The 72,089-nt window shown below is 44.2% G+C and overlaps 1 protein-coding gene across 4 annotated transcripts; it reads left to right on the forward strand.

The window, feature by feature from the left end:
• The first annotated feature begins 1,642 nt into the window (after nucleotides 1-1,642).
• On the forward strand, nucleotides 1,643-40,473 carry LOC120933320 (very low-density lipoprotein receptor-like). 4 transcript variants are annotated; one of them, XM_040346465.1, is made up of 6 exons: nucleotides 1,649-1,854; nucleotides 9,131-9,253; nucleotides 12,654-12,776; nucleotides 21,034-21,156; nucleotides 24,807-24,929; nucleotides 40,184-40,473. In XM_040346465.1, exons 1-6 carry the CDS (start codon nucleotides 1,788-1,790, stop codon nucleotides 40,246-40,248), a joined length of 624 nt encoding a protein of 207 aa, XP_040202399.1. In that variant the 5' UTR covers nucleotides 1,649-1,787; the 3' UTR covers nucleotides 40,249-40,473. The 4 variants fall into 4 exon arrangements, with proteins under 4 accessions (XP_040202403.1, XP_040202402.1, XP_040202400.1 ...); XM_040346469.1 differs by lacking the exon at nucleotides 21,034-21,156 and having other exon boundaries at nucleotides 1,643-1,854; XM_040346468.1 differs by lacking the exon at nucleotides 24,807-24,929 and having other exon boundaries at nucleotides 1,645-1,854.
• The last annotated feature ends 31,616 nt before the right edge of the window (nucleotides 40,474-72,089 follow it).

Genomic DNA, 72,089 nt, shown 5'->3' on the forward strand with positions numbered 1-72,089 from the left:
TTCCGTTTCCGTTTTTTTCTGTTAGTTTATTTTTCGTTGAATTGAGATTCGTATTTTCGTTATATTTTGTATTCTGCCGCGTTCGTATTTTTAAAATGATTTTATTTGTTCCTTCGTTTTTACGTTGGTTTAATTTTCGTTGTTTTGCTATTCGTATTTACATTATATTTTCCATCATGCCGCGTTCGTATTTTCGTAACAAATATATTTTCGTTGCTTTATGATCATTCGTATTTTCGTGTCTAATTTCCTTTGATTGTAAAAACGTACTTTTGTAGATTTTATTGCATTCGTAATTCTGTTAGAATACATTTTACGTTTATTCGACACACTACTCGTCGCAATTTTGTAATTCGTACTTTACTGTGATTGACTTGACTGTCTTAGTTAGCGCACACATACCCTGTCTAGAATGAAGTCTGACGTAGAATAAAACTAAAATATGTCAGATATTACAAATACAAATCTAGAAATGAGATGCACTGCAGTCTAACACAGAAAAAGACACAAGGAGCCAGGAGGTAATGAGAAAGAAGCTCATTGGGGGAAGGAACAAACCTCTTCAGAGGAAAGGGACAGCGCTCAGTGGCTATTGGTCAATGTCCAGAAATATTTCAGTACTAACGAAAGCTAATTTACATTATTTCATATTTTCGTTGTTTTCATTTCCGTTTTCCGAAGATTCGTAATTTATTTTTGATTTTCGTTTTTTATTCTTTGTTCGGCATTTCGGTTGTTTTCTTTTCGGTCTTCGAATATTAGTAAGTTTGCATTTTCGTTCATTTTATTTTTCGTAATTTTTTTTTTTTTTGTGTTCGGTATTTTCATTGTTTCTATGTTTTCGTTTCTTTCTTCGTTCGTATCTTCGTTGTTTCCCATATTCGTTATTTTAAAAATATCGTTATTCGTTATTAAATGCGCTAAACCGTTCGTTCATTCGTATGTTAACGAATCAACTAAAATAACGAAAATTGACGGAAAACGTATTCGCAACTAAAAAAATTGCACATGTCTACATAGCATACACATTTTATTGTGCCCATAAAGCTTCTGTTGTGCCCATATAGAATTTAAGATCTCCACTGGCTTAAGCCAATGCTGCACCATGCAGGTGTAGTGTTTTTTGGAATTGATCGATTGCCTGATTGTATGCTTATTTATACCTTCACTTGCTGTGGTTGCAGCATATTTTGCTCAGATCGCCACAGCAAAACCAGGTACCCCCCCCCCCCCCCCCAAATGTGGCAGTGGACAGGGGAGGGTTATCGCATTTTATGTGATAATGACTAAGCCCTCCCCTTCACAAAATAGTCAAAAAGGGGCGGAGCATGGGTGACCTTAAAATTACACCCACCCTGAAAAAAGTTCTGCTGACGCCCATGGTCGGAGGGCGGGGATCCGGGGGAGAATGGGCAGACTTGATGGATCACGTGGTCTTTTTTCTGCTGTCATTCTTCTGTTTCTAAAAAAAAAAAACTGTTTACTCCAAGTTTCTTGGTCTTCAATAGTTTGGACACAAATCAACACAACTGCATATTGATGTTGCAATAAACGAATTTGCCAAGAACAAATCTAAATGATGCAAGTGGGAGTGATTGGGCAACTTTTTGGAAATGCGTCACTTCCAGAAAGGGGTTTCTTTGGGAAAGCTCAGAAAAACGGGTGCAAATGTTTTCCAATCTCTCCCTTGTTGAGACAAACCCAGCAGAGTACAAAACAAATTACAAACACTTGCAACCTGACCTAGCTGAGTGCATAACTTGCAGCTCCTGACAGTACTATACAGCATGGGTTCTCCTGGGCTCCCAGTTATATTATTGATGCTGCTATTACACCTTACAGCTGCTCCTCCAGGTAAGTGTCCAAATGTTCTATGTTTTGGCTGTGGATGGCAACACAAAAAAAAAAGTTGTATTGTTGTACGCACACCGGTAAACTTGGGTCTTTGCGGTGCCTTTTACCTGACAACCCTATTCTAAAGCGCTGCTTTAACCACTTAAAGCGGGAGGTCACCCCGAAAAACAATTTTTAACATTAGATTGAGGCTCATTTTGTCAAGGGGAATCGGGTGGGTTTTTGCGACCGTCGGAAGCCTGTCAATCAAATAGGAACGGCCAGTCCCGCAGCCCATACCCGGAAGTGGCGGAGAAGATCGCTCTCTAAAACGGTAAGTACAGCTTCGATTTAAAAAAAAAACACCCGATTCCCCTAGACAAAATGAGCCTCAATCTAATGTTAAAAATTACGTTTTTGGGTGAACCTCCACTTTAAGACCCGGACCAAAATGCAGGTCGTGGCTCCCAAACAAAATTGGTGTCCTTTTTTTGCCACAAATAGAGCTTTCTTTTGGTGGTATTTGATCACCTCTGCGTTTTTTATTTTTTGCGCTATAAACAAAAATAGAGCGACAATTTTGAAAAAAATGCAATATTTTTTCTTTTTGCTATAATAAACATCCCCCAAAAATATATAAAAAATAAAAAAATGTTCCTCAGTTTAGGCTGATACATATTCTTCTACATATTTTTGGTAAAAAAATCACAATAAGCGTTTATCGATTGGTTTGCACAAAATTTATAGCGTTTACAATATAGGCGATAGTTTTATTGCATTTTTATTAATATTTTTTTTTTACTACTAATGGCGGCGATCAGTGATTTTTTTCGTGACTGCAAGATTATGGCGGACACATCGGACAATTTTTACACATTTTTGGGACCATTTTTACAGCAAAAAATGCATAAAAATGCATTGTTTACTGTGAAAATGACAATTGCAGTTTGGGAGTTAACCACTAGGGGGCGCTGAAGGGGTTAAGTGTGACCTCATATGTGTTTCTAACTGTAGGGGGGCGGGGCTGGATGTGTGATGTAATTGATCGCCTTTCACTATATCAGGGAACAAACGATCAATGACAGGGCCACTGTGAAGAACGGGGAAGGTGTGTTTACACACGCCTCTCCTCGTTCTTCAGCTCCAGGGACTGATCGTGGGACTCTGGCAGCGATCAGGTCCACGGGTCCCACGGTCGCGGAGCTTCGGAACAGGTTGCGTGCGCGCCCGCGACCCACGGCTGGGCATTAAACAATCACGTACAGGTACATGATTGTGCCCAGCCGTGCCATTCTGCCGACGTATATCGGCGTTAGGCGGTCCTTAAGTGGTTAACCACTATAGCCCCAGAAAGATTTGCCTCCTTAATGACCAGGCCGTTTTTTTTTGCGATACGGCACTGTGTTGCTTTAACTGACAATTACAACGTTGTACACAAAATTTATGTCCTTTTTTTTACCCACAAATGGAGCTTTCTTTGGGTGGAATTTGAGCACCTCTGCTGTGTGTGTTTTTTTTTTTCGCTATAAACAAAAAAAGACAGACAATTTTGAAATTAAAAACTATTTTTTTTTACTTTCTGCTATAATACATATCCAAAAAATATATATAAAAAAACAAATTTATCCATCAGTTTTGGCCAATATGTATTCTTTTACATATTTTTGGTAAAAAAAATTGCAATAGGCGTATATTGATTGGTTTGCGCAAAAGGTATCACGTCTACCAACTACGACATAGATTTAGGGACTTGTATTGTTTTTACTGGTAATAGCGGCGATCTGCAATTTTGCGGCGGACTAAGCTGACCCCAAATGACACTTTTTGGGGACCAGTGACATTATTGCATTAATCAGTGCTATAAAAATGCACTGATACATGTGTAAATGTTGCTGTCAGGGAAGGGGTTGACACTAGGGGACGATCAAGAAAAACCAGCAATATAATTTGTTAACGTGATCAGCTGTGATTGGACACAGCTGATCACATGGTAAAGGGCCACTGTAATTGGCCCTTTACCTTGATCTGTGATCAGCTGTGTCCAAAGGACACAACGGTCACAGAGCGTGCCCGATGGACGTTGTCCCAAAAAAGAGAGCTGCGCTGTAGCAGTCTTTCAGGTATAGCTTGGTATTGAGGTAGTTAAAGGGAACCTGTTCTAGGAGAAACATGTTGATTTTTATTATTTTTTGCTCCTAAAATTACAATATGCCTGGCTTTTGTTTCAATGTCTGGGCGGGGCCACTTTTGTTTTGCTCATCAATGCCTGGGACCAGGCGGGGGCCAAGTTCATATGAAAAATAAACATTATGGCGGTTCCCTGACAGTGTGAGATGAGCCGTAGATAGTGTGCAGCAATAAAAGTACAGAGTCCTTCTGTAAGAGTGCTGTCCCGTGTCACTACACACTTTCCTCCTGTATGTTGCATTAGGTCTCCATACTGAAGGTTCATTCCCAGTTACTTTTGGGATACCGACCACTAGGGAGGAAAAACAGAACAATCATCCTCTCGCTAACGGAGGACCTATCTTCTACACTGGGTGCCACGCTTTATGACTATCTGCAATGTACCTTGCACTCGTTACTGGTTACCCATAGCCACTGCATTCCTCCTCCTGCTTATCTTGCCGAGTAGATTCTTCTTGGTGACTTTGCTTCATAACCTACATGTGCTTTACTAACCCTGTTCTTTCATACACCTCAAACCATCATGCACCCTTTTAAATGACTTCAGACCAGGCTTAGAATCGTTTGACAACTTTTACTGTACTTCTCATGGCAGACAACAGACAACGAATATAAAAAAAGTCCAGAACCTAAACGGACTAATGGATGTGGCTGCCCAGGCATACCTTTACAGGTGTTAGTCCAAAGGCGACGATCCCCAATGACCAGTGGCAGCCTGTCCATTAGGGGCGCCGCCCCCCTAATCCATGCGTCCGGCCCCTTGTCTATATGCAGAATGCCGGACGCATGGATTTTAATAGAGTTTATTTTTTATTTTTTTTAAGCACGTGATTGAAGCCTTAAAGCGGAGGTTCACCCATAGCAAACACATTTTCCCCTTAGCTTCATGCTCGTTTTGTCTAGGGGAATCGGCTATTTGTTTTAAAATATGATCCGTACTTACCCGTTTACGAGATGCATCTTCTCCGCCGCTTCCGGGTATGGGCTGCGGGACTGGGCGTTCCTTCTTGATTGACAGTCTTCCGAGAGGCTTCCGACGGTCGCATCCATCGCGTCACGATTTTCCGAAAGAAGCCGAACGTCGGTGCGCAGGCGCAGTATAGAGCCGCACCGACGTTCGGCTTCTTTCGGCTATGAGTGACGCGATGGATGCAACCGTCGGAAGCCTCTCGGAAGACTGTCAATCAAGAAGGAACGCCCGCTCCCGAAGACCCATACCCGGAAGCGACGGAGAGGATGCATCTCGAAAACGGGTAAGTACGGATCATATTTTAAAACAAATAGCCGATTCCCCTAGACAAAACGAGCATGAAGCTAAGGGGAAAATAGAAAAAAAAAAAACGAATTGGGTGAACTCCCGCTTTAAGGCTCTAATTGGCTTCAAAAGAAGATGGGCTCGAGTGACAGAGCACTGCGCCCTGAGCCCACCCAGTTGTGTAACAGTAGCTAATTAATATTCGCTATTGTCTTTCTGATTCTCGTCCTCACAAATCAGGAGGCGGGTCTTAAGACCCTATTGGCCGAGAGGAGAAGCGATCATATTGCCACTGAGGGAAGTCGCCATTGAGGAAGCTGCCGTGAAGCCGGAGACGCAGGGTGAAGTCACCGAGGAGGAAGCCACCGCCAAGGAGGAGGAGACGCAGAAAGCAGCCGAAGCTGCTAGATGGGGTAAGTGTTGGACTGGTGGGGGGACAGACGAGTGAGCGATGGACCAATTGAGGGGGGTGGCGACGGGTGTCTTTTTCCGCTCCCCCCAAAACATACATCGCCAGCTGCCACTGCCAATGACTAGTAATGTCCACCAGAACAGAAACATCTTCTTAGGTTTTTGGATTCCGTGAACTGTGGCATTTCTTCATCCTTAAGTTCCCGCCAGACTGTCCAGGCCCCCCCCCCCCCAAACCGGACCTTCACGCTATTTATGTATCACACAGGGAGGACGGAGACAGAGGCTCCTATCCATTCATAAACTGAAGCATCGTAAACACAGTGATCACTGACTATGTTCATTCAGAAAAGGTAGGAGCCGGGTTTAGCGGCTCCTACCGCCGCTCTCCATCCTGACAGAGGGGGCGGAGGAGGGACACAGATCCCGGAGGGTGGAAGCAGCGGCACGGAGGGGGGACACAGACCACGGAGGGGGGAAGCAGCGGCACGGAGTGGGAGAGCAAAACAGAGGACGTAGCGGCACGGAGGGGGAGAACAAAGGACGGCAGCGGCACGGAGGGGGGGAACAGAGTACGGCAGTGGCACGGAGGGGAGAACAAAGGACGGCAGCGGCACGGAGGGGGAGAGCAAAACAGAGGACGGCAGCGGCACAGAGGGGGGGGAACAAAGGACAGCAACAGCACGGAGGGGGGGAACAAAGGACGGCAGCGGCACGGAGGGGGAGAACAAAGGACGGCAGCGGCACGGAGGGGGAGAACAGAGGATGGCAGCAGCACGGAGGGGGGGAACAGAGGACGGCAGTGGCACGGAGGGGGAGAACAGAGGACGGCAGCAGCACGGAGGGGGGGAACAGAGGACGGCAGCGGCACGGAGGGGGAGAGCAGAACGGCAGCGGCACGGAGGGGGGACACAGGAGCATGGAGGGAGAGTCAGGTATCGGTAAAGTATCGGAGCATTTTCCCCCGAGTACAAGTACTCTGGGAAATGCTTGGTATCAGTCCCGATACCGATACTATTATCAGTATCGGGACAACCCTACCTACAAGTTTCATGGCCTGTAGCCAATAATTATGAGTGAAAGATGCAAGACTCTTGAAAGATGGATGAATAAATATATAACTATTAATGTATGGTTTCCTCTAGAAAGGAGGAACATACAAACAACAGATAGCTGGTCAGTCACTTACGAATCTGTTTAATGCCACCTTGTTAATGAGGCTAAGGCGTGTATTGCACGATGGTGGAAAAACCCTAGCCCACCATCGATTGCAGAATGGCTTAATATGGCTAGAAATGTGGGGGCCACAGAGGACCTGGTGCTCTCAGCCCAGGATAAGAAAGAGCAATACACTAAAATTTGGACAACATGGAATCTATTTACTTATTCGGAAGAAGGGATGAGATTGTTGGGAAGCACAGGAGGGGAATGAGTCCGCCCTGTCTTTAAAATGTGGAGGTTGGGGTCCATCTCTCCCCCACTGGGAGAGGGTCAGAGAAGGGGGAGGAGAGTGAGGAGACGGGGGTGAACTGGGGGTTTTCCTTTCTTTTTTTTCTCTCCTTTCCCCCAGTTGGGGGTAAGGTTTGACATGGGTTTTTTCGTTATAGGGGGAGGGAGGATTGGGGAAATATAAAATGAAAGGGGAGGAGTGAGTAGTAACGTGACGGACATAATTTAGAGATAATAATAGGTAGTGGGGACCTGGAAGTAGACATTCAGGAACCCATAGAACCGAATCAGTTAATACTGAAATATCTAAGTAGAGATGTGAATACGTGATTAAAAATGGAGGAATGAAGAGAAATTAACTATGTACATACGTATTGGAAGACATGTTGTGATATACTACTTGTATTTCCTTTGAGTATAAATAAAGAATATTAAAAAAATAAATCAATGGTGTCAATGGAAACTTATCTGAGAGGCAGAGATTGATCTAGGAACCCTGAACAATTTCTGGAGGAACCCTAATGTTCCATGGAACGCTGGTTGAGAAACCCTGCTCTAAACTATGTATGATTATTGTTTAGTCTGAGCCTGCAAAGCAATTGTCTTCAATTGCAAGGACTCCACCATATGTATCCTCAAGCTGTGGACCAGATCCACGTACCTGCGTGTAATCTTCCGCCGGGCGCAGCGTATCTAAGATACACTACGCCGCCGCAACTTATTTTTTTTATTTCGAATCCACAAAGAATTTGCGCCGTACGTTACGGCGGCGTAGTGTATCTTTGGCGGCGTAAGGGCGCGGAATTCAAATGGATGTAATGGGGGCGTGTTTTATGTTAATACGTCGTGACCCGACGTAAACAACGTTTTTTTTTTTAACTGCGCATGCGCCGTCCGTGGGGGTATCCCAGTGCGCATGCTCGAAATTAACCCGGAAAAAGCCAATGCTTTTGACTGTGACGTCATTCTACGCAAATCCCTATTCGCGAACGACTTACGTAAATGACGTAAAAATTTCAAAATTGTACGCGGGAACGACGGCCATACATTGAGTACGCCTCATGACAGCAGCTTTAACTATACGCCGGAAAAAGCCGAACGAAAACTACGTAAAAAAATGTGCCGGCCGGACGTACGTTTGTGGATCACCATAAATAGCTAATTCACATACGCGGAAATCGACGGAAACGCCACCTAGAAATATTGCATCTAAGATCCGACGGCGTACTAAGACGTACGCCTGTCGGATCGATCCCAGATGCCGTTGTATCTTGTTTTGTAGATACAAAACAAAGATATGACGCGGGAATTTTTAAATTACGCCGGCGTATCAATAGATACGCCGGCGTAATCCTTTTGTGGATCTGCCCCTCAGACTATAAAGATGGTTCCCATGAGGAGAACTGTCAAAGAAAATTATCTGTTAAAACTAACAAACCCTGCTCCAACCTGTGTAGAATGAAAACACATGGGGCTAGATTCACATAGAGATACGACGTATCTCTGAGTTGTGCCGGTCGTATCTATGCGACTGATTCATAGAATCAGTTACGCATAGATATGCCTAAGATCCGACAGGTGTAACTGTGTTACACCATCGGATCTTAGGCTGCAATTCCAGGCCGGCCGCTAGGTGGCGTTTCGGTTTATTTACGCAACGATTATGCAAATGAGGAGATACACCGATTCCGAAACGAACGACCGCCCGGCGCTTTTTTGTTACGTCGTTTGCGTTCGGCTTTTTCCGGAGTATAGTTACCCCTGCTTCTATGAGGCTCAGCCAATGTTAAGTATGGCCGTCGTTCCCGCGTTAAATTTTGAAATTTTACGTCGTTTGCATACGTCGATTCACAAAAGAGCTGGACGCAAGTTACGCTCACGCCGAAACCAATGACGTCCTAGCGACGTCATTGGGAGCAATGCGCGCCGGGAAAATTTGCGGACGGCGCATGCGCCGTTAAATCGACTAATTTTATGCATCTTCTGTATTTTTAGGTAAATCAACCTGCAGCCCAGACCAGTTCCAGTGCAATGATGGCAAGTGTATTAACAGAAGTCTGCGTTGCAACCAAGAACATGATTGTGATGATCTTACTGATGAAATTGGATGTGTAAATGGTAAGCACCCTATCTTACTATCTACCTGTCTTAACCACTTAAGGAACGGACCAATATGCTGCTAAATGACCCAAGGGGTTTTTACAATTCGGTCCTTTTTTCCCCACAAATAGAGCTTTCTTTTGGTGGTATTTGATCACCTCTGCGGTTTTTATTTTTTGCGCTATAAACAAAAATAGAGCGACAATATTTTTTATTTTTTGCTATAATAAATATCCCCCAAAAACATATATAAAAAATTTGTTTTCCTCAGTTTAGGCCGATACATACTCTTCTACCTATTTTTGGTAAAAAAAATCGCAATAAGCGTTTATCGATTGGTTTGCGCAAAATGTATAGCGTTTACAAAATAGGGGACAGTTTTATTTTTTAATTTTTTACTACTAATGGCGGCGATCAGCGATTTTTTTCGTGACTGTGACATTATGGTGGTTACTTCGGACAATTTTGACACATTTTTGGGACCATTGTAATTTTCACAGCAAAAAATGCATTTAAATTGCATTGTTTATTGTGAAAATGACAGTTGCAGTTTGGGAGTTAACCACAGGGGGCGCTGTAGGAGTTAGGGTTCACCTAGTGTGTGTTTACAACTGTAGGGGGGTGTGGCTGTAGGACTGACCCCATCGATCGAGTCTCCCTATAAAAGGGATCACTCGATCGATGCAGTGAAGCGCGGGGAAGCCGCGTTTACATACGGCTCTCCCCGTTCTTCAGCTCCGGGGAGCGATCGCAACGGAGCGGCTATAAACGAATAGCCACGCCGTCGTCCCGGATCGCTCCCCGTGGGAATCCGACTGCCGCATGTAGCGGGGGGGGGGGGTCCCGATCGGACCCCCGACCCACGTCTAGGCAGGTACGCCCATGTGCCTGTACGTGCCATTCTGCCGACGTATATCTACATGCGGCGGTCGGGAAGTGGTTAAAGTCATACTAAAGCCTCGTACACATGATCGGACTTTCAGCTGACTTTTCCGTGGATTTTGGTCCGAAGGGTGTTGGCCGTTCTGCATACACACGGCACAACATTTTCAGCGAACATTCACCAAACCGCGTGCTTTTTCAGCTCTTTACCGCCACCCTTTAGGTAACTTCTGCTATTGTTGTCTGATGTTTAGCATTGGTTCTGAGCATGCGTGTTTGTACTTTGGATTTTAGTTGGACGGACTTGTGTACACATGATCAGATAAACCCACAAACAGATTTATTGCCAGACAGTTGGTGAGCATGAACAGCCAACATTTGTCTGATGGAGCATACACATGGTCGGATTATCCGACACAACATGTCCATCAGACAATTATGGCATAAAATTTGGATCATGTGTACAGGCCTTTACCCTATTATTACTCTTAAAGTGGAGTTCCACCCATAAATATAACATTACATCAGTAGTTTTAAAAAAAATGTCATTAGTCCTTTAAGAAAAAATGTTTTTTTTTAAGATGCCTTCAAAGTGTTGTTGCTAGGCAGAATAGTTAATCTTCCCTCTTCCTGCACCTAGGTGCTTAAGCTTTCTAACCTACACCGCACAGACTCCTGGGAATGTAGTGGGTGTAACTTTCCAGGAGTCTGTGCACTCCCCAGTCTCGAAGAATCATGTGACTTGGACAGTACAGGTGCTGAAACCTATTACACTGCTTGTGCAGCAAGGCTGAAATCCAGGAAGTCATACAGTCTGGCTTCATGATGCCCACACTTAAGATGGCCACGGTCTATTTCTATTTTATAAAGTGTCTAAATGCTGTAACAACCTAACAAAACGGACCTTAGTTTACAGACTTACTTTAATAGAATACATTAAGCTTGTGTATTGCAGGGGTATTTATATTTAAAAAGTGAAATTGTGGCCGGAACTCTGCTTTAAGTATACTTCTCTATCTTTTTATCTGTGCGGTAACTTATGATTAGGTCTCAGCAAAGGTGTTAAAAATTAGGACTTCCACACTGTTTGGCCTTATGCAGTGCAATTGTAACACCCAATTTAGTTTTCCTTTGATCCCTATAGCAAGGCAGGTCAAGTTTATTGATGTCTTTTTAAGGATTTTACAATAAAACTTGAAAGGGAGAAGGGTTGGAAACCCAAAAAGGTAATAAATATTATACACAATATATATAGCGCCAACAGTTTACGCAGCGCTTTACAATTTGGAAGTGCGATGAAGTGTTCAACTGCAGGGACAAGTCAGATGAAAAGGACTGCGGTACTTGTGGAAGGTCACTTTGATCACTAAGGCCAGCTTGCTAATAAGTGACAACAAAATGATATGTGGCTGACATCTGTAGCGCCCCCTTTACTTTCAGTAAGGGCACTACGCTAAAGTTAGTGGGAGAATGAGAGAGATAAGTTGCTCTCATTCTTAATTTTGTTAAATTTCGCTGTCGCCAAATTCTGGATTATCTTGTGGTCAGTCTGTGTGTCCAGAGATACGGTCTCATCTCTGGACGGCAGGTGGCGCCAGGGGATCCAGGCGGAGCCACTTCTTCCCAGCAGCCAATGAGAGGAGTTGAGCCTCGCTGTGTATGCTGGGAGGGGGTATTTCTCTGACGGAGGCCGTTGTTCTGGGTTCTTCACGGGTTCCTGGTTCCAGGTGCGGCACCCACCTTTAGGGTGTGCGTACATCGCGGGGCCCCACCACTATAGCCTACCTGGCCTGGGGTCGCGCGCTACGCAGAGTTCCAGACTCTGGGCCCTCCTGGTCCGGAGCAATTGATGCTAATAAGGGGCCCCAGTGACTTACTGGGTCCCCCTTCTACTGAGAAGATCCCAGGCTGTATGCCGTTTGGTGGGGGATCGGCTTGAGGAGAACCCGGAGGCAGGTTATCCAAAAGGGCTTGAACGAACCATCGGGGATCTGGTGACCGGGACATTGACAGGTACACTTGCACTGTCAACCGGCGACCCTAACGCTAATTACTGGGAGGATTTGCTCAATCATTTAGCGCATCCAAGTACTAGGCCTGTGGCAGAGGTCTCATCTGAGTCAGGTCTGTGGCAGAGGCCTGTTTCTCCCAGCAACCTTAAAGCGGCACTCCGGCTGCCAGGCCTGTGGCAGGGGTCTGTCCGGGGGCACTTCACCCATTCTGGCTAGAGTGGCGACGAACTGTACTACTACAGAAAGCAGGATTGCTTTCCTTCTATCCAAAGCCTGATACCGCAAAGTTCCTTTACTTCATCAACCTTTTCTGTCTACCTCAAGTTGATGTTGGTCGTGTTGGGCCAAGAAATAAAGCATTCAGAAAACCTTATCTACGAATTGGACATTCGCTTATTGCTCTACTTACTACCTTCACCCCTAGACAACACATAGAGGTAACTTAATACGCCGATCCCAAAACAATCAGCGGCTCCTGAGGGGGTAGCGCTACACATCATTTTATGCATCTTTTGTATTTACAGATAAACCAACCTGCAGCCCAGATCAGTTCAAGTGCAATGATGGCAAGTGTATTAACGTAAGTCTGCGTTGCAACGGAGAACATGACTGTGACGATCATAGTGATGAGATTGGATGTGTAAATGGTAAGCACCCTATCTTACATTCTTTCTTGCAATTACAGTAGACTTATTATCACTTTTAGGTTTATTTCTCTATGAATTTCTTTTAATTTTTTTGGTAACTTGAGGCTGGGCCTCAGCAAAGGTAGGAAAAAATAGTACGGTTGTAGAGCTGGTTGCCCAGCAAGCACTGATACATTCCCTGGATGCATGGATGTTTTTTCTCCTCTGCTTGATGGACAGCTCAGGTAAAGAGGAGGCCACAATGGACTCTGATTACCTGTTGCCAAAGCCAAAGATGGACCTATCCCTTGCAACCTTGGGGCACGAGGGCTTCCTATTGGCACCCTGGGACAAGATGTATTCTGATTGGAAGCTGTGGGAGTGCAGAGACCATTAAATCAGGGTGGCAGAGACCCACGTGGGTGCATGGAGTGTGCATGTAGGCAGGCGAGCCTCCTGGGGTAGATCAATCAATGAACCAATCCAGCAAGAATTGCTGGATAAGTGAAGTGCAAAAATAATCCCAAGATCAATAATACAGTGAATGCTGCCAGATGGGGATGCTTGATATTGCTGAATTCAATTAAATGAAATAATAGTGACAAGCAGATGATACACCGAATCCTTCCCTGGGCTCACTAGCCTCTTACCTCCAGGCAGATGTAAATAGGCATCCAATATATCCCACACTAGCAGTCCTTTATGGATTATTCCAATCCGTCCGCCCCTTCAACTGGTACCGCGTCTCCTTCACAAATCCACACAGCACTCAGCCCCAAATGTAAAAAAGAGAGAACAGAAGGAGGGACTCCAATGGTGAAGTACAGTAAACCAGGGGAATTTATTGAAGGAAAAGACCTGTGCTTACATTAACAAAGTTAAAAAAGTGCAGCAGTAATAAAAACGAGCGGCGTTCCACAGCGCCGGCTTACATCACTCCAGGTGTACGTCCGTCCAATCCCTACGCGTTACGACACGGGATCACGTGTCTTCGTCTGGGGAAAAGTAGTTTCCCACTACTACTCCCCAGTAGTGGAGTGGGCCCCGCCATGCACTCTGTGTGGGCTCCACACATGCACTTCACTAAACTCTTGAAATTCTGTACCTCTGTACAGGATGGGAACCTTTGTGGTGCAATCCACTCCCATTGTTTGGGTGAGACAGAAAACTCTGCTAGAGGCCACACCACTATAACTGGTACATGCTATCGACAGGTTGCTTGTTAAACTTTCATTACTCTAGGCAACCACTTATGTCTTTACACTACTACACTCTATACCATGTTTCTAGACCCACTCGTTGAGTGTCTCGGTGTCTAGACTATGCCTTCCACAAAGCCATACAACTAAAAAAATTGGATTTTAGCTCAGCCTTCTTCTATACTCATGCAAGTATTAATTCAGGTGACACTTTCTCTGGGCTTAGTTATTAAACTTACAACAGTAAAATCAGTCTGTATATGCAGTAAGGCATGCTTGTTATACTCACTGTGGAACCTAAGGGGTTAATCCTCTGCATTGTGTAAAAAGGCTGCTTGATTCTGGCTTCTCTGATCCTCCCCTTCTTCCACTGACTTCTAATAATTTTATGATAACACGAGTCAGACTGCACATGCTTAGTTTGGTGTGTATTGCTAGAGAGGTTTTTGGGAGAGTGCATGTGATCAGCACAGGGCCAATCAACACTGTCCAGACAGAGGGTTTCAATTTGTCGTCATCAGGAAGCGTACCTGACACACGCACAAGACCCATATTAAATAGGTCTCATAGACAGCAATGCCAAGGATGTTTAGCCAATGAAAGCCTCAGTCCCGGTTTTGCCTTGTACGCATATCCTTTGAGTCTGTGTACTAGTTGCAACGGTAACCGGGACTGAGGCTTTCATTGGCTAAACATCCTTGGCATTGCTGTCTATGAGACCTATTTAATATGGGTCTTGTGCGTGTGTCAGGTACGCTTCCTGATGACGACAAATTGAAACGTACGTCGAGGCGGTACGTGAACACGCACAGCACCTTCTGGTCCAGCTGGTTTCTCAACAGTGAGAGGTGGAGCGCACGCTGTAAGTCTCCCCAGCACGGACGCATCTCTACCCGATCCATTCGATCGATCCATCCGACCTATAAGCCTATAGCCTCAGTGCCGGGACGAGGGCACCATCCAAGTAAGGGGCCACTCGGCACTGTGTTTTATATTTTCTTTTAAATAAAACGGTATTATGCCATGGCGGTATCTCTCTCTTTTTCATTATGCCTTATGACGCTCTAACAAGCTGATCTAAAGGAAACTCCAGGTGTTACATTTTTGTCTATGGTGACAACAAGCTCATTTTGACCTCTTTTCTAACGAGAAAGGTCAACATTTTGCGGTAAGGGGCCATCCTTATATGCACTTTGGGTGTCTTGTATCGGTGAAGGTGGAAACCTGCTTGTCTCTATTGCATGCACAATGCAGATTGCAAGGAATATATGAACACTCTTCATTCAGCTTTTATTGACACTTTGTTCCTTTTTTCACAGTTTTTCTTTCATATATTCAGTATATGTATGGGACTATTGCACTTTTTTCTATTAAGCATCCTCATTTATGGATGTTGCACATATGTGTTATTTCATTGTGTTTGCTTTTGATTAATCGATTTTGGATTTTTTGTTTATTTTATTTATTATCATTTTCACTGGTTCACGAGCGCCCCCTGTTTTTTGTTTTCCACTTGATGCATACAGTATAGTGGTAAAATAAACGCTAGTTCTCCCAAGTCATTGTATCACTCCCGGGGAAATGTGTCCCAACTTGCGGCGCTGCAGACGCCAGCAAGTACAAATGAAACTATAGAAACCACACTCCTGTGACCCAGTTAACTATGCTGATAGGCAAGTGCCTTCTCACCAAATGAGACCTCGCCTCACCGGTTTCCTTAGTCCGGAACATTTTTTCCCTAAATAGCTTCCTTTACCTTAGTGCAGTCCTCCTTCACTTACCTCATTCTTCCATTTTGCTTTTAAATGTCCTTATTTCTTCTGAGAAATGCTCACTTCCTGTTCTTCTGTCTGTAACTCCACACCGTAATGCAAGGCTTTCTCCCTGGTGTTGAGAAAGACTCTTGAGGGGGGAGGGGGTGAGCAGGCAAGTCAGGACACTCTCTACTTTGCAGATAGAGAAAGGAGCTGTGTGTAAGTGGGTGTCCTGACACTCCTGCTCACCCCCTCCCCCCTCAAGAGGCCCTCTCCACACCAGGAAGAAAGCCTTGCATTACAGTGTTGAGTTACAGACAGAAGAACAGGAAGTGAGCATTTCTCAGAAGAAATAAGGACATTTAAAAGCAAAATGGAAGGATGAGGTAAGTGAAGGAGGACTGCACTAAGGTAAAGGAAGCTATTTAGGGAAATTTTGTTTCCTTTACAACCCTTTTAATCTTTCAAAAAAGTTGTCTGTACGTTCTTTTTTAGAAAGAGTAATAAAGGAATTTTTAACAACACGTGTTAGAAATATAATTTTAATCTAATTATTAGCTTAAGCTAATAAAAAGAGGCAAGTAGCTCCAAGGATGTGTGAAGTTTAGGCTTTTGAAGGCTAAATCACCAGGATGGGACAGGCTCCATTCGTAATTGACAAGGATTGCATACCTATGTGATGAAATTGATGACCGATTTACATGGACCATTTTTTAAAGGGGAGTTCCACCCACAATTTCACTTTTTAAATATAAATACCCCTGTAATACACAAGCTTAATGTATTCTAGTAAAGTTAGTCTGTAAACTAAGGTCCGTTTTGTTAGGTTGTTACAGCATTTAAATAGTTTATAATCTAGAAATAGACCGTGGCCATCTTAAGTGTGGGCATCATGAAGCCAGACTGTATGACTTCCTGGATTTCAGCTTTGCATATCTCGCACCTGCTCAGTGCACAAGCAATGTAATAGGTTTCAGTCAGGTTTGCAAGGACTACTGGGAAACATGATGCCTATCCCATAAACCCTTGCAAATAGCCTAGGCAAATAAGGAGGAGGAAGTAATGAAGGACTACAAAATAAAGGTATTTACAAGCAACAAATTAAATAAAAATTGTCCATTCTGAACACTATGAGATTAGAGCATGCAGCACAGACAAACATAAAAAAATGGTTGGAACTCCACTTTAAGGATTTTTCTATATTGTAATAAAGAACACAAGAAATCTGTGCCTTTATTTACTATTTCAATTCTTTGTGAATGATTGGGGGTACTATGTACTTTTTTTTTTTTTTTTTTTTTTTAACAATAGTTTTTATTTTAAGTTTTCAGATTTTCCATAGTAAAACAGAAATTCAAAATGCACAGTTTCGTAGAGGTAGTTGCAACTCCCCTCTTTAAGGCAATCACATTCTTCCCATGATACAGCGCTGACATAATACCATCTGAGATACAATATATGTTATCCGTACAACTACATATATGTTCTTCTAGTGGGCTCTATGGGCCAAATCCTCAAAAGGGATACGCAGGCGGAACTGCTGTTCAGCCTGCGTATCCCTGTGCCTATCTTTGGAACTGATCCACAGAAGCAGTTTTCCAAAGATAGGCAGAAGATCTGACATCTGTAAGACACTTACACTGTCAGATCTTAGGATGCAGTACTGCATCCGCCGCTGGGGGCATTTCGCGTCGAAATGCCGCTTTGCGTATGCAAATGAGGACTTACGGAGATCCACAAAGCTTTTCAGCTTTGTTTTTTCTGCGTAAGTTTACGTTTGCATACGTAAAATTAGGGCTGCTTTTACAAAGTGTAAACTAGTTACACCTTGTAAAAAGAGACCTTTTTTTCGATCGCCGCTATTTTTTTTAAATTTTAAATTTTATTTTTCGGCGCGTAACTTTTTTTTTTCCCGACGCAACTTTATTGTCCCGTCGCAATCCACAAAGCCCGGCGTAACGTAATTTTGCGCGCTGCCCGTCGGGAAAATGACGTCACGAGCATGCGCAGTACGGCCGGCGCGGGAGCGCGCCTCATTTAAATTGTCATCGCCCCCTGCAGAAGAGGACCGCCTTGCGCCGGAGACATTTAAGTTACACGGCCGAAAATTTCTAGGTAAGTGCTTTGTGGATCGGGCACTTAGGTAGAAATTTTCCGCCAGTGTAACTTGAATGGTAAAAGTTAAATTAGGCACGATCTTTGTGGATTTGCCCCTATGTCTAAGCTAAATGAAAATTTTTAGGTTTCAGCCTGACTACTCGCATTACTATGTACCTCTTAAACATATTCTCTCTCACACACACAGGTTGAACTAGATGTACAAGTGTCTTTATTTAACCTTACCAACCATGAAACTATGAAACTTTTACCCATTCACATATCTAGGGGACTCCTTATTTTTCTGTTTCAATATTTTATTGGATTTTCAAAAATTTTAACAAGCCCTGGTTTGACCACGCAGGGGCGACATTCATCAGATAAATATAGAAGTAGCGCATGAATGCGTAATGAATAACAAAACAAACTATAACCCTGGCCATAGAGGACCAGGTTGAAAATTAGGCCTGTGTTCTAGACAAACATGTTAATCTGTACCCCGGAGTACAGCAGTCTACATTGCTAGCCTACATATCGGAAAGCAATGAGAGAAGAAGCAAACAGGGAAAAAAGAGAAAGAGTAAGAAAGAGAGAGTAGAGAAAAAGAGGAGCCCCAGAAGAAGGCGAGTACCACGGACACGGGACCCGTCAAAGCAAGATTTCTTAAAGCTGACTATAACTAGTCGGGGGCAAGGATGGAAGGGAATAACTTATCCACGTTTTCCAGACTTTCAAAAAATTTGCATGCGAAACCTTCAGTATACTGAACATCTGCTCATTAATCGTCATAGCTGTCATTCTGGTTCTCACCCACTGGAAAGCAACAGACAGAGTCTTCCAGGCCTGGGCAATGGCTCTCTTTGCAGAAATAAAAAGGTGTGTGGCCAATTTCTGCTGGGGCGTAATTAGGCCCGGTATAGGGCAATGTAAAAGAGCCAGTCGGGCATCCTTACAGATTGTCATATGAAATAATGTCTGCAACAGGCCAAAGACCTCGGACCAGAGGGACTCCTTATTTTTAAAACCGGTTCAGTTAAGCCCCCTCCCCCCACAAGGGAGAAGGTGCTTTGCCGTAGTCGATAACTGCTCACTGAAGGCCGAGAACTGAGCGATCAGCGGTCGCCGGTGCAGGGTACGGATCGATGCTTCATCCACTTTGCCGAGTTTAAATGTTTGTATGAGGTATCAGGAATCCATACAGGACCATTAGCAAACTCGCTGTTCGTTGGAGATAGGCCCACCATTTATTGCCTCTATGTTAGTGCAGATCTGTGTGATTCATCATCTATCTTTTAAAATGTCACCACAGTATTATGCCATGTTTCCTCTCTGATGTTTTTTACATGTCCATCCGAGTCCTTCAGTCATCGCTATTTGCTGCTGCTCATGCCTGCATCTTTCGGGTTTTTCTGTTGGCTATCTGTGCTATAGCCGTGACGTGAGCACATAGGGACCACCTGAGGTGTTTTGCACTGAAGTCTTTGCCATCGGCACGGAACTGTGGACTTGTTCTATTATGTTTTGGGAGCACCTTTTATAAGACTTGACTTTTTGTATTTGTATTTTCATTTTTATTTTTCCTGATTGTCCAGACTTGTCACTTGATGCTACTTTAATATTGTTTATTTGCCTATTGCACTGTATGCGGTTGGGATTTCACGGTCACTGCGATATCACTTGTCACTACTGTATGATCCAGTGTTTGAGATTAACTCTTTTTGGTTTACACTGTTTTTGATATTTCAGTTGTGTAAGCATCTTTCCTACCTATTTTTGCTTCTATTACTTTGTTTTGTATTTGTTCATCACTCATTTAGCCTTAGGACCCACCCTGTGGCCCATTTACTCACCTTGTGAGTTTTGCACCATTTATCTATCACAGCGCAGACACCACCACTTTTTACACTTATTTTACTTTTCTGGCAAGGACAGTCTACCAGGTGTTTGCTACCGTGTTTCCCCGAAAATAAGACCGGGTCTTATAATAATTTTGGTTACAAAAATCAGACTAGGGCTTATTTTCAGGGGATGTCTTATTTATTTATGGAATGTACAATAATCTACATTTATTCAAATACAGTCATGTCATCATGACGATCTTAAAGTGGTTGTAACCCCAAAAATAAAAAAACATATCCTGATCCTTTAAAGCATGATAGCCAGCACAGTGACCCGCCGTAGCTCTTCTTCCCCACTTTTGAGCACTGCAGAGGAAGGGGCCGCTGACGTGGGAGAGGAGAAGATCTCTGGCCGGTTGCATGAGCGCCCAGCGGCACGGTAAGTGAGGTATTTTCCAAAATAAAGTTACAAAAGGAGACACACTGCTCATTATATAATCTTTTTACAAAACGGATTACATGTTTTTACAACGACTTTAACTAGGGCTTATTTTCGGGGTAGGGCTTATATTGCATCCATCCCTGAAAATAACGCTAGGTCTTATTTTTGGGGTAGGGCTTATTTTCAGGGAAACAGGGTAGCAGTGCCCCTTAGCTGTAGTCCCCCGATAGTGCAGGAGCCCACTTTACACAAGGAACTGACTTAATTCCATAGGCGTTCAGTTCATCCACATCACAGCAATTAACCAGTTTAAACTACTCAGATGCAATGATATGTAAACTTTTGCATCCGTTTAAATGAAGATGGAACTCCAAGATTCAATAAATCATATATAAGAAAAGAAAGTCTCATAGTGTAAAACGGCATACATTTATTAAAATGCTTGTAAAGGTTACACTTACAGCAAGGCAGAAAATTCAGGCATGAAAAAATTGTCTGGTGACGATGTTATTCGTCCAACCAGTTGAGTGGCGCTACAAGGACTCTCCGATCCGACTTGTTTCCACAAAACTGTTGTCTACTGGAAATGGCCATGCTCCCTGAGACAACTTACCTGTTATGTTTTAGAGGTAAATAATCATAATCTGTAACAGTCCTAGCCCTTGAATGAGCTAGCAGTCTAGAGTCTATTCCACATAGGCACACACTGGTACCAATAGTGGGTATAAACCAGCTTAACAGCTGTATGGTTATTAAAAGAAACTAGAGAACCCGAAGCAAAGCCACATAAACACTGAAAGACAATATGAACACCATAAACAGGATTCTTGTGGCATCTGAGCCCAAGATGCCTGCACTGAGGGACATCAATTTTGTGCTTTTTTTATATAGCATATCATTGAGCATAATCATTGGTCACCTTCTTATATACTGTTGGTCTCTTCTCAGGATCTAAAGCTTGCACATCTACTGAATTCAAATGTGGTGGGAGTAAAAATAGGTGTATCCCTCTGATATGGAAGTGCGATCATGATGAAGACTGTGAGGACGGCTCAGATGAGAAGGACTGCGGTATGTATTTCATCTGATGGATAACGTCTGCTAGGCCATAATACAGAAATAGTATATAAATTCTCTTATAGAATCACTCAAAATGCCATTAATAATTCCGGGTACCATATGCAAATGTTTAGGGAGAGAGCCGGGTGACGTCACTTCCGGCCGCGGACGCTGTTCGTTTTAAACTTCAAATGTAAGTTACTATGTTTTTGTATTAAACAAATCTTTGGAAATACTGCAGTATGGAGCCCTCCATTTTCTTTACATGATAACACGTTTTATTATCCGATGATTGGCACTCCATTGGGAACGTCCTGGCAATCGATCAGCCAGTTTTGAAAATATCAGAGGCTCATTGTTTTGATCCATAAGGTGAAAGACTGGGGCAAACGATGTTACGCACATTGGATGATGGAAATTCTTTGAATGGAGGCACTTGCACTTTAACTGTGATGAACTTTGCTGCACATCTTGGATTTATTGTTATACTTGGACTTTTTCTTGCACTTTTTATGGGACTATGATTTGATTTATATTACAACAATTAATATATTTTTAATCCCTTTGCACATTTTTATTGTTCTGGAAATACTTGATTGTTATTTGCACATTTTGAATATTTTACACACTTGTCATATTCTGCACATGGTACCTGGAATTATTATTAAGTGAGTAAGTGAGAAACTTATATAGCGCAACACATGCAAACTGAATCGCCTCTGGGCGCTGTATCCATTCCGCGAGTGAAACCATTTTGACCTCAGAAGAGGTGGGTTTTAATCCTTCTCCTGTAGGCCAAGTTGTCCAGCTCCAATCGAGTGGTGGTTGGAAGAGCATTCCACAGTCGAGGTCCCTGGACTGCAAACCTTCGATCTCCTTTGGACTTGTATCTGGCTTTGGGTATCTGGACAAGGTTTTGATTGGTGGATCGCAGAATACGATTGGGGTTGTGGGCTTTCATTTTTTTTGCATTGATATTGGGGGGCGTTTCCATGAATGCACTTATGCATTATTGGCATTTTGAGTAATTCTATTAGTGAATTTATATACACTTCTGGATAATTTTAGTTTAATTATTTATTTAGTGACAAGGAAAAATGCATATATTGAGAGTCCAAGGGCCGCACACCCCAAAATGTTGTAGAGACAAAAATGGAGAAATTCCCCCCGGGGGCTTTAAAGCGACATATTATGTAAGGTATATTAAATTCAAGGACATGGAAATATATAAAAAAAAATTCTTTACTAGGTTTCTGTATCACGAGTAATGAAAATGCAGATAGTTGTAATATAAAATACATTCAGGTTACAGACAGTTGGAGACCTATCTCAACAACAATTAAATGTTATATGATACAATGGAATAATATATAGTGCCATTGATGAAGTAGCTTCCATAAGAATACCCCGACGCGTTTCGACCACAATTTGGTCTTCTTCAGGGGGTTTTGTATTCTGGAAAGATGTAAAAAAAAAAGTATGTTAGGATACTAACATTCAAGTAAAATGCTGGCACCCATAGTACAGATAGTGAGGATATATTTACCGCTCGAAGCATATAGAAGGTGACATGTAACCAGAGATGATGGCCGTGGTGCAGACAAAGGATCCCAATGTCCCCATGGTGAACGTCCCCCATCGCTCCAGGCGGGAGTCAACCAAACACAGGCTTGCAGGGAGTCTCGGGTGTGAACCTGCGAGAAGGGGGGGAGGGGGGCTAAGAAAAACAGACGACACCCATAATGATTCAATATGTATTTGTAATAAGAGTATAAAGTCATTGTGTACTAACAAGATCTTGGCATAAATATGTATAAAAGAATATGATAGAGTATGAAGGTATTGTTGATACTCACATCAGAATATCATGTTATTATTATTAAATATACCAGAACCATTGACATGGTAGGTATAATATACAAGTGAATGCAGAGTGAACATGCTGCTGGTGAATGAAGTGATTGAAAAAATGACAGAAAAATGTGTAGTGCAAAAGTTATGTGTATGTGTGTGTGTAGGGTGTATAGGTACAGAGTGCATGTTAATGCACTGTGTATGGGTTTGGAAATACTAGTGTGTGCAATGATGTGCAAAGAAAAAAAAAAAAAAAGATAAAAAAATTAAAATAAAAAAAGCGGCAATATGTGTAGTGAAAATTGAAAAAAGAAGAAAAATCTAGCGAATCAGGTGACATGAGCAGAAAGTAAAAAATTTAGGAAGTAAAAGAAAGTATGTGTGAATGGTGAAGGTCAGTGTGATAGTATGTCCCAGTGCTGGTAGTTGTAAATAAGTGTAGATGTATGCATTTTAAGGCAGTAATTATATTGCAAAATAACTACAAAGTGTTTGTAGTTATGGAAAGCCACTTCCGTCACTTCCGTTACAAATTCTGACGGGTCGCCTAATCTGATGAAACACCGGTAATTGGTTACTGGGTTATGGTGATTGGTCATAGTGATCACATAATAACAATCACTGTGATCATCACTGTACAAGTAATAGTGTAAAAAAAAAACTAATACCCCCCCTTTTTCCCCCGCCACAGTGTTACAAAGTTACTATGGTGACACTGAGCTAATCTGGTGGTAACATACTGTCACCACCACACCAATCATATGATTACACTATTATTTAATTTCTTAATTTTCCCCAAAATTTTGACAACAAAATTACAACTTCCAAAAAACTTGCCATGCCTCTTACTAAAAGACTGTATACTTTCCAAAAAGGGGTCATTTTGTGGGTATTTGTACTGTCCTGGCCTCAAGAAATTAGGCTGCGAGTACATCAGGATTGATCAAAAACCCAAATACCACCAAAAGAAAGCTCTATTTGTGTGAAAAAAATAATAATATACATTTAAAGGGGTTGTAAAGGTGAAAGTTCTTTCACCTTAATGCATTCTATGCATTAAGGTGAAAAAAACATCTGCGGATCAGCAGCCCCCCGTTTACTTACCTGACCCCTCGAAAGTCCTGCGCCGTGAACGCGTTTGCTTCTCGGCCAGGCTTCTCGGCGAATTCATTGGTTAATTGAAAGCAGCGCAGCCATTGGCTCGTGCTGCTGTCAATCACATCCAATGATGCGGCGCGCCGGGGGGCAGGGCCGAGTGATACAGTGAGCAGCTATGGCCGCCGGCTGTATCACAGAAGTGTGCCCCCAAGAACTCATCACCATGCTCGCTCGCATGAAGGTGATAAGTTCTTGCAAGGGAGAGCTGAGACAGCCGCCGAGGGACCCCAGAAGACCAGGTTCGGGGCCACTCTGTGCAAAACGAGCTGCACAGTGGAGGTAAATATAACATGTTTGTTATTTAAAAAATAAAAATGTACCTTTTATATACCCTTTAATTTGGGTACAATGTTGCATGACCGCGCAATTGCCAATTAAAGTAGAGCAGTGCTGAATGCCAAAAGAATGCTCTGGTTATGGAAGGGATCAAGTAGTTAAAAAAGAAGCTACAGAACCCAAAGCAAATCCACATAAACACAGGGAAAAAAAATACAAACTCCATACAAACAGGATTCTTGTGGCATCTGAGCCCAACATGCCTGCACTGAGGGACAGCAATTACAAGCACTGCACTTCCATGCTTTTTATTAGGAAATTTAATTGAGAATAATCATTGGTCACCTTCTTATATACTGTTGGTCTCTTCTCAGAATCCAGAGCTTGCAAGTCTACCGAGTTCAGCTGTGGTGGGAGAACAAATCTATGTATTCCCCTGACATGGAAGTGTGATCATAACAAAGACTGTGAGGACGGATCAGATGAGAAGGACTGCGGTATGTATCTCTTGTGATGAAGAGGTGTGAATAACGTCTGCTAGGCCATAATACAGGAATAGAACCACAACATCTCCGGACAGCACGTACTGTGCCTGGAGCATGTATAGGGCAGAACATTCATTTTGCTTGTAGGCCTTAGGAACCATAACCAGACTGAAAATTCACTCAAACAGATTACACTTCCTGGCTATTTCTGAATTACTAAATGTCCAGTCCATTCCATAGACAGAGCCCTGGGCTGTGTTTCTATATGTTGTAATTTTGATTTTAACAGATTGTAAATTCGGATCTTCTCTTATTTGTGGCTCATATGAGGTGGTTTAAAAATGTTCAATTCATGTATCTCCCCGTTATGGAAAAAGGATGATTGGGGAGATTGTGAGCATGGTTCAGATGAGAATGGCTATGATGTTGGTGTTTGTAAAGTGGTCAAGACGGAAATTTCTTAAAGCAGAGGTCCACCTAAACAAAAAATACTTATAAGCACACAAAAAAATCCACTGGCGCTAGACAAGGATAATAGAATTCCTAATGTAAAAGTCGTTACTGATATGTAGAGTGTGGAGAAGATAGTCCAGGGCTGCGAGAATCGTGGTACCCGGAAGTACCAAGGAAACAGAAAACACACCAAAAAGCCGCGCTCCTGGTTATCTACAGTTCATGGTAAACCCCAAATTTTTTTGGAAGAAGACAAAAGTTTCAGATAAAATGTATTAGGAAAAAAATCCATTAATTAAAGATGAACTCCAAATATGTAGTAAAAAGTCCGTATGGAGATGGCAAAGCTATGTAAGCTGTATAAACAAATGTCAAATCCGCAGACAGCTACCATAAAGTACACAGGGTTAAAACCTCACAAGTTCAGTGAACAAATCCTCAAATGGAAATGACAATAATAGTACCTTCAGGACAGGTGGTAGGATGGCGGTGGTGAGGAGATGGCCGTATGAACCTCAAAAAGGAGCCTGTCACCGGGCCATCCACGTACCTGGAGTGTCACCGTAGCGGAGGAAAGACAGGATCATCCGACGAATCCACCGATCAGGGACAAGGCACAATTAGGTCTAGAAGGACAGCCGCTCGTTCCGTCCGTTCGTGATGACGTCACACGTCTGGGACGCCGCTCTTCGATCGAAGTGGTGACGCAGGGATGTAATTGCTGCCCTCTAGTGGAAGAACCGTAGATTACACGCTCACATGTCCACTTTTATCCGCCCCCTCTCCCTTCCTTTATCACCCCTCCCTTCTAGACTATTTAAACCTTGCATAAGCCTCATACACTTGATTTTGATAAAGCGCTTTGAAGCGCGAAGCGCGTCGTCAAGGCTATCACTTTACTCCCCTATTTTATGGAATTTTAATCCATTCATCAATCTTCCAAGATTTACTTCATTTTATTACTGATTTTCCGCTGGCAGCTTCCACTATATTACATGTGAGCGTGTAATCTACGGTTCTTCCACTAGAGGACAGCAATTACATCCCTGCGTCACCACTTCGATCGAAGAGCGGCGTCCCAGACGTGTGACGTCATCACGAACGGACGGGACGAGCGGCTGTCCTTCTAGACCTAATTGTGCCTTGTCCCCGATCGGTGGATTCGTCGGATGATCCTGTCTTTCCTCCACTACGGTGACACTCCAGGTACGTGGATGGCCCGGTGACAGGCTCCTTTTTGAGGTTCATACGGCCATCTCCTCACCACCGCCATCCTACCACCTGTCCTGAAGGTACTATTATTGTCATTTCCATTTGAGGATTTGTTCACTGAACTTGTGAGGTTTTAACCCTGTGTACTTTATGGTAGCTGTCTGCGGATTTGACATTTGTTTATACAGCTTACATAGCTTTGCCATCTCCATACGGACTTTTTACTACATATTTGGAGTTCATCTTTAATTAATGGATTTTTTTCCTAATACATTTTATCTGAAACTTTTGTCTTCTTCCAAAAAAAAATTTGGTTTATTATGAACTGTAGATAACCAGGAGCGCGGCTTTTTGGTGTGTAAACAAAAAATACTAATAACCAGCAGCTACAAATACTTCAGCCGCTGATTTTTAATAAATGGACACTTACCTGTCCAGGGTGCCCGCGATGTCAGCAGCCGAAGAAGAGCAATTGCCATCCTCGGTGAGGGAACCAGGAAGTGAAGCATTGCGACTTTACTGCCATGTTCCCTACTGCGCATGCGCGAGTCGTGACGTGCATTTTCACTGGTCCCCGCTGTGTTCGGGGAACTATGTGTTGCCCAGAACCCGGGGGGGGGGGGCTTTGTGCAAATTCCTGTATTATACAGGTATCTGCACCCCCCCTCCCCCCTGAAAGGTGCCAATTGTGGCACTGGAGGGGGGAAGGAATCCGATGAGCGTAAGTTCCACTTTAGGGTGGAACTCCGCTTTAATAGGATTTTTACTTGAGGTGACATAGGCTTTGTTGAGTGCCCCCAATAGAAAGCCTCAAGCAGGGGGCACTCAAGCAGGCTCTCTCTCAAGCGCCATGCTCCTGTGAATGGACATTACCCATTCACACATAGAGTGTAGCTCAGCCCTGCCCCAACACCCCCCCCCCCTCGTACTCTCCTCTTTGGCTCACTGGCTGTAATTGAGAGCAGCAGGAGCCAGTGGTTCCTGCTGCTGTGAGAGCCAATAGGAAGATAGAGACCCGAGAGAGACACTATTCTCATGCACATAGCTGGATCGAGATGGGGTTCAAGAAAGTATAAGGGTGGGTGGAGCTGCACACAGAAGGTTTTTAATGCATAGAATGCATTACGGTAAAAAACTTTCGCCTTTATGTAGCATCCTTGTCCTAAATAGGGTTGCTAGTAAATTTAGTTGTGCTAGGTGGTATTCAGCCTGGCTAATTTGTAGACTTTGATCAAATGGGTTTCTCCTAAGCTTGGGTTTGACTGTGATTTCTCCCTTTTGTCAATAGGTGGCACTGTTGCCTTTGGCATTAGTATGATAAATTACAGTGAATTCAGGTTATGAGTGAGTATACTTCTCTCAGTCAATTAATTAGCAAGAGTTTCTGAGGATGTGAGTAAAGGTATTTATTCGGAGGAGGTCAGATAATCTGGGTTCTTTCCACCCGGACTGTGGGTCTGGGTAGGCGTGTGAATAGCAGCAGCAGAGGTGTAGGCCTGGGGCCTTGCCACATATGCCAGGGGCTCTGTCGGAGAGAGCCTGGTCGTTGCTGGGGGGCATGGGAGAGGAAGTTGCCTGAGCGTCAACCACTCTTGTTCCTGGAGACAAGTGTCAATGGATGGAGTTTTGAAGGAGTACCAAAGGAGATGCTTTATCGGCCAGGGACTGTGAAGTGGCTGGGAAAGCTTCAGGAGAAAACTCATCCAGAGAATCCAGCGGGTAGCTGTAAGATGAGCTTGTTGCTATAGGAGACAGCAGTTGCCACGAAATACAGATTGCTGAATTCAGCTTAAAGGCCCTTTTTCTGTATAACTGTCTGCCTAGTTCTTTTTTTGTCTAAGGAGTCTGCCTATTTGCTATTGCATTTGCCTACTCCCCTCTCCCACAGTTCCTGTTAAGAGAAATAAAAATCTCTTAAGTTCATTTCTAAAAGTGACTGGCGCCCATCTATTCGCTTGCACAACACCCGCCATGCCTAGGAGCCTGCACCCTGAGGAGGAACATGAGCCCTTCTGGCCTCTGGGTCACCAACAGGCCCTTGGAGGTTGAGGAGGGCGCTACATTTGGAAATACACATAGCATAGGAGGAGAAAGAAGGCAATGATGCAGCACCACCTCTTAGGCCCCGTACACACGAGAGGATCGATCCGCTGAAATTGATCCGCGGATCGGTTTCAGCGGATAGATCCGCTGGTGTGTACTAGGCATTACATTTAGGACAGAGATCCGCCACCTAGTACGCAGTGATACAGGAATGTGCCACTGACTAGCTGTACCTGACAGCTATTTAAACCTGCTGCCCCGCAATGACGTCACCGCGCTTTGCTGTGCACATGACGCGCCTGCGATGTGTCCAGCGTCACCCCTGCAGACCTCGCGCGCATGTGCGATCGCAGCAGGCTGGACCTGACCGCGCACGCGCAACCAAGCCTCTGTTCGCAAATGAGACCTGCGCATGCGCAGACCACCAGAAAGCGGCGAGGCTGGAACGCAAATGCGTTCCAGCGGCCATGGCTAGAGACAAACGACACACAAAAACAGCTGCCATGAAAGTAAGTAAAATGTTCATTACCACCGAGGGGTCCCCACGATCCTGCCTGGAACTGGGAGCAACCACTGCTCACGCTGCACGGTCTGGGCAAATAAAGATGAGGCTGCCTGCTAATAGCCAGGACGTATGGCCAAGTTGCTGCTTACCTGCCAGTGGCAGGCTAGTAAGCTCTTTAAAGGCACCACAGATACTGCCGATGTCCATCCCGCTAATCGCTGAGACTTGTTGGACTCCAGAAAAAGGAATGCTTATTATGGCCCCCAAAACTATAGTAAAGCATGGGCTGTACTTATGTTATAGTAGAAGTGAAGGCAAAGCTTTATTTTTTTTAATTTTGGATAGAGTAAAGGAGGGTTATTACTCGCCAGTTTATTTTGCCATCGGGGAGATTTTCCTTAATTTCCTGCCCCATAGCCCAACAGGAAGTGAAACAAAATCCCTGAAAATGAAGGGAATTACCCTCTTCAAATATATATAATTGCAAAAGGTATATTACTACGCCAAAAAACACAATTGTATCTGTACTTAATAACTGCCTTGATAATTAATCAGGATTTTTTATGTATTACCTACATATGTCACATGTAGAATGATTGTACTGAACAAGGAAAAATGTTTGTGCATTGTGCATTGGAAAATTGTACAAAAAAAAAGAAAATGAAGGGAATTCCTTGGGGACCCCCTGGTGACCAGAACTAGTGTCCCCGTTGGAAGATTTTTCCCTCTATTACTTTTCTGGGGACAACCCAAATTTGGGATTTTCTTTTGCCCTGTACACACGAGCGGAATTTCCATCGGAAAAAAGTTGGATGTTTTTTCGGACGGAATTCCGCTCAAGCTTGACTTGCATACACACGGTCACACAAAAGTTCTCTGAACTTTTGAGCGTCAAGAACGCAGTGACGTACAACACTACGACGAGACGAGAAAAAGACGTTCAATGCTTCCGAGCATGCGTCAAATTGTTTCCGATAATGTGTGTTTTTTTTTCCCATTGGAATTCCATACAGACGAACTGATTTTCCAATAGGAAATTTTTCCGTCTGAAAAATTGAGACCCTGCTCTCAAACTTTTGCTGGCAGAAATTCTGACAGCGAAAGTCTGATGGAGCATATACACGGTCGGAGTTTCCGATGAAAAGCTCACATCAGACTTTTACTGGCGGAAATTCCGCTCGTGTGTACGGGGCATTACACTTTCAATGATCATGGTATTCAAGACAAGTAGTGAGTGAGGTGAATTACCTTAAAACAACAGGTGTTTTAATCCATCTCCCCTCCATCTAAATAGTGTTAATTCTGGCAGAAAATTTCGACTCAGTTTTAGTCTTATGCCACGTACACACAATCATTTTTCGGGTTGTAAAAAATTAAGTTTTTTTTAGGCTTTTTCAACTTCATCATTAAAACGTCCTTGCCTACACACGATCGTTAAAAAAAAATGCTCTAGCAAAGCGCGGTGACGTACAACACGTACGACGGCACTATAAAGGGGAAGTTCCATTAGGACGGCGCCACCCTTTGGGCTGCTTTAGATGATTTCGTGTTAGTAAAAGACGATTCACTCTTTTCTGTCTGTAGGTTCACACTGCTGCGAATTCAAAATCGCGGTAAAATGCGCGATTTTACCACGATTTTGCCGCGATTTTGCCGCGATTTTGCCGCGATTTTGGCTGCAATTTAATGTAAATAGCGGCCCGAAATCGCAAAAAGTAGTACAGGAACTACTTTTTGAAATCGCAGATGCGGCGTCGCACTGATTAGGACAGTGCCATTGCCGACAATTGCCGCCGATTTGAGATGCGATTTGACATGTCAAATTGCATCTCAAATCGTTCCAAATCGTACCCAGTGTGAACCAGGGCTTACAGTGTGATGAATTTGCCTTCCTCCATTATGAACGGTAGTTTTACCAGAACGAGCGCTCCCGTCTCATAACTTGCTTCTGAGCATGCGCAGGTTTTTAACGTCGTTAAAGCACACATTAGATCATTTTTTACAACCCGAAAAAAAACAACGTTAAAAAAGTTGTGAAAAAATATAGCATGTTCGAAAAAAAATGTGGCTGTTTTTCAAAACCCGAAACATGCTCTGAAGCACAAACACGATAGTTTTTAATGACATTAAAAAAAACATAATTTTTTTGAACCCGAAAAACTTTTGCGTGTACGCGGCATAAGTCTTAGGCCCAGTAAACACGAGAGGATATCCGCCGGACCGTTTCCAGCGGATAAATCCTCTGGCGGATTTGGATCTGATGGCTGTACACACTATCAGATCGAAATCCGCGCGGAAAACATCCGCGGTGACGTGTCGCGCCGTCGCCGCGACGATGACGTGGCGACTTGCGCGACGCTGGAAGGTAAATACTTCCACGCATGCGTCGAATCATTACGACGCATGCGAGGGAGGGGAGCGGACGGACTGATCCGGTGAGTCTGTACAGACGACCGGATCAGTCCGCTGGACTGGATTCCAGCGGATAGATTTCTTAGCATGCTAAGAAATTTTTATCCGCTGGGAATCCGTCGGCTGGATTTTTATCCGCCGGGAAATGTCCGCTCGGACGTAAACACGACCGGATCTATCTGCTGAAACTGATCCGCGGATCAATCCCAGCGGATAGATCCGGTCGTCTGTACGAGGCCTTAGGACTAAAATGGCATTTTTGTTTTAGTCCTATTTTAGTCTTCTGCAATTGTTTGTTTTAGTCGTATTTAGTCGACTAAATCTCCAGGACATTTTAGTCGACTAAAACTCATTTTAGTCATCTAAAATTGAATGGGTGTAATTAAATTGTAATGCATTATTTAAAGCGGGAGTTCACCCGAAAAAATGTTTTTAACATTAGAATAATGCTCATTTTGTCAAGGGGAATCGGGTAGTTTTTTTAAAAACGAAGCAGTACTTAGAGATCGATCTTCTCCGCCGCTTCCGGGTATGGTCTCCGGGACTGGGCGTTCCTATTTGATTGACAGTCTTCCGACAGGCTTCCGACGGTCGCATACATCGCGTCACGAGTAGCCGAAAGAAGCCGAACGTCGGTGCGGCTCTATACGGCGCCTGCGCACCGACGTTCGGCTACTTTCGGAAAATCGCGACGCGATAGATGCGACCGTCGGAAGCCTGTCGGAAGACTGTCAATCAAATAGGAACGCCCAGTCCCGCAGCCCATACCCGGAAGTGGTGGAGAAGATCGCTCTCTAAAACGGTAAGTACTGCTTCGTTTTTAAAAAAACTACCCGATTCCCCTAGACAAAATGAGCAGGAATCTAAGGTTAAAAATTAACTTTTTGGGTGAACCTCCACTTTAAGTATTTCTCTACAATTTCCTCTCATTATATACTGCTGGAGTGAAAATTCTAATGTTATTATTTATGGTATTGAGGAATAAACATGCACTACAGACCAGTGTTAATTTTGACGGCAAATTTCAATTTAGTTTAAGTCTTAAAAATTTTATTTTTCGTTTTTAGTCGACTAAAATGTTTTAGTCTTCGAAATTACACTGCATCTAAAACAAAAACAAAAAAACTTTTTGCCTTTAGTTATACTTTAAAGTGGTAGTAAACCCTGTTATACCACTTGTACCTACAGGTAAGCCTATAATAAGACTTACCTGTCGGTACTGTAAATATCTCCTAAACTTGCATGGTTGAGGAGATATTTAACATATACGCTTGCACCGACGTCATTGGCTCATGCGCACTGAGGAAACGGCTCGATCGTGCTGATTCTAATGGGCCTGTGCTGTGGGAGTGACGTCATCGCGGCTCCGGCCAATCGCAGCCCGCGAACCCGGAAATAACTCCGGGAGACATGTTACCGATCAAAGCGGAGTGCTGGGACCACTGCAACAGCTTCGATCTAAGGTATGTTTTTTTTATAATGAGCTGGTGTGAGGTGCATACTAGTTTATTATGCCTTTTGTCTTGTGGGTTTTTTTTTTTTTTCATATATGGGTTTACAAACACTTTAACCACTTGCCAACTTTTACGTCGGCAGAATGGCACAGACAGGCAAATGGGCGTACAGGTACATCCCTTTAAATTTGCCGCCATGTGGGTGTGCCCACGCCCCTGCCGCGAGCTCCTTGTCCACGGGACCGGCAAAACGGGGGGGATACCTGTGTAAACAAGGCATCTCCCTGTTCTGCCTAGTGACAGGACACTGATCGTCTGCTCCCTCTCATTGGGAGCAGTGATCAGTGTCTTGTCACAATAAGCCCCCCACACACAGTTAGAATCACTCCCTAAGACACACTTAATCCCTTCCTAGCCCCCTAGTGGTTAACCCCTTCACTGCCAGTCACATTTATACAGTAACAGTGCATTTTTATAGCCCTGATCGCTGTATAAATATAAATGGTCCCAAAATAACGTCAAAGGTGTCCGATGTGTCTGCAATAATATCGCAATTACTAGTAAAAAAACATATTAGTAAAACTATCCCCTATTTGGTAGACCCTTTAACATTTGCGCAAACCAATCAATAAATGGTTATTGCGATTTTTTTTACCAAAAATTTGTAGAAGAATATGCGTAAACTGAGGAAAAAAATTGTTTTTTTATATCTTTTTTGGGGATATTTATTCTAGCAAAAAGTAAAAAATATAGCTTTTTTGTTTTTAATTGTCGCTCTATTTTTGTTTATAGCGCAAAAAATAAAAACGGCAGAGGTGATAAAATACCACCAACCAAAAGAAAGCTCTATTTGTGGGAAAAAAAGGACGTCAATTTTTTTTAGGAGCCACGTCGCACGACCGCGAAATTGTCAGTTAACCACTTTAAGACCGAGATTTTTTTTCAGACTCAGTGTTTACAAGGTAAAAACAATTTTTTTTGCTAGAAAATTACCTGGAGCCCCCAAACATTATACATTTTTTTTCTAACACCCTAGAGAATAAAATGGCGGTCATTGAAATTCTTTATGTCACACCGTATTTGCGCAGCGGTCTTACATGCGCACTTTGTTTGGAAAAAAATCACTTTTTTGGATTAAAAAATAAGACAACAGTAAAATTAGCCCAATTTTTTTTATATTGTGAAAGATAATATTACGCCGAGTAAATTGATACCCAACATGTCACGCTTCAAAATTGCACCCGCTCGTGGAATGGCGTCAAACTTTTACCCTTAAAAATCTCCATAAGCGATGTTTAAAAGATTCTACAGGTTGCATGTTTTGAGTTACAGAGGAGGTCTAGGACTAGAATTATTGCTCTCGTTCTAACGATCGTGGCAATATCCCACATGTGTGGTTTGAACACCGTTTTCATATGCGGGCGCTACTCACGTATGCATTAATTTCTACGCATGAGCTCGTCTTACTTATACTTTAAAACTGTTTAAAAAAAAAAAGTGTAAACATCCCTTGTAATAGAAAAAAGTATGACAGGTCCGCCTTAACCACATCCATACCAGCCCATTGTAAAATGACGTCCACAACGGACCTCTAACGATCCGGGTGGACGTCATATAACCTCCTGGGCTTTGTGGGGGGATATCTGAATGATGCCTGCAGCTAGAGGCATCATTCAGATATCCTTCTCTTGTGCCGGCGATTCTGCACAACGTAAGAACAATCATAGTGGCGGTTCCGCCGCTAGATCGTTCTTACAGGCGGCGGGAGGGGACATCCCCCCCCTCCCGCCGCCATCCATTGCTTCTCCGGGCTCTCCCGTGCCATCGGGGGCCCGGAGAACGAATCGTCCGGCGCTGGCAGGAAGCATAGAGATGACTGGTGACCAGTCATCTCTATGACCGTCGGAGGACCCGGGCGCGATGTGATGACATCACGCCCGGGTCCCCGTAAGTAAACAAAGGCGCAATTGCGGCTGCTAAGCAACAGTAAGCATGAGATCGGTGAATTTTTTTTCACCGATTTCATGCTTTCCAGCCTGGAGGAGAGATGTGCGGTCTTATTGACCCCGCATCTCTCCATAAAGAGTACCTGTCACACACATTCCTATTACAAGGGATGTTTACATTCCTTGTAATAGGAATAAAAGTGATAATAAAAAAAAAAAAAAAAAAAAAGTGTAAAAAAAAAAAAAAAAAAGTAAAAAACGCCCCTGTCCCCAGAAGCTCGCGCGCAGAAGCGAACGCACACGCAAGTCCCGCTGACATATGTAAACGCCATTTAAACCACATATGTGAGGTATCGCCGCGTGCGTTAGAGTGCCAGCAACAATTCTAGCACTAGATCTCCTCTGTAAATCTAAACTGGTAACCTGTAAAAAAATTCAAAGCGTTGCCTATGGAGATTTTTAAGTACCGAAGTTTGGCGCCATTCCATGAGTGTGCGCAATTTTAAAGCGTGATATGTTAGGTATCTATTTACTCGGTGTAACATCATCTTTCATATTTTACAAAAAAATTGGGCTAACTTTACTGTTTTGTTATTTTTTTAATTCATGAAACAATTTTTTTCCAAAAAAAAGGCGTTTGAAAAATTATTGTGCAAATACCGTGCAAGATAAAACGTTTCAATTACCGTCGTTTTATTCCCTAGGGTGTCTGCTAAAAAAACATATATAATGTTTGGGGGTTCCTGCGTAATTTTCTAGCAAAAAAATTATGATTTGTACATGTAGGAGAGAAGTGCCAGAATAGGCCTGGTATGGATGTGTGTATGAAAGCCCTGTATGGAAGCGGTTAAATATGAGATCTGGGGTCAAAAAGACCTCAGATCTCATATTTGGACTTAAATGCAATAATAATAAAAAAAAATGACAACAAAAAAAATGTCCCTTCGAGACGTATGGGCGGAAGTGACCTTTTGACGTCGCTTCCGCCCTGCAGTGATATGCAGCCATCTTCCCCTCACTCATCTCCACATACAGCAAGGGACAGGACCGGATCGCCCCTGCCGCTACCCACGGCTCTGGTAAGCGGCGGAGGGCACCGGAGAGCGGTGGGAGGGGGGGCCCTCTCCCACCGCCGATATCTTGTGGTGAATCTGCCGCAGAGATCACTTTTATCTTGTATAGGATACCGGGGTTATAGTAGCTAGCTGCTACCATAACAACGGTATTTCTCTTCAAAGTCATCACGTAAAACTGCGGCTGGCGGTCCGCAGGGTTGGACTGGACTTAATCCAGACTGGCCCACTTTGACAGGTATCTCCCATGGCGGCCGGACAACTCCCGCACCCCCCCCCCCCTCTGGCCACCCAAGCCCCCTCTTCCCCTTTACTAGCCACTAGCTGTTTTACTTTATATGAGTATAACGGCTGGTACTGGTACTCTTATAGGCAGTACCAGTGGGGAAGCTAGACATTATTTCACCCGGGGCAAAGAATCAGTTTGGTGCCCCCCTTGTGGGACAAGATTAGGCAGAAGTGAGAAACTCCCAGGCCATAGCTGTTGAGTCAGCAGTCTGTCCCCTCCCCCATGCTTCTCTGTTGTCCCCCCTGCTCCTCTGGTCCTCCCCCTGCTTCTTTGTTCCCCCCAGGTGAGCGCTGCGGGGAGGGAGAGGAGGTGAGCGCTGCGGGAAGGGAGAGACAGAGGAGCGGAGGGGGGGCGGCGGTCCGCTGTCACTGAAGCCGGCCCACTGAGCCATCGGCCCACCGGGAAACTCCCTGTAGTCCCAATGGCCAGTCCATCCCTGGCGGTCCGTAAGTGGTTAAAGAGACGCAGTGCCGAATCGCAAAAAGTGGCCTAGCCAAATCCTCCGGGGCTGAAGTGGTAAAGATCTGTTATTTCTAGGTTTCTTCTGGGCTAAAAAGGTTGGGGAATGGCGGACTAGATGGGGGTTCGTTGTATAGTTCTCCCATAGACCTCTCTCTATACAAGTCCACGTTTGCTGAAAATGTGACTGTTACAAATCTATTTCTATGAAGGTCAGCTGCTTCCTCTATCACATAACACAGGGATTCAGACACTGCTGTCTTTGTTCTAATGACTCCCCGACAGTCTTGTGAGCTGCAAATTTTCCTCAACATGAATGGACACTAATAAGATACGGGTGGTTTTACATATATATCGAAATCCAAGAACAAAAATTTAATATATTGCAGCCTACAAGTCCTTAGATGCATTTTTTTTTCTTTTTTTTAAGGCTATCTATGTTTGCTGCTAATACAAATATATATATATATATATATATATATATATATATATATATATATATATATATATATATATATATATATTGATCCTGCCAGAAATCCAGTGTTCTTGAAACTTCCTCTCTACTGATCTGATGTCTCCAACCATAGGTGTGTGCAGCCAAAGCTCAAGCATACACTACCAATCACTCATGGTGTTCATTCAGAAAGGGAAAGGGGCCAGTAAATTACATTTTTACAGGCCCCTTCCGACATTTATCCTAAAGCATCTCACAGTAACAGCTAGCGGGAGAGGAGGGAAGCTGACAGTGCTGTGGGGGGAGGAGAGGGAGGCAGATCAGTAGGTGGAATCTGTTCTGCAAAGGGTGATTAGGGTGTGCCTGGGCACATCTGGCACACCCTGTGCACACGCCTATGTCTCCAACAATGTGAACAGCTTTTACCAGTTCTCTTCTGCAGGAGACAGAAGACCTTCTCCCTGCGCTATGAAGATATGTTAAAGGGGTTGTAAAGGTAAATGTTTTTTCACCTTAATGACCCCTTGAAAGTCCCCCGCGCGTCCACGTGATCCTCTTCGGTTCCCAGCCTGGCCGTTGATTGGCTAGGCTGGACGGATTGATAGCAGCGCAGCCATTGGCTGGCGCTGCTGTTAATCACAGCGGATGACGCGGCGCGCCGGGGGGGCGGGGCCGAGTGATACAGTCAGCGGCTATGCCCCCAAAAATAAATAAACAAAAAAATGGCTTCATCAGTTTAGGCCAATATGTATTCTTCTTCTACATATTTTTGGTAGAAAAAAAACATATATTGATTGGTTTGCGCAAAAGTTATAGCGTCTACAAAATAGGGGATACATTTATGGCATTTTTTTTTACTAGTAATTGTGGCGATCTGCGATTTTTAGCAGGACTGTGACATTGCGGTGGACATATCGGACACTTTTGACACATTTTTGGGACCACTGACATTTATACAGCGAACAGTGCTATAAAAATGCACTGATTACTGTATAAATGTCACTGGCAGGGAAGAGGTTAACAGTAGGGGGTGATCAAGGGGTTAGATGTTCCCTAGGGAGGTGTTTCTAACTGTGGTGGGGGATGGGACTGACTTGGGGAGGAGACCGATCGGTGTTCCTATATACCAAGAACACACGCTCTGTCTTTACTCCCCTGTAGAGACAGGGGGCGATTAGGGGTTAAATGTGTTCCCTGGGAGGTATTTCTAACTGTGCGGGAAGTGGACTGACTGGGAGTACAGAGAGATCGCTGTTCCTGATCACTAGGAACAGCAGATCTGTCTCTCCTCCCCTGTCAGAACGGGGATCTGTCTGTTTTGCATTGACAGATCACCGTTCTGGCTCTCTTTCCCGCAATTCCGGCTGGCCGCCGGACATCGCGACTGCTGGCCACACGTATCGGGTCACGCCCTCTATCGGTCTTAAAGCGGCTGATGTACACCTACGGCGGTTCGCCCAGGAGAGCCAACCTGCCGCAGTATAAAGACGGCGGCTGGTCCTTAAGAGGTTAAAGTGGTAATAAACCCAAAATAAAAATGTAAAACAATGCAGCTTACCAGATGTGATGACTGTATTTGTTTTTTCTTTTTTTGGGGGCTTTTTCCCCTCCCGTGTTAGAATGCACCCACTCTGGATGAAGGAGCACAGGGGGCACCTTTGGAAAGCAGCATTGTCAGTCTCGGAGGAGAGGGAAGTGTTGGATGTATTAGCAGATTTAGATACACTAACAAATTTAAGCCAAACTTCAGCTAACACTTTATAATCAGTTACAGCAGTTTTTTCTTTTCTTTTCTTTTGGGATAAAAGTTTTACACGAATAACTAAAAGCTGATCATTGTAAGTACCCCTGTCAATTGTATCATCTCTGTTAAGTGTTACATCTGCTGGAGAGCTTGTTCTTTTAAAAAAAAAAACAGACTTACTGGCCGGATCACCAGGTGACAATGGAAGAAAGAAAGCCTATAAAAGAAAATGAATGCACCCGTCACATCTAGACTTGTGCAATTTGTTTTCTTCCAAATTCCTTTTTCGTCAAAATTCTGGATATTCTTTCATTCGGAAGCATCCGAACGAATCAAAAACTATGGGCCAGATTCACAGAAAAAGTACGCCAGAGTATCTGCTGATACTCCGGCGTACTTTCAAATTTGCCGCGTCGTATCTTTATTTGTAATTCACAAACAAAGATACGACGGCAGAGTTTGCGTCGTTTTCCGCGTCGGGTATGCAAATTAGCTGTTTATGGCGATCAACGAAGGTACGCGCGTTCGTCGCATTCTCCTAGGTCGTCGCTAGTCGGTTTTTCCCGTCGTAAAGTTGCACTTTCTATTTAGGTGGTGTAATATTAGACAGCCCATGTTAAAGTATGGCCGTTGTTCCCGCGTTAAATTAAATTTTTTTTTTTTTTGCGTAAGACGTCCGGGAATACGAAAGGACGTAACGCACGGCGCCGTTCAAAAAACACGTCGGGGCGCCGTAATTTCGCGCAAAGCACGGCGGGAAATTTCCTAACGGAGCATGCGCAGGACGTTCGGCGCGGGAACGCGCCTAATTTAAATGGTACACGCCCCATTTGAATTAAGCGGGCTTGCGCCGGACGGCTTTACGCTACGCCGCCGCAAGTTTACAGGCAAGTGCTTTGTGAATCAAGCACTTATGCCGAAAACTTGCGGCGGTGTAACGTAAACGGGATACGTTACGCCGCCGTAATTCTACATGAATCTGGCCCTATTTGACTAACTTTTTCGAAAACAAATTTTCTAAAAGAATGAAAATTCAAAAATCCGAAAATAAGAAAGAACTAAAATACGAAAGATTCAGATAATTTTGTTTTTTGTTGTTTCTATTATAATTATATTATTAACCATTGTTATCGTTTTTTATTATTATTATTTATTATTATTATTAATAAACTATTAAATTCTAGGTATTGAAATTTCCTTTCAAATTTTTGTCTGTTAGTGAACGTAACGAATATGAATGCATCCGAAGTTCGGAATTATCGAAATAATGAATCCCACATCTAAACAAATGGAACGTAACAAATTCGAATGCATCCGAACAGTTACAAGTGATTGAAATAACGAATGCTGATCGTAACGAATGATCCAATAAAGGATGAAAAACCCGAATGGAGCGAAAGGATATCATTTGGTGTCACTTTATCTATACATTTATCAAATTTCACTGAATCACTTACAATTCAAAGTTCTTTTTCTTACTGCATAGACTATAAAAAAAACTCCTATGACGCTGTATTGTATACGTATATTATTACAAGTGCTGCCATTGACTGCTGACAGCCTGCAGGTGGCAGCACAACCACACATCTTTGAGGACAACGTTCCTGCACTTACAATGTGACAGTGGACTAGAAAAATCCTATTACCGAGGCTTGATCCAGCCACTTTGTTTATAGTTGGTCTCAGGTCCTAAGATATCTATTAGCTTATCTCCAAACTTGGCTATTGTGAGAACAAAAAGCTGTACTTTTCTCCTTCAATCGCCATGGCAACTGTCACTGTAGCCTTTATAGGCAGACTTTCTGAACCAGGCCCCCTGGAACCCACTCCCCCCCCCCCCCCCCCAGGGTTCCTTCAGAGGTTTCTAGTGGTAGCTAATTCTGCCTCTCCAAAAAGTAACCACTGACACCAATGATCTTTTTAACGATCTGTTGGGGGGCATTCTTCCCACTGACCACCAATGTAAGGAACATTCTTCTCATTGATCACCAATGTAAGGAGCATTCTTCCCACTGACCACCAATGTAAGGAACATTCTTCTCATTGATCACCAATGTAAGCGGCATTCTTCCTACTGACCACCAATGTAAGGGGCATTCTTCCCACTGACCACCGATGTATGGGGCATTCTTCCTACTAGCCACCAATGTAAAGGGCATTTTTCCTACTGATCACCAATGTAAGGGACATTCTTCTCACTGATCACCAATGTAAGGAACATTCTTCTCACTGATCACCAATGTAAGGAACATTCTTCTCACTGATCACCAATGTAAGGAGCATTCTTCCCACTGATCACCAATGTATGGGGCATTCTTCTCACTGATCACCAATGTAAGGAACATTCTTCTCACTGATCACCAATGTAAGGAACATTCTTCTCACTGATCACCAATGTAAGGGGCATTCTTCTCACTGATCACCAATGTAAGGAACATTCTTCTCACTGATCACCAATGTAAGGAACATTCTTCTCACTGATCACCAATGTAAGGGACATTCTTCTCACTGATCACCAATGTAAGGGGCATTCTTCTCACTGATCACCAATGTAAGGAACATTCTTCTCACTGATCACCAATGTAAGGGGCATTCTTCTCACTGATCACCAATGTAAGGAACATTCTTCTCACTGATCACCAATGTAAGGAACATTCTTCTCACTGATCACCAATGTAAGGAACATTCTTCTCACTGATCACCAATGTAAGGGGCATTCTTCTCACTGATCACCAATGTAAGGAACATTCTTCTCACTGATCACCAATGTAAGGGGCATTCTTCTCACTGATCACCAATGTAAGGGGCATTCTTCTCACTGATCACCAATGTAAGGAACATTCTTCTCACTGATCACCAATGTAAGGAACATTCTTCTCACTGATCACCAATGTAAGGGGCATTCTTCTCACTGATCACCAATGTAAGGAACATTCTTCTCACTGACCACCGATGTATGGGGCATTCTTCTCACTGATCACCAATGTAAGGGGCATTCTTCCCACTGATCACCAATGTAAGGGGCATTCTTCCCACTGATCATGCAGACCTATAGAGGAATTACAGCATGTTATGACAGCACCAATTACTTAAATAATTGACAAATCTGTTCATCCACAGAATGGAGATCTTTTACACACGTGGTTGTGAGAGCTGATCGTATGTTTGCCCCAGGCCTAGTTTTGATTCTCCGGAATCCTACATCCTACAGATGGAATTCTTCTATAAAAGAGTGTTCATAATTGTAGGAAACCAGGCTGGGCGTAGCGGGGAAGAGCAGCTGGGAAGCCTCTTTTCTTGCACAGTTTACATAATGTAGAGATAGATTTCATGTCTGCCTCTGGCCATTGTCAGATTACTAGAGATAGGTGGGAGGGACACTTCTCTTATATAAACAGAAACCAATCTGAAATGGAAGCTTGCATCAAACTGCTACTCAACAAGGCGAAGAACGAGCCACCCATATCTACCAATCAGAATTCTTCCTTTCTTAAGAATTAAGAGCACTAAGTGTAATGCCCGTCTTCTGCTTTATTCCTCTGCTATCAGCATGAATCTCGTCTGACCAGTTTTCCTGACACCAAGAGAAAAAAGGTGACAGGGGAGGGAGCTGCAGCTGATTAACAGCCTGGGGGGGGGGGGTGTCCCTTTCCTCCAATCAGCTCACAGAACTTACCTCACTGAGTTCTGCAGAGAGTAACTACAGCTCTCCACCTCTGTTTTTCTGATAGCTCAGATAAGCTTTATAAATTCTGGACTTGAATGGATGTAGAGGCGAGCATACGGCAGATACACAGGTACAACTTATGTAGGAGAGGAAGATTTGTTTCATCTCTGTGTATCAGCTGAGGATAGTCACTTCACTGGGTTTACAGTACAGCCACTCTAATGTTCGGTGAAATATGTATATTTTGAATGAATGAGGGCTCCTGTTTGTGGCGCCTTTCAGTAGTGGCGAAAGAACATACAGTATTTACTAAAATATGAATCAGAACAATAGAAAAGAACAAAGAGGGATACTAAAGCTGGCCTTATACCTGTAGAATCGTTTTCAGAACTTTGTTCAATTATCTAGGAGCTATTAAATCAAAAGACATGGATGAAAAATGTTTGCCGAATCTAATGGCAACAATCTACTGTATTTATCGGCGGCCTTGTCCGGCGTCCGTCTGCAGCCTTGCGCAGGGTCCGTCCAGCCTTGTGGGTGTCCGTCTGCGGCTTTGGAGGTGTCCGTCTGCGGCTTCCATCCAGGTGTCCGTCTCTGTCCAGTGTGTCCGTCTACGAGTCCATCCGCACCTTGCCCGGGGTTGCAGCAGTGTATGTTTTTGGATTTGGCGCTGTTTACGGACTCACAATGCATTCCTATGGGATTGTGGATGTTAGCGGATGAGCATCCGCTAACATCCATAAAGATCCGCCTCCGCAAAGATCCGCTTTTTCAGACGGAAGAAAACCCTATTTTTCTTCCGTCGGAACGAATCGGATGAATACGGACACACGGTCCGTATTCATCCGATTCCCCATAGGGGAGAGCGGAGGAAAGACAGGGCGGTCTCTGCACAGTGTGCGGGGACCGCCCTGTCCGCCGACAGCTAAGCGGGGATTTACAGGTGATCCCCGCTGAGCAGACGGACACACACGGGGCGGATCAATACGGATCCGCTCCGTGTGAAAGAGCCCTTAAACACAATTGGTCAGACCTTAAAGCGGAGCTCTACCCTAAAGTGGAAGTTCCGCTCATCGGAACCCTCCCCCCCTCCGGTGTCACATTTGGCACCTTTCAGGGGGAGGGGGGTGCAGATACCTGTCTAAGACAGGTTTTTGCACCCACTCTGCGGGGGACCTGCGGGTAGTGCGTCACTTCCCGTTACCCCCCCCCCCCCATTGTGTTCTGGGAAACACACGGCTCCCAGAACACAGCGGGGACCAGTGATCAAGGCGCAGCGCGACTCGCGCATGCGCCGTAAGGAACCGGGCAGTGAAGCCGCAATGCTTCACTTCCTGGTTCCCTCACCGAGGATGGCGGTGGGGGCAGCAGAGTGACAAGCGATTGCTCGTCTTTTGCTGTCGACGTCACTGGACTCTAGGACAGGCAAGTGTCCTAATTAGAGTTGAGCGGACACCTGGATGTTCGGGTTCGGCCGAACTTCGGAAAAAAGTCCGGGTTCGGGACCCGAACTTGACCCCGAACCCGAACCCCACTGAAGTCAATGGGGACCCGAACTTTTCAGCACTAAAATTTCTCTAAAAAACGAATGGAAAGGGCTAGAGGGCTGCAAATGGCAGCAAAATGTTGGTAAGAGCATGGCAAGTACTCTGCAAACAAATGTGGATAGGGAAATAACTTAAAATAACATAAAAATAAAAAATAAAGAATCTTGAGCTAGGAAACACTGCAAACACTGGAGGAAACACTGCAAAATATATATTTTTAAATGGGTGTTTTTTGAATAGCAAAATAGAAGAACAGTAGCTAAAGTGTTTATCGCACACGTACAGGTATGGAGGAAACACTGCAAAAAAATTTTTTTTCCCCTAAATGGATGTTTTTTGAATAGCACAATAGAAGAAAAGTATCTAAAGGGCGTATCTCACAGTAACATATGCAGTGCTGGTGTAATTTGATTTCTGAAGCAGGACTGACTCCTATCTATTTCTCTCCCTAAAAGCAAAACCAGGAACCTTTCCCTAAAGTATCTAAAGGGTGTATCTCACAGAAACATATGCAGTGCTGGTATAATTTGATTTCTGAAGCAGGACTGACTCCTATATATTTCTCTCCCTACAAGCAAAACCAGGCAGGAACCTTTCCATAAAGTAACTATCTAAAGCAGTGACTTGCTGTGCTATGTAGATCGCTGAGTAATTTGATTTCTGAAGCAGGACAGTCTGACTCCTATCTAATTCTCTCCCTCAGAGCAGCAGCAGCCTTTCCCTACCCTATCTAAAGCAGAGTGACGTGCTGTGCTATGTGCCTCTAGCTTATATAGAGGCTGGGTCACATGCTGGGTCACATGCTGCACTGGCCAATCACAGCCATGCCATTAGTAGGCATGGCTGTGATGGCTTCTAGGTCACACGAGTAAAACAAATGTTGATTGGCTGCCCTGCAGCGCGCCATTAAATTGCCGAACACCGAACCCGAACCCAAACTTACAGTAAATTGTTCGGGTACGGGTACCAAAAATCCAAAAGTCCGGTACGCTCAACCCTAGTCCAAATATTAAAAGTCAGCAGCTGCAGTATTTGTAGCTGCTGGCTTTTAATATTTTTTTTTTACAAAAATTAAAGGGGTTGTAAAGGTTTGTTTTTTATTTTCTCCTCAGTAAGCTTTCCACCATCATCCGAGCGGTGGAAAGTCATTTGGAACAGCTTACTGAACACCTTACTGAGGAGGAACAGGAAGTGAGAAATTCAGACAAAGAAAAAAAACATTTAGAAGGGAAATGGAAGGAAAAGGTAAGTGAACCAACAATGCACTAGCTTAAAGTAACCTATTTAGAAAATAAAAAACAAACCTTTACAACCCCTTTAACCACTTCAGCCCCAGAAGATTTTACCCCTTTCCTGACCAGAGCACTTTTTACAATTTGGCACTGTGTCTCTTTAACTGACAATTGTCATGCGGCGTTGTACCCAAACAAAATTTGTGTACTATTTTTCCCACAAATAGAGCTTTCTCTTGGTGGTATTTGATCACCTCTACGGGGGTTTTTTTTGCGCTACAAACAAAAAAAGAGCTATATTTTTTACTTTTTGCTATAATAAATATCCCCAATTTTGTATTTTTCTAAAACAAATTTCTTCATCAGTTTAGGCCAATATATATTATTCCACATATTTTGGGTAAAAAAAAATCGCAATAAGCGTATATTGATTGGTTTGCGCAGTTATCAACAAACTATGGGAAAGATTTATGGCATTCTTATTATATATATATATATATATATATATATATATATATTTTTTTTCTACTAGTAATGGCGATTTTTAGTGGTATTGCGACGGACAGATCGGACACTTTTGACACTTTTTTGGGACCATTGACAATTATACAGCGACCAGTGCTATAAAATGCACTGATTACTGTGTAAATGTCACTAGCAGGGAAGGGGTTGACACTAGGGGGCAATTAGGGGTTAACTGTGTGTTCCCTCAGTGTGTTGTAACTGTGTAGAGATGGGAGTGACTAGGAGAGGAGACATATCGTTTTTCCTACTTAGTAGGAACAAATGATTTGTTTCCTCTTCTCTGACAGCACAGGAATCCCTGTGCACACGATTGCGTGTGGCTGGCGGTGATCATACCTGCGACCGGTAAGCACACGCGTGGCCATGCCCTCTGTTGGCCGAAAAAGATAAGGACGTACTGGGTTTCGCCCAGGGGAGCCATTCTGCCGCAGTATATCTGTCGGGAACTGGTTAAGGTCCTGGAGTGACCTAGCCAGTCTCCAGACCTTAATCCCATAAAAAATATGTGGAGGGAGCTGAAAGCAGTGGTTCACCCTCAATAACAACATTCTAGCATTAAATTAAGCATAGTAGCGCGAGCCGGCCGTCAATCATCTTCCCTCTGGATAGGAACGCCCATTCCCCGCGGGGAGTCTGAATCTTCACTATAGGATTAAACAGTGAGTACGGGGCAAAAAATAAAAATAAAGGCATACTGTAGCTCGCGCTACTAATGCTAGAAAAAAAAAATTATAGGGTGAACCCCCTCTTGAAGGTTCGAGTTACCAAACGTCAGCCTTGAAACCATAATGACTTGGAAGAGGATCTGCAGAGGGGAGTGGGACAAAATCTCTCCTGAGATGTGTGCAAACCTGGCGGCCAACTACAAGAAACGTCTGACCTCTGTGATTGCCAACAAGGGTTTTGCCACCAAGTACTAAGTCATGTCTTGCGAAGGGGTCAAATACTTATTTCACTCATTAAAATGCAAACGTATAATTTTTTTGAAATGCGTTCTGGATTTTTTTGTTGTTATTCTGTCTCTCACTGTTAAAATAAACCCACCATTAAAGTTGTAGACTGATCATTTCTTTGTCAGTGGGCAAATGTACAAGCTAGCTTGTCAACAATAAAACCAAAACTTGCCAGGAAATGTGTTACATTTTCATTCTGATTAAAGGAAAAAAACAAACTAGGCCTGTGACAATGATGTGTCTTGTTGGTCAAGAGGCCCGTGATTGGCACACTGTATATTTCTCCATACTGTCCTATGATGCACAGTTCTCTGCTAAGAAAACAAGAAATGACAGAACGCAATTCACCGCTGATGAGGTTTGCATTGCATTCCTGCTACAGGCATGAGACTTCTGGTAGATGAGGTCATTCATGTGTGACTTCCGTAATGCTGGGACCGAATGAGCATCTAGAGGAAGCCCTCTTCCTGTACTGATATGTAGATTATTAGACAGGATTTATACAGCGCCAACAGTTTACACAGCGCTTTACAATATGGATTGTTTCTATACGGTCCTTTAAAAAAGTGTCTTTGTCTTTATTTAGATAACATTGGCGGAAAAAATCCAGAAGCATTAGGTTTCTTTCACACGGGCGGCAGTAAAAATAGGTGGCTGAGCCACTGTTTATCCACCCACTGATCAATGAATGGAAAAGGCGAACCTGTCCTTCATTCATAATCACATTTCATTTATAGAATCTACAATATGGCTTCTAGGTATAGTTAGATACTTAGGGGCAGATCTACAAAGATCTGCCCCGGCGCAGCGTATCTGAGATACGATACGCCGCCGTAACTTACTTTTGTTGGTTTGAATCCTGAAAGAATTTGCGCCGTAAGTTACGGCGGCGTAGTGTATCTCTCGCGGAGTAGGGGGCGTGTTTCATTTAAATGAAGCGCGTCCCCGTCGCCGAACGAACTGCGCATGCGCCGTCCCTAAATTTAACGCCGTGTATTGCGCTAAATGACGTCGCAAGGATGTCATTGTTTTGACGTGGACGTAAATTACTTCCAGCCCGATTCACGGACGACTTACGCAAACAAACATTTTTTTTTTTATTTTACGCGGGAACGACGGCCATACTTAACATTGAGTACGCCACCAAACAGCAGCTTTAACTATACGCCGAAAAAAGCCGACTAGAGACGACGTAAAAGAATGCGACGGCCGCTCGTACGTTCGTGGATCGTCAGAAATAGCTAATTTGCACACTCGACGCGGAAACCGACGGGAACGCCACCCAGCGGACGCCGAAGAATTGCATCTTAGATCTTCGTACGCCTGTCAGATCTAACCCAGATGCCGTTGTATCTTGTTTTGAGGATTCAAAACAAAGATACGACGCGGAAAATTTGAAAGTACGCCGGCGAACCTTAGTAATCCTTTATGTTACTGGCCGCTTCCTGTATATGGATTCATCGGGTAGTGTGCGGGTATTCCGTCACTTCCTCGATACCGCAATGAAGCCCACCTTTGATCTCTCAGTGGGAAAGGCATGTGGCAGCAACTCGAAATAAATGCCCACTTGGTTAAGGAACCTCGGCACTGAGTTGGCTCTCCCCCAAATCGTTGTGGAAGGGGGGCAGAACCGGACATACCCCGAAACACCGCAGGCGCAACATCAGGTGTCGGGGTAGACTCTGGCGCAACAACCGGAGCGGCAGTAGGAGCGGGCCCAGGAGCGACAACCGACCCATCGGCAACGGGAGCGACATGAGCCGTGCGTTCAAGCAGGGTTTGCAACGCCACGGCGAACTGACCCAACAGGGACTCCAGCTGATCAAGTCTGGCAACCAGCGTGGGTAGCGAGGATGGCTCTGTACCGTCAAAATTCATGGCTTGGTCCTAATGTTACGGAACCATGAACCAGACGTACAACAAGAGATAAGTGAAAATAAGAAGGCTTTATTGAAAATCAAGCTGTAAAGCAAAAGTCCAACGGATGGTGAAACCAGAGGTCAGGAACCAGAAGGGTAGTCAGACGAAGCCAGGATCAGGAACCAGCAGGGAAGTCAGACGAAGCCAGGATCAGGAACCAGCAGGGAAGTCAGACGAAGCCAGGATCAGGAACCAGCAGGGAAGTCAGACGAAGCCAGGATCAGAACCAGAAGCAGCAGCAGCAGTCTTAGAAGCATGTGCACACAGGAGGACCAAGCAAGGAACTGAAGTCACAGACCTCCTATATATGTGAGCCAGGCATCCAGCTCCTCCCAGTGGGAAGGAGGAGCCGCAGGGTGGGAGGCTACAAGAGACCTAGAAACCAAGATGGCCGCCAGCACATGTCAAACGAAGGAGACAGGAGAGAGGTAAGACCATGACACCTGGGAACAATGACAAAGGCTCCCAGGAGACATTGCCGCACGAAGGCAGTGACAGAATACCCGCATACTACCTGGTGAATTCATATACAGGAAGCGGCCAGTAACATAAAGAATTACTAAGGTACAGTGGATCGAAAAAAAAAAAAACATGCGGTTTAGTAATTATGCATATGAGCGTATATTTTTTTTTTTTTGGTGGGGGAGTGGATCTTGGGTGGGAGTTCCCACACTTTTTTCATACATTTTCCACATTCATCGATATTCAAAGGTACATACATAAATTAAATATCCAAAGACACTTCATCAATTATCCTATTCAATCTTCATCCACTATTAGAGATAGCGATATCGTTCATTCTGGTCTCGTTAACACCTCTTTGTTTAACCCCCCGGGTTCCATTGCCCCTTGCCTTAATGTCTTCCGGGAGCTAGTACTCAGAGATTTATAATCATTACCCAAAAAGAGATTCTACCCTAACATAAAATTAGGGCTCAAACAACTCTGTGAGCGGGAAAGATCTCATAATTCGCCCGACAGACAAGGGTGGCGGCAGGGCAGGACTTAGGGTGGTGGGGGCCCCTGGGCTTGAGTGTTGAAGGGGCCCCCTGGACCTTAGAATTGGGGGGGGATCGAAGGTGTCGAGCGAGGGGGGGGGATCATAGTTGTTGAGCGGGGGGGTGCGCATTAAAGTTGTTAGTTGTTGAGCGGGGGGGGCGCATTAAAGTTGTTGAGCGGGGGGGGGGTGCGCATTAAAGTTGTTGAGCGGGGGGGGGTGCCTCTTACCTGTCCCGACAGCCGGGGCCACAGACTGTCATTAGCCCGGCTGTCGGCTTTTTTCCCTTCAGCAGCCACAGTCCTCCACACACCGCTACGGTTCGTCCTGCTTCCGTGCTGCCTCCTCTTGCAGTGCGGGAAAATTAACCCTTTCACGGGACTGCGGGAAGAAGCTGTCTGTGTGGGAAAGTCCCACAGAATCCGTGCGCGTTGGGAGGTATGCACAGGGCCGCCATCAGTAATTTTGGGGCCCCTTACACAGCTTAAGGCATGGGCCTCCTGGAGCAGAGAACCGGGGGGGGGGTGCTGCTGCCTGAAATTGAGATGCGGGGGGGCTGCCGCAAATTGAGAGGCGGGGGGGGGGACCGTTACAAAAAAAAGAAAAAAATATATATATATATATATATATATATATATATATATATATATATATATATATATATATATATATATATATATATATATATATATATATATATAAAAAAGGGGGTAGCCATCTGGGCCCTTTAATAAAAAATAAAAAAATAAATAAATATTTATAAAAAATACATCCGGGGCCCTGGGGACCTCTGGGCCTTTTAATAAAAAAAAATATATATAAACAAAAATAAAAAAATAAACATTTATAAAAAATAAATAAAAAAATAAACATTTATAAAAAATAAATAAAAAAATAAACATTTATAAAAAAATAAATAAAAAAAGGGGGGGTTGCCACATGGGGCCCTGGGGACCTCTAAACCCTTTTAATGAAAAAAAAATATATAAAAAAAATGTAGAATCTTTTATTAAAAAAAAGTGGGGGGGGGTTGCCATCCGGGGGCCCTGGAGACCTCTGGGCCCTTTAATAATAATAATAATAATAATAATATATATATATATATATATATATATATATATATATATATATATATATATATATATATATATATATATATATATATATATATATATATAAAAAAAAAAATTATAAAAAAAGGGGGGGTTGCCGTCCGGGGGCCCTGGAGACCTCTGGGCCCTTTAATAATAATAATAATAATAATAATAATAATATTATATATATATATAAACATTTTTTTTTATAAAAAAATAAATACAAAAAGGGGGGGTTGCCGTCCGGGTCCCATGGGCTTGAGCCCAGTCAAGCCCAATGGTAAGTCCGGCCCTGGGTGGCGGTATAGTCATCCTTGATAAATGCACCTATGTAGAAGAGATGTCACGGATCCTCAGTGATGTGACCACTTATAAACCATTATCTAAGGACCCTACAGCAGATTGTAAAAAAGCTTTGGTTACTTTGGTAGATAAGGAAGTACAGTTGGGCATTCTTGACAAAAAAGAAAAGGAATTTCTTGTTCCCTTAGCCCCTCGTATACCAACCATATATTATCTCCCAAAAGTACACAAAGATGCTTTACATCCTCCAGGACGTCCCATCATTAGCGGGATAGATTCCGTTACATCTCTTGTAGGGAAATATATTGATTTTCACCTCCAGCCAATAGTTAAAACTATGCCTTCTTATGGCGAGCGCATAGTTGCGGCGGCGTAGCGTATGGCATTTACACTACACCGCCATAAGTTAGCGAGGCAAGTACATGATTCACAAAGTACTTGCCTGCTAAGTTACGGCGGCGTAGCGTAAATCGGGCGGGCGTAGGGGTGCCTAATTCAAATACGGCTAAGGGGGCGTGTTTTATGTCAATGGGGGTTGACCTGACGTGGTTGATGTATTTTATGAACGGCGCATGCGCCGTCCGTGTACATATCCCAGTGTGCATTACAGCAAAGTACGCCGCACAGTTCTATTGGTTTCGACGTGGACGTAAATGACGTAAATCCCTATTACTTACGCAAACGACGTAAAATTTTCGAATTTCGACGCGCGAACGGCAGCCATACTTAACATTACTATTCCAGCTATTTGATGGAATAACTTTAGGCCTGATAATGCGTTACGTAAACGGCGTATCTGTACTGCGTCGGCCGGGCGTACGTTCGTGAATAGGCGTATCTAGTGATTTGCATATTCTACGCCGACCGCAATGGAAGCGCCACCTAGCGGTCAACCTAAAAATGACACTTTAGGATACGACTGTGTAAGACACTTACGCCGCTCGTATCTGAGCCTAATTTAAGCGTATCTGGTTACCAGAATACGCTTAAATTTGCGTCGGCGCAGATTCTGACTTAGGCTGGCGTATCTACTGATACGCCAGCCTAAGTCTTTCTGAATCCACCTACAAGGCTACCATAAATTTATTACAGCAGGTAGTCTATAATAATAACCTTCTACTTGTTACAGCCGATGTCACATCCCTCTACACATGTATATCTCCATGATTTGGGACTGTCGGCGGTAGAATTCTATCTTGCAAGGAGCAACAGACTCCCAGTGATTCAACAGGAATTCATTATGGATCTTTTCAATTTCGCCACCAATAAAACATTTTTTTGATTTGGAGGCAAATTTTACTTACAACAAAGGGGTGTCGCCAGGGGGGCTAAATTTGGAGATTGAGTTTGAGTTCTCATCCCACTTTTGGATTTGTTGATTTACAGACATTCACTTTTATTTTATCACAAAGCTTTTGAGTGTCTCAAATATTCACATTTAATTGCAACATTTACGTTTTGTTTACAAGTTTTTATCTTCATATTGTTTATATTTTGTCATTTTTGACATTACATATCAGCAGCGCCGCACTTGCCCTTCCCTCTGATCAGTGTTGCCAACCTACCAGATTGAAATTTACAGACACAAAATCCAAAATTTACTGGCACAGCCAAGTTTTTACTGACATTTCCAAAAGTTGCAAAATTACAGTTTTAAGTGCAAATTAAAGTACTTATAGCCAGATTCAGGTAGCTTTACGCAGACGTATCAGTAGATACGCCGACGTAACTCTGAATTTATGCCGTCCTAAATTTAAGCGTATTCTGGAAACCAGGTACGCTTAAATTAGGCTAAGATACGAACGGCGTAAGTCTCCTATGCCGTCGTATCTCAGGCCCCATACACACGGGAGTATTTATCCGCGGATACGGTCCAGCGGACCGTTTCCACGGATAAATCCTCTTGAGGATTTCAGCAGATTTTAATGCGATGGAGTGTACTCACCATCGCATTGAAATCCGCGCCGAAATCCTCTGGCGATGACGTGTCGCGCCGTCGCCGCGATTATGACGCGGCGACGTGCGCGACGCTGTCATATAAGGAATTCCACTCATGCGTTGAATCATTGCGACGCATGCGGGGGATCCCTTCGGACGGATGGATTCGGTGAGTCTGTACAGACCAGCGGATCCATCCGTTGGGATGGATTCCAGCAGATGGATTTGTTCTGCATGTCAGCGAATATTCGATCTGCTGGAATCCATCCCAGGGGAGATATATCCGCAGATAAAGATCCGCTGGAGTGTACACACCATAGGATCTATCCGCTGAAACCCATTTGCTGGGATTTATCTGCGGATGGATTCTATAGTGTGTATGGGGCCTTAGGGTGCAATATTTAGGCTGGCCGCTGGGTGGCGCTTCCATTGAGTTTGGCGTAGAATATGTAAATGACTAGATACGCCGATTCAGAAACGTACGTATTTTTTTTACGTCGTTTGCGTACGGCTTTTTCCGGCGTAAAGTTAGTCGAACAAATAGCTGGCCTAGTCAATGTTAAGTATGGCCGTCGTTCCCGCGTCGAAATTTGAAATTTTGACGTTGTTTGCGTAAGTCGTCCGTGAATGGGGCTGGATGTAATTTACGTTCACGTCGAAACCAATACGTCCTTGCGGCGTACTTTGGAGCAATGCACACTGGGATATGTACACGGACGGCGCATGCGCCGTTCGTAAAAAACGTCAATTACGTTGGGTCACCACCCATTTACATAAAACACGCCCCCTCATCATTTAAATTCGGCGCGCTTACGCCGGCCCCATTTACGCTACGCCGCCGTAACTTAGGGGGCAAGTGCTTTGTGAATACAGCACTTGCCTCTCTGACTTACGGCGGCATAGCGTAAATACGATACGCTACGTCGCCTGAAAGATGCGCCGCCGTACCTGAATCTGGCTATTAGGCTATAATCAAATACAATGTGCAATTAGCATAGCATATTACAATTTCAGGTAGATAATAAGGCAAAAAACATATTACTTATTTTATTTTAGATATAGTAAGTAAGTAGGTCAGGGACAGGACTGGGGGGGGAAGGAATTAGAATGGAGGCACACACACATAAAATTGACTCTCACAGTGAAACTGACAGCAGTGTGCAGATGCACAGATGATGATGAAACCTCACTGACACGACATGTCCCCTCCTGAGTCACAGTGACAGTCTTTCTCCAAGCCAAGTGGTCCTGCCAGTCCACTCCAGTTGAAACAGCACTGATGGTCCCGATCCCAGCCTGCCTTGCTCCCATACACAAGGCTCTGGCCGCTCTGCCTGGCTCCATTGCACCATGACATCACACGACATGCTCAGGCACCGCCTCCACCAGAGCCGCCCAATCACACTGTAGCAGGCACTCGGATGGTCTCAGCCGTCTCCGGACCAAGCCGAGCGTCACAGACATATTTTTTACTGGCAACCTTTTATTTTTACGGCATTTACTGGCAGGAGAAAATTGCCTGTTTTTAACTGGCTGCCAGTAAAAATACTGACGGTTGGCAACACTGCAGCTCATCACGTGATGTAAACAGAAGATCTGTAATCAGTTTTTTTTTCCCCTCACGATGTCAGTGAGGGGGAAAAAAAAGGCGATCACCGGCTTCTGCCAGAGAAACATCGGTCCCTCACACAGAGAGATGCAGGTGCGTCATCTGTGCCCACCAGTGCCACCTACCATAGGGTGACCAGACATCCCCAGTTTCAGGGCACAGTCCCCTGATTGAGGACACTGTCCCTGGACCAAGTCTGTCCCTGGTTTTGTCCCCAGATTGGATTTAATAGGGGGCAGGGGCAATGTCAAAGACTATCAGTGCAGAATTTAAATAAAAAAATTAGAATTACACACCCCCGCTCCGCCGTGCCTACTACCATAGGGGGGTTGTATTTTTGCCATTATCTGTGCCCCTTTCTGATGATCATGTGCTGGTCGGAGCGGAGGGAATATTTCTTCAGTTTTGGGTGCATGCCCATTCAGCTCCTCTCGCATGTTATTCTGCCTTGGCTCAAATCCTGACCAGCCACCTGCCTATCTCCTTTCCTTCCCTGGCAGAGATCTTCCTCCACTCCCCATCCAGTAGTAGCCGGGGGCCCGAAGAGTAAGACTTGAGAGGCTGTGAGGCGGGCGGCGACAGGTAGAGAGTCGCTGATTGTTGCCATTACTAGTAAAGAAAAAAATATGTCCCCGGATTTCATATTACAAATCTGGTCACCTTAACCTACCAGTGATCACAGTGCCGCCTACCTTTGCCCAACACTGCCACCTATCAATGCCCACCAGTGCTGCCAATCAATGCCCATCAGTATCACCTATCCGTGTCGCCTACCAGTGATCATCAGTGCCACCTATCAGTACAGCCTCATCAGCACACATCAATGAAGGAGAACAATTACCTGTTTTCCAAAAAAATTAACAAACTATGAGCAATTAGCAAACTATTAGCCAAACATGGAAAAAAAAACACGAGAGCGATTAAATACCACCAAAAGAAAGCTCTATTTGTGTAAAAAATATAAAATTTGGGTATAGTGTTGCATGACCGCGCAATTGTCTTTCAAAATGTGAGAGCGCTGAAAGCTGAAAATTGGTCTGGGCAGGAAGTGGTTAAAATTTTAGACTGATTTATAGCTTGAAAATATCTGGAAAAAAAACAAAACCCATACTCAGGGAAGCTGGTCTGGAGTCTTAACTGGGGGCGCGGTTGATGGTATTCGTGTTAAAATAAACAATCAGTGTGTCATTTTCACCTGAAATCTGTATACAATATGGTGTGACCGAGCGGTCAGGGGCCAAGTGACTACCCAGAACTCCTTGTTGCTCTTTGGCACAAAGCCGCCGTCAGCCCGGGGCAGCTCTTGCCTGCATTGTTCAAGGAAGGTGTAGAAAATACTGCGAGTTTCCAGATTCTTGTCATACTATAAATATTTCCTTCCTATCTCTTCCTTGTACAGGAAAGGGGCTGAGCTACACAGTGGTGTGATTCTGACACAGACGTGCTTCCCTCACCTCCTGGCAACCGCCCTCCCTTGCGTCTGTTTGAGTACAGAGGCAACAGCGAGTACACAATCCTCTGAACAAAAGTCAATTACGGATGCTAAGGAAACCATGTTTGTAAACCCAGAAATAAATCGCATGGCATCTGTTATGTGACCTGCGATACTGACATCATCATTATTATTGAGCAGAAAAAAAATACAAAAGTTGATGCCATCTTGGTGCGTTTGGTTCCCGTAAAAGGTTAGTTCACCTCTTCAGAAAAAAATGAAAGGGGAACTAGCAGGGCCGGCCTTAGGTGTTCAGGCGCCCTGTGCGAGCTAATCTTGTGGCGCCCCCCCCCCATCTTCACCCCTCACCCCCTGGTCACCTAAGCATACACAAAGAGGAAAAAAATATTTGTAACAAATAATTTGTTTTAATAAACAAACAGACAATTTAAGTGCATGTGCAAACAATCCATGCGTCTCAATGGACCTTTCACACCGAGTCCTGCAAGCAGCATCTTTGGAGCAGCTTTTGGGCGCTGAAAAAAACGCTCCAAAAACGCCCCTCTCCATTGAAATGAATGGAAAGCGCTGTAAAAACGCCTTCCCCTTTCACACTGAGGCACTGCAAAAATGCTCAAATAACACAGTTAAGCCTTTAATTGCCCTAGATCAGGGGTCTCCAAACTGCGGCCCAGGGGCCAGATGTGGCCCTTTACTTGCTTTTATCTGGCCCTTGGGGCAATATTTCATCTTCTGACACAAAAAATGGGGCACAATTCCTCCTAATGACACCAACAATGGGGCACAATTCCTCCTAAGGACACCAACAATGGGGCACAGTTCCTCCCAAGGACACCAACAATGGGGCACAATCCCTCCTAATGACACCAACAATGGGGCACAATTCCTCGTAATGACACCAACAATGGGGCACAATTCCTCCTAATGACACCAACAATGGGCCACAATTCCTCCTAAGGACACCAACAATGGGGCACAATTCCTCCTAAGGACACCAACAATGGGGCACAATTCCTCCTAAGGACACCAGCAAAGGAGCACAATTCCTCCTCTCACTGACACCAAAAAATGTGGCATTGTTTACTCTTGCTGATACCGGAACATTTTTCTATTTCCAGTGGCCACAATCTGGCCCCCTAAAGTCTGAAGGACAGTAAACTGGCCCTTCGTTTAATAAGTTTGGAGACCCCTGCCCTAGATGATCAACCCCTTGCCAGCCAGTGATCACTGTATTAGTGTCACTGGTTCCCACAAAGTGTCAGATTGTCAGTCACAATATCGCAGCCCTGCTACAAGTCACTGATCTCCGCCATTACTAGAAAAAAATCCATAAATATATCCAATAGCTTGTAGACACTTATTAGGATATTTTGTACCAACAACTTTGACCTAAAGCAGTGGTCTCCAAACTGCGGCCCGGGGGCCAGATGTGGCCCGTTGCTTGCTTTTATTCCAGCCCTTGGGTACAATTCCTCCTACTGCCACCAATGATGGGGCACAATTCATCCAATGACACCGATAATGGGGCACCATTTCTCCCAATGACACCAATGATGGGACACAATTTCTCCCAATGACACCAATGATGGGACACAATTTCTCTCAATGACACCAATGATGGGACACAATTACTCCTGACAACACCGATTATGGGACAACCATTACTCCCATCGACACCAAAAAATAACGGAAAAAATAAAATAACGCAGAGGTGATCAAATACCACAGAGAAAAAAAATATACAAATTTTATTTGTGTACAGCGTCGCATGACCGCGCAGTTGTCAGCTTAAGTTATGCAGTGCACATCACAAAAACTGTGCCTGTCATGAAGGGGGGGTAAATCTTCCAGAGGTCACATGGTTAATCCGTGAAAATGTTTTGCCCAGAGTTTATTTATACTTCAGGCAATAAACCTGGGGTGTCACAAACATGAAGTGATCCTCTGTAGGAGTTTTCCATATGACAGAGGTGCAGACATAGCCGGGGGTACATGGTACCAGTACAGGCCAATTACAGACTGCCTGAAGTATAAATAAACTCTGAGCAAAAAATTGGACCTCTGGAAGATTTACACCCCCCCCCCCCCCTTTCATGATAGGCCATGTTTTGCTATGTGCGCCGCTTAACTTAAGATGACAACTGCGCGGTGGTATTTGATCACCTCTGCGTTTTATTTTTTTCAGGTTTTTTTTCTCTAACAAAAGACCAATTTTGAAAAAAATTTATAATTTTATGTTTTTCTATAACATATACATTTTTTTTATGTTTTTTTTACAGGCTCACATCTGGTGTACAGGTATGGGGGAGGAGGGAATGACAGGTGTGAAGCTGTCAGCCTGCTAAATAAGGGGGAGGGGACGGGCTGCCTTACCGTTACTTTTCTTCAGAGTTACGGCGCCAGTCTGTCAGGCAGGTCCCGGTCCCGGCTTCAGTCGGTCAGACTCAGTGCTCTGCTGCTCCTGGCGCCATTAGAATTTAAAGATGAGCGGCATGCATCACGCATGTACGCATTACGCAACGGCGCCGCGCTACCAAGGCCAGTACCGCCTGAGACGAGGAGAGGGGAGGAGGAGGGAGGGTCAAGGGGACCAGTGCGTGAGTGTCAGCGGGCGCGACACGACCCCCCTCCCCCCTCCGCAGCGCCGTGCCTGTGCTGAGCAGTGACACTGCTCCTGCCCCATTCAACACATTATTTCAGTAAAGTGACTGTGAGATGTGATGGCCGCACGGCGCCCGTATTGTCCATGGCGCCCCGTGCGGTCGCACAACCCACACACCGCAAAGGCCGGCCCTGGGAACTAGCACCCTACACTTTGGAGACTTCTCTGCTATTGAGCATACTGCATCCAGGGCCGTCTTTAAGGCAGGGCAAAAGGGGAAGCTGCCCTGGGCCCTGGGCCCTGGGCCCTGTCATTGTTGTGGGGCCCAAAGCAGCTGCCTCTGACTTGCCAACTATCCCAGTTTAAATTCCCTTGTCCCTTGAAGGTTTAGTCCTGTGCTGTGTCCTGATATTTCAGTGTGAAGTGCTGCTACTAATGCTGCCCAGCTCTGCCTTATTGTGTTCAGATGACTCACCAGCAGACCCTGTGTTTACATGTAAATAACTGTCATTCATATGTAAATAATGGGAGCATTCATATGTAAATAGCAGCAACATTCATATGTAAATAGTGGCGACATTCATATGTAAATAGCTGAGGCTGGCAGCATTTATATGTAATTAAATGCGGCATTTTATATATATATTGCCCCTCTGCAGTGAAGAGATGATGTGCTGTAACCTCTAGCAACCAATCAATGAGCAGTATTTATATGGACAGACAGATCCTCAGATTAAAAAACACCTCATCCCATTAGTAATGTGTATAGATAGAGGGGAATTGGGTACCTGTTACATCAATCATGAAATGGTCTTCCTAGGATGATCCGAATAAGGATTTCCATCCACTTGATTGACTCATTTGATGTGTTTTTACTTTTAATCTGACAAGTTGAGGTAAGTGGTGTTGCGCTCCCCCTCTGCTGAAATATCTGAAAATCAGGAACTGTTATATTGTTAATATTGACTGTCCTCTTTATTATTTATATATATATTTTTCTTGGATATCTCCATTGTAATTTCTTATCAAAAAATTTTTTTTGTTAATTCATATAAAATTTATATGATTGTATTCATTATTGCTTTTGTAGTGACCATTTGCTGTATATTGATTCCTTCTTTTGATCCATTACAGTTCAGTTCTAAAATCACTCCTGAAGAAGCTCTCACGAGCGAAACATGTTGAGAGAACTGCAACAAGTTGTTATATGGAACTGAAGTTTCTATGTTATACACTTCAGCTGGTCTTGTAATTATTTATTTATATATTTCTGTACTATAAAATTTATTAAAAATCTTTTCTATTTTTCTAAAACCATTGTGTCTCGCACAATTTATCTGCACCATATAATAGTCCCAGGGTCCTCAGGTACCCAATTCCCCTCTATCAATACACAATCAATGAGCAGTATTACTGTACATTAACCTCTGGCAACCAATCAACAAGAAGAAATCATGTTCTGCAACCTCTAGCAACTAATCAGTGAGCCGTAATGTGTGTTGTAACCTCTAGCAACCAGTCAGTAAGTGGTAATGATATGCTGTAACCTCTGGCAACCAATCGCAATCACTGCCTGATCTGATACAGTAAACTGATTTGAAGTCTAGCTGATATTTATTGTATGTCTCAGAGCAGATGGAGAGCAAAATTGCATGGGGGGGGGGGGGGGCAAGATTTTTTTGCCCAGGGTCCAATCAACATTAAAGATGGCCCTGCTTGCATCTGTCTGCCTTTCACCTCTGTGCCAGGTGCCGCTGGCCTCAGTCTTCCGCTCTCCTGCTTGAGTTCCATCTCCCGTGTTAGTGTTGCTACTCAGGGCCAGATTCATAAAGACTTACGATGGGCGTATCAGTAGATACGCCGTCGTAAGTCTGAATCCGCGCCGTCGCAACTTTAAGCGTATGCTTAAACTGATATACGCTTAAATGTTGCTAAGATACGACTGCGCCGTTGTATCTTAACTGCATATTTACGCTGGCCGCTAGGGGCATGTACGCTGATTTACGCCTAGAACATGTAAATCAGCTAGATACGCCTATTCACGAACGTACGCCCGGCCGTCGCAGTAAAGATACGCTATTTACGTAAGGGGTTTTCAGGCGTAAAGATAAACCACCAAAAAGATGGCGCAGCCAATGTTAAGTATGGATGTCGGAACCGCGTCAAATTTTTTAAATTTTACGTTGTTTGCGTAACTCGTCCGTGAATGGGGCTGGCCGTAATTTACGTTCACGTTGAAAGCATTGACGATTTGCCGACGTCATTTGGAGCATGCGCACTGGGATACGTCCACGGACGGCGCATGCGCCGTTCGTTAGAAACGTCAAATACGTGGGGTCACTAGTATTTTGCATAGAACACGCCCCCAACCAGCCTATTTTGAATTAGACAGGCTTACGCCGGCCCAGTTACACTGCGCCGCCGTAAGTTACAGCGCATCTTCTTTGTGAATACAGGACCTGCTGCTCTACCTTACGGCGGCGTAGTGTATCTGAGATACGCCACGCCCGCCTAAATCTATCTGAATCTAGCCCTCAGTTGTTACTGTTGAATAGACTCAATTATTGTAACTGGAACTGTTAAAAATATATTCCGCATTCTCAACCACTTTATGTACAGTGTCTTTCCTTTGGGTGCCACCTGGGTCTTCCCCAACCCCTCAGTCTACAGGTAGGACCCCCCAAAATCTACAAAAAATGCCCCCAGGAACCTCTGTATGTTGAAGAAGATGGGGTGCCTCAGGTTCCCTCCTCTGCATATGGTGGAAATCACTTTATCACTTCCTATTGGATGGAAATCCATAACATTATAGATAATCTGACCCCAGTAGGCCTATACAAAGCTCTCTAATGATCCACCTACTCAATGCAGCTAAAACTTTCCCCCCCAGACATTGAAAGAGCATGACACCTCCTACTATTACTGAATGGCATGGTAGGATTCAGTAGTGTATTTAGGTTTTGTGCTGCCCTAGGCCTGACTAAACTTGTGCACCCCCTAATTTAAATATGACCCACCCCTTCTTGTCAAGGCCACACCCCTTTCTGTTTAAGACCCGCCCTGAAATTTCAGAGTGGGGACACTAGTTCTTAGGGCCTGGGGGGGCATTGAATTCCCTTAATTTGCATAGATTTCCTCTCACTTCCTGTTTGGCTATGGGGCAGGAAGTAAAGAAAAATCTCTGCAATGGGACAGGGATGGTAAAAAATAAACTGTCAGGGGCTATAACCCTCCCTTACTCTATACAAAATGCCTATAGTTCTACTTTAAGCACACATTTCTGATCATTTTTTGGAAAGGACTAAGAAGATATAGCCATGCCAATGGTGCAGCAGAAAACATATAGCACAGTGAGGAAGGTTTGTGGTCCAGGATGATAGGACAGTCAAAAATAGAAGCAGCTTGCGTTACGCTAATAGTGTACTGCAAGCCGGCTGGGACTCTTTTCATGCTGCCCCCCTGCAAAGTGCTGCCCTAGGCCTGGGCCTTGTTGGCCTAGGCCAGGATACAGCGTTGGTAGGATTAATAAATACTGCAGATGGAGGAAAAGCAAGCAATGGCAAACAATACCCTTGAACACTAGAGTCATACCTGGACCACTTACACGTGACCAAATCTACTCATAACACACATACTCAAGCCTGGCACCCCATAACATCTAACCTACCCCCTTTCTTATCCTGGCATTTCCCTCCCTACCCATTCCACTATATTTTTATGTTTGAACCCATTTCTACCTTACCTTCCTTCCCCTTCTCTCCCTTAGTCTATTAGCTGGATTCAGAAAGCTTTACGCCGGCGTATCAGTAGATACGCTAACAGTAGATACGCTTAAATTAGGATAAGATATGAGCGGCGTAAGTCTCCTACGCCGTCGTATCTTAGGGTGCAATTTTTCCGCTGGCCGCTAGGTGGCGCTTCCGTTGAGTTCGGTGTAGAATATGTAAATGAATAGATACGCCGATTCACAAACGTACGTGCGCCGGCGCATTTTTTTAATGATGTTTACGTATGGCTTTTTCCGGCGTAAAGTTAGTCGAACAAATAGCTGGCCTAGTCAATGTTAAGTATGGCCGTGTTTTTTTTTTTGCGTAAGTCGTTCGTGAATGGGGCTGGACGTAATTTACGTTCACGTCGAAACCAATGCGTCCTTGCGGCGTACTTTGGAGCAATGCACACTGGGATATGTACACGGGCGGCGCATGCGCCGTTCGTAAAAAACGTCAATCACTGCGGGTCACCATCCATTTACATAAAACATGCCCCCTCATCCTTATTTGAATTAGGCGCGCTTACGCCGGCCCCATTTATGCTACGCCGCCGTATTGTAGGAGGCAAGTGCTTTGTGAATACAGCACTTGCCTCTCTGACTTACGGCGGCGTAGCGTAAATACGATACGCCGCCGCAAAGATACACACATGTACCTGAATCTAGCTATATGTTTTTTTATTTCTTTACTACTTTACTCTTTTCTATGATATTTCCTAACATACTTTGTTGTATTCTAAAAAAAATGAAAAATAATGGCAGCCACAACATGTCACGGACAGTTCATCATACAGGACTTCTATTTGTCTAGTCTATTTTGCACACTATGTCCCATTCGTTTCCTATATGCTGTGTTTCAGTGTGTGGTAAGACTCTTCTCCTATTTTTCCACAAGATGGCAGTCATCTGCATCTTGATTCGATTCTCCATCAGTTCCTTTTTAGTGTGTATACAGCTATTTCCGCTTGCCCTTAGCGTTCGCCCACAACCAAAATGGCGGCCGGACACTATATAGTGCTCTAGCGTTGGCCGGCGCGCTATTGGTCCATCCCCGACGACGTCTTACGACGAAACGTGCGTAGGAGTGGCCTAAAGCGTACCTTGTCATCGCTTGTACGGAGAGAGCTATACACACTGAACACAGCTACCAGGATTCGATTGTCAGTTCGCGTTGCATGCGCTGGGATTTGTGACAAGCCTGTCTATATCGTCTGAATTGTAAGTGTTACTATTCCCTCAATAAACCAACCTTACATACAGTACTTCACCATGGAGCTTTTTCTCGTTTCTTCTTCTCTTTGAATATATGAGCGTATCCCTATTCCATCTGGAGCTTTGGAGCAGTAGATGATCCGATTATTTGATCTGTATAACCTGTTGTCATATAGTCCACTTGAGAGGACTCTAAAAGATCTCTGGGCTTTATCTGACCGCAATCACGGTCAGTTAATCTGGTAAGCAGATTGGAATACCATCACACGGGTGTTATACTTGGTGGAAGATTAAGAAATAAGAATTTTGCCTTTTTTACCATTGGACTCTTTCTTCACTGATTCATATTTTTGTCACTTATACTTAATTCCTGATTGGTGAAGGATCAGTACATTCACTTTTGGATATTTTTATGAACTATTTTTATCAATATCTAATTTATTTATTCAGTCACTGATTATTTTTCATAACTGTATTGTTCATTCACAATTTGTTTCATTCACATCAGCGCTGTACCTTCTTTTTGGTGGTAGTTCATCATACAGGCTCAACTGGTCTTGTCGAAACAAATTTTTCAAGTTTTCCACACTATTACTGAAAATGTACCAGTTCTAAGGTCAAAAATGTGATCTATTTTTTTTTTTTTGCATGAACCTGATATACAGTATATATATACACCATACCTCCCAACTTTTTGAGATGTGAATGAGGGACACCTATCCTCAAAAGTATGCAGATGTAGGACACACCCCTTGCCACACCCCCTAAAGGAGAGTTGTACAAAAAAATGTACATTGTGACATTGACAAATCTGACACTAAGTGACACTTTTTGGGGACCAGTGACACCAATACAGTGATCAGTGCTATAAAAATGAACTGTCACTGTACTGACACTGGCAGGGAAGGGGTTAAGGTCGGGGGCAATCAAAGGGTTAAATGTCTACCCTGGGAGTGCTTTCTTACTGTGGGGGATGTGCTTTGACTAAAGGAGAACTGAGATCTGTGTTTCTGCTTAGCAGTAACACATGATCTCCATTTTCCCTCTGGCAGAATAGTGGTCTGCCTTGTTTACATAGGCAGACCACCGTTCTGCCTTTCTCCGAATGTTCGCTGGACCCGCTGATTGGTTCCTGCTACGTCCAATCACAGCGGTGATTTTGGGCTTAATTTTGGGCTTAAGGGCCGCCCTGTCGCAGTATATGTATGTGGGGCGGTCCTTAAGCGGTTAAACCCTCTTCTTGCCCCCTTTCATCTTCTAAACATATCTCCAATGCTACCTCTATGTCACCTGTATATTAACCCTTTCATCTCCCTTATCTTGCACAACTGAACATTATCCGGCTCATCACCATGATGTCACGTTATGTGACCTGTGCATTAACCCCTTCACTTCCTCCTTCTGTACATTTCATTTTCTCTAGTGCTGCATGTTGAACCTCCCCTCCCAGAATCTGCATGTTTCTTCCTTTCCAAAAAATTGTGGCCAAAAATGAGGTCACCCTGAGATTCTTGCTTTCCAAAAAAGGGTCATTTCGGGGAGTTTCGTTCTATTCTGACATTTTTATTTTAACAGAAAGTAAGGGAAACCGTTTTTTTGCAAAATGTTTGATTGTTTTCCCCTTTTTATTGAAAAAAAAAATAACAAAATTAATATTCTCTGTGGTTTTTAAGCACTTCCTGCCCACCATATAGCAGAATGTAGTTTAATTATCCTGACTGGTTGTCATATGACATCCAGCAGGAGAAGCCGCGTTTGACACACCGCATCGCTGATCTTGGTAAAGAGCCCCTGACGTAGGCTCTTTACCATGTGATCAGCTGTGTCCAATCACAGCTGATCACAGTGTAAACAGGAAGAGCCGTTCATTGGCTTTCCTCCACTCGCACTGACAGACGCGAGTAGAGGAGAGCCGATTGGCTGCTCTCCTGATGGGGGGGTCGCTGATTCATTATCAGTGCAGACCCACTGAGAAAGCCCACCTGTGCCCACCAGGGATGCTAATCAGTGCCCATTAGAGGTGCCAATCAGTGGCCATTAGTAATGCCTGCCAGTGCCTCCTCATCAGTGCTGCCTATCAGTGCCATCTATCAATGCCACCCATCAGTGCTGCCTATAAGTGCCCATCAGTGCCATCTATAAGTGCCCATCAGTGTGGCCTTCCAGTGCCCATCAGTGCCACCTATGAGTGCCCATAAGTGCTGCCTATCAATGCCCATCACTGCTTCATATCAGTGCCACCTATTAGTGCCACATCATCAGTGCCCACCAGTGCTACCTCATCAGTGCCAAGAAGAAAATGTACTTATTTACAACATTTTATAACATAAATAAATAAAAACTTTTCTTTTTCTTTTTCAAAATTCACGGGGGTAGATTCAGATAGATTAGCGGATCTTTAGATCCACGTAATCTATCTGATTTACGATCCGCCGGCGCAATTTTGAGAGGCTAGTGCTGTATTCAGAAAGCACTTACCTCAAAACTTGCGCAGACGGATCATAAATCCCCCGGCGGAATTCAAATTCCGTGGCTAGGGGGAGTGTAGTATTTAAATCAGGCGCGTCCCCGCGCCGATTTAAATGCGCATGCGCCGCCGGCTAAATTTCCCAGCGTGCATTGCTCCAAATGACGTCGCTAGGACGTCATTGGTTTCGGCGTGAACGTAAATTACGTCCATCCGTATTCGCGACCGACTTACGCAAATTACGTAAACTTTCAAAATTTGGCGCGGGAACGACGGCCATACTTAACATTGGATACGCCGCATATAGCAGGGGTAACTATCGGAAAAAGCCGAACGCAAACGACGTAAAAAAAAAAGCGATGGGCGGGCGTTCGTTTCTGAATCGGCGGATCTCCTCATTTGCATATTCGTCGCGTATACAAATGGAAGCGCCACCTAGCGGCCGTCGGGAGAATGCAGCCTAAGATCCGACGGTGTAAGTCACTTACACCTGTCGGATCTAAGGGAGATCTATTCGTAACTGATTCTTATATATCAGTCGCATAGATCCGACTGTCGGATCTCAGAGATACGACGGCGTATCAGGAGATACGCCGTCGTATCTCTATCTGAATCTCCCCCACTGTCTTCTTTTATTTGTTTAGCAAAAAATAAAAATCCCAGTGGTGATCAAATACCACCAAATGAAAGCTCTATTTGTGGGAACAAAATTATAAAAAATTTGTTTGGGTACAGTGTAGCATGACCGGAAGCGCTGAAAGCTTAAAATTGGCTTGGCCAGGAAGTGCCGGTATTGAAGTAGTTAATTACCACCAAAGGAAAGCTCTACCTATATAAAAAAAACAAATTTGAGTACAGCTTTGCATGAGTAATTGTTGGCCAAACTATCACAGCGCTGAAGACTGAAAAACGGCCTAGTAGTGAAAGGGTGTTACACAGGCTGGTACTCTAGTAGTTACACCTTGTAGAAAAGTGCATAGTCACCTTTTAACTACTAAGAGGTTCAAAGAGGGAGGAACGGGCTGTGACTGAGAATCTCGGCATGTGACTGTTCTGCTGAAACCAAATAATGTATACATTTCATTAGGAGACGTATAGAGTTTCTCCCATCTGAGGCATTTGACCTTATTTTATAATAGAGCTTGGATTAGAACAGCGCAGTGTACAGAGGAGTAAAGAGTAAACATGGCGCTGCCTTAAACCAATAACCTCTCTTTTCAGAGCATGCACACACGGATATCCTCCTTCCAACACAGACTTCGCCATAATTCTCCAAGACAAATGTGAAGAGGATTTATACAGCAACTCAGCTAGGCTACTGCTTTGGAATCGGAAATGGAACATTCTACCTTCTTTTATGCATAGGGCCAGATCCACAAAGAACTGCCTATCTTTAGGCAGGCGTAGCGTATCTCAGATACACTACGCCGCCGTAACTTAGAGCGGAGGCTTCCTTATCCAGAAAGAATTTGCGCCGTTACGGCGGCGTAGTGTAAATGTGTCGGCGTAAGGGCGCGAAATTCAAATGACTAAGATGTGGGCGTGTTTTATGTTAATTTATCTTGACCCCACGTAAATGACGTTTTTTTTTAACGTCGCATAAGCCGTCTGTGGGGGTATCCCAGTGCGCATGCTCGAAATCACGTCGCAAATAGTCAATGCTTTCGACGTGAACGTAATTTACGCAAAGCCCTATTCGCGAACGTTTTACGCAAACAACGGAAAATTCAACGCTGTCCCGACGTCCATACTTAACATTGCGTACGCCTCATAGAGCCAGGGGTAACTTTACGCCGGAAAAAACCTTATGTAAACGACGTAAAAAAATGCGCCGGGCGGACATACGTTTGAGGATCGGTGTATCTAGCTAATTTGCATACTCGACGCGGAAATCAATGGAAGCGCCACCTAGCGGCCAGCGTAAATAGATCCGACGGCGTACTAAGACGTACAGCAGTCGGATCTAGCCCACATTCAGGCGTATCTTGTTTTGTGGATACAAAACAAAGATACGACGGCGCATCGTAGAACTTACGCGGCGTATCAATAGATATGCCGCCGTAAGTTCTTTGTGGATCTGGCCCATAGTGTTTATTTTCTATTGCTGACCAGGGAATTTATGTAAATTAATTCCTATCTTTTTTTTATTTTCACGCTTTTCGTTACATTTTCTCCACATGTACGTATAGACCAAGCTGTCCAGCAAAAATGGCTGCGACTGGGACTGGCATATTAAAAACTGTTAGGCCCCGTACACACGTCCGAGGAACTCGACGTGCCAAACACATCGAGTTCCTCGTCGAGTTCAGTGTGGAAGCCGCCGAGGATCTCGGCGGGCCGACTTTCCTCATTGAACAACGAGGAAATAGAGAACATGTTCTCTATTCGGCCCGACGAGTTCCTCGTCGGCTTCCTCGCTGAAAAGTGTACACACGACCGAGTTTCTCGGCAGAATCCAGCTCCGATCGAGTTTCTGGCTGAATTCTGCCGAGAAACTCGGTCGTGTGTACGGGGCCTCAGAGGTGCTTAAAGTGTATGTTCACCTTTTCAACCAAATTGGGATAATACCTGCTCTATATTTGTTGCGTCTTACCATTAACATACGCTATATTACCAAAAGTATTGGGACACCTGCTTTTACCCGCACATGAATATCTTATTTGACCTTTTTGTTTTTAAAGCAGAGTTCCATTTTTTTGTTTTTTTGTTTATTAAAGTCAGCAGCTACAAAAAGTTTAGCTGCTGACTTTTAATAAACAGACACTTACCTGCTCCGCGGTCCAGCGATGCGGCCGCCTGGAGTGTCGCTCCTCTCACCCTCCTCTCCACCGGCGCCGTCATAGCCACCGTGGGCACCCGGTCTTGACAGCTTTCGGCTTCACAGCCGCGCACGAGTCGCAATGCGTGTTCCCAGTGGACAGACAATCTTCTGGGGCCTGTCATGTGTCCCATAAGATTGCTGAGAGGGAGGGGTCGCCTAGAAGGAGAGGAGGAAGGAGGAAGTGGGACAGGAAGTCCCCTTCAAAAGTACCCACCCACTCCCCCCCCCCAAAAACAATTACATGTCAAATGTGGCATGTAAGGGGGTGAGGAGTAAATAAAACGGAAGTTTTGGGTGGAACTCCGCTTTAAACCTTATTTAGAAGAGTGTTACGCCCCTTTCACACCATCGTCTGCCGCTGTTAAAAGCATGTTTTGTTATTTTGAAATTCAGAGAACCCTGGCACAGCGTTCACGTGCAGTTGTACATTGCGATTATCTGCGTTTAGCTGTGTTTAGTAGCGTTGGAACATTCTTGCTATTTCTGATATGTTTCCTGCTGTTTTTCTTTTTTTGTTGCTGCTGCTATCTGCAGGAGAAATAGCACATTACGATTACCTGCAGTTCAGTGCAGATAGCTGCAATAAATCAGTCCTGGACGCAGTCAAATTATTTTTTTCTAATCGCACCAAACCCCATGTAACAAAATCGTTCCTAAATGCAGTGTATGCATGGGGCCATAGGAAAGCATTGTGTGAGTTTAGCTGCGGTAGATAACTTGCTCTATCCACAGCTAAAAGCTGAATTCTATCTTCCCGTGTGAAAGGGGCCTTAACCTTGTCCCTACTCCTTTAATGCAATCTAAACAAATCGCTGTCTATTGAAGAGCGCTACGGTATACAATAAATCGCTGAACATACCAGTCTGTGGTGGCAGTGTGTGTGTTACAGACATTTATCTAAAATCATAATTGGTATTGCTAAGATTATGAGTTTCCGTCTCTCTGTCAAAAGGCTACTATCAGTAGCTAAAGGGTTAATTGTTTACCGTATTTATCGGCGTATATCGTGCACTTTTTTGCCCTGAAAATCAGGGCAAAATCGTGGGTGAGCGATATACGTCGATACCCGCTTCCCGCGCCGTGTTTGAATGCCTGCGCCGACATATACCGAGCGCAGTACGCTCGGGTACATTCGGCCAGGCTCGGCTTCACTCGTAGTCACGCTCTGTGACGTTTATGCGTGAGAAGCCGAGCCTGGCCGAATATACCCGAGTGTACTGCACTCGGTATACATTGGCGGAGGCTTCAAACTGAGCGCGGGTAGCGGGGATTCGACATGAAGACAGCACGGGAGAAGCCAGGAGGACACCACCGAGGCCGCAGACGGACGCCGGAGCGGACGAGGCCGCCGATGGACGCCGGACAAGACACCAAAACTGGTCAAAATTAGGGGTGCGCGCTATACGTGGGAGCGCGCAATACCCCGATAAATACGGTAATTCACATAGCCCAGCGACAATCACTCTCAGGGTGCTGGCACCTAGATTGGGTCCCACAAGCTGGAAAATCTTTGTGCAGGGTGCAGCTGAGAGTGGCATTGTTACGCAAGTGACAGCGCGGTGTGAGATTGGCCAGTCCTTTGTCACGCGTTTGTGAGGAGGGCAGGGATCTGATATCTGTCACACAGACAAGTAGTGAAAGGATAGGGACACGCCATCCTACCTGGAGACCTGGTTGGGTCCAGACCGGCCAGGCCGCATTCCACCCCTCAGGATAGATGCTGTCGGCACATCTGGGACCTGCTTTTCTACACATTGCTGTTACATGCCATGAGTGTCCCCAGTCGGGTGCCTTCCCGCCGGGTTTGTTGTGAATTACTGATTTCTACATTAATACAAGCTCTGTTGTGTTCTCTACAATCTGAGTTTGTGTAACCACGCTGCACCTCCCCACAAGTTAATGAGGTATAGTTCTTTTTTTTTTTTAATCAGATCTTCTTTTTATTTTTATATGCAAACAATATTAAAACAATACAAACAAATGATTCAAACAAGATCATATTAAACCAAACACAACCCAAAAATAACATAAAAAAATTGGTATAGTTCATTGTGTGTGGGTGCAAAGACACTGAGACTTTCCAATTATTCTTCAATGCAGCCATGACGCCTTTTCCTTAGAAATACTGAAAGCTTACATGGATGTAAAGAGAAGATTTATTTCTGCTTTAAATCCTGCAGTCTCTCTAGACACTGGAGGACGACTTCCCCCCCCCCCCTCTATTATAGAATGGATAAATGAAATGAATGACACCATGCTCATGGAGGAAATGCAAGCCAAATCTCTGGATAGATACGCTAAATTTTCCTTTACCTGGAGTGTATGGAGGCACTACTCCACTTCAGACAAACTTAAAGACAGACTCACGCCTAGGGTGTCCACTTGATTACCAGTGGACACCAGCCCCTGGGCCGACGGTCTCTATTTAGCTCGTTCACTCTTCCCTCCTACCGGTCGCCCACTGGCTCACTCCGTCCAGGACAACGGGATGGGCCCCTGAGGGGAGGTAAGTACACCGCTTCCTACACCCTATCCCCAACCCTTTACCCCCTCTCCTTCCCTTTCTCCCTTACTTCTTCTCAGGTCCTTTCCTTTCTCTACTTCCTTTTCTCCGCTTTCCCTTCTGGCTGACTCCTTCTGGCCACATCTGGGTTTTATTTACGCACAATCAGATTGTCGTATATGGTAAATAGCTCCTGCATTTCATTTCATTTTTGTTTGCCAAAATTTACTGCATATGGTAATATTGAGTGAGGGTGTCCTAGTCAAGTGCCTACTTGGGGCATTTCGACCCCCCCCACTCCCCTGGGCCATGGACGCAGTTGGATCCCATAGGGGCGTCCAGGTCAGGGGAGGACTCCTCGAGCAGAGGAGGCACCTCTCAAGAATTGTTATATCCTGAATGTATCTTTGGTTGTAATAACTGCTTGTACCATTTTCAGTTGTGAAATACAGATTGTTTATGTCTTCAGACTTGGCGATCGGGTCGCCCTTTGTCGGACGCTCGGTTGCATTA

This window comes from Rana temporaria, chromosome 3 (genome assembly GCF_905171775.1).
Source record: "Rana temporaria chromosome 3, aRanTem1.1, whole genome shotgun sequence".
Taxonomy (NCBI): Eukaryota; Metazoa; Chordata; class Amphibia; order Anura; family Ranidae; genus Rana; species Rana temporaria.

Coding starts and splice junctions, on each gene's coding strand:
- LOC120933320 (XM_040346465.1), top strand. CDS start 1,788: ATGGGTTCTCCTGGGCTCCCAGTTATATTATTGATGCTGCTATTACAC. Junction 12,777..21,033: donor TGAGATTGGATGTGTAAATG/GTAAGCACCCTA, acceptor GTCTCTTCTCAG/GATCTAAAGCTTGCACATCT. Junction 21,157..24,806: donor CTCAGATGAGAAGGACTGCG/GTATGTATTTCA, acceptor GTCTCTTCTCAG/AATCCAGAGCTTGCAAGTCT.